Consider the following 72,089-nt stretch of genomic DNA (forward strand, 5'->3'; position numbering starts at 1 on the left):
TATCAGGCTTTCAGCATATTTCTTGGCTGAAACCTTACAGGCTAGGAGAGAATGGAATGATATAGTCAAAATACTGAAAGACAAAAACTTATAGCCAAGAATACCCTACATGGCAAAATTATCCTTTAGGTAAGATGGAGAAATAAAAGCTTTCCCAGATAAACAAAAGCTGAGGGAGTTCATTGCCACTAGACCTCCCTTTAAAAGAAGTGATTAAAGATGACCTCACACCTGAAACAAAAAGACAAGCTTTGAGAAAGGAGATAAAAAGACAAACAAAATCAGAAAATGGCAACTCTCTTTCAGAACAGGGAAGCAAATATTCAATTATAACTTAAAATAAAAAGGAAAGGAAAGCAACTAAAGTAACTAAAAACACTTCAACTTAGTAATAAACTCACAGCACAATACAGAATAATTTGTGACAACAATAACTCAGAAGGGGAAGTTGGGAGATGGAACCTCATCAGGCTCATGGAGATAAGAGACTATCAGACAATAGCTCTCTCATCTATGGGATCTTTTATACAAACCTCATGGTAACCACTAAAAAAAAAATCAGAGCAGAGCTATAATTCATAAATAAAAAGAAAACTGAAAAAACCATCACATAAACCACCAAATGAAATGGCTGTCAGAAATACAAAGGAAGAAAAGCAATGGAAATATAGAACATCCAGAAAACGAGAAATAAAATGTCAGTATTAAGCCCTCAGATATCTCTAAACACTCTAAAAGTCAATGGATTGAATCCTCCAATCAAAAGACAAAGAGTGGCTGGATGGATTACAAAACAAGACCCAGCAATATGCTGCCTCCAGGAAATGCATCTAGGCTCTAAAGACAAACATACACTCAGAGTGGAGATGGAAGATGATACTTCAAGCAAATGGCAAATAAAAGAAAGCAGATGTTGCCATACTTATATCAGACAAAGCAGACTTCAAAATAAAAAAGACAATGAGAGACAAAGAGGGGCAGTATATAATGATAAAAGGGACATTCCATAAAGAGGATATAACATTTGTGAATATATATGCACCCAGCACAGGAGCACCAAAGTATATAAAGCAGCTATTAACAGACATAAAGGGAGAAATTAAAAGCAACACAATAATAGTAGGGGACCTCAACACCCCACTTACATCTATGGACAGATCATCCAGACAGAAAGTCAACAAGGAAATCGTGAATTTAAACAAAACACTTGATCAGATGGACATAATAGATGTAAGAGAACATTCGATCCAAAAACAGAATACACATTCTTCTCTCAAGTGCACATGGAACATTCTCAAAGATAGACTATATGTTGTGAAACAAGGCAAGCTTCAATAAATTTAAGAAGATTGAAATCATCTCAAGCATCTTTTCTGACCACAACACTAAGAAACTAGAAATCATCTACAAGAAAAAAACTGAGGAAGTCACAAATATGTGGAGACTAAACAACACACTACGAACAACCCTCGAGTCAATGAAGACATCAAAGGAAAATTAAAAGCACCTGGAGACAAATGAAAATAAAAATACAACATACCAACTCTTATGGAATGCAGCAAAAGTGGTTATAAGAGGAAAAGCTATAGCAATACAGGCCCACCTCAACAAATGTGAAAAATCTCAAATAAATAATCTTAAACTGTGCTAACAGAACTAGTAAAAGAAGAACAAACAAAGCCCAAAGTCAGTAGAAGGAGGGAAATTATAAAAATTAGAGCAGAAATAAATGAAAGACTAAAAAAAAAAAAAAAAAAACCCAGAAGAAAGCATCAATGAAACTAAGAACTGGTTCTGTGAGGTGATAAACAAAATTGACAAACCCTTAGGCAGACTCACTAAGAAAAAGAGAGAGAAGCCTCAAATTAATAAAATTAGAAATGAAGAGGAGAAATTACAATGGATACCACAGAAATACAAAGGCTTATAAGAGAATACCATGAAAAACTATATGCCCACAAATTGGATAACCTACAAGAAATGAATACACTCTTAGACTCATACAAAGTCCCAAAACTGAATCAAGAAGAAATGGAGAATCTGAATATACCAGTCCAAAGTAAAGAGATTGAAACAGTAGTCAAAAACCTCCCCCACAAAAAAACTCCAGGACCACTGGCCTCTGTGGAGAATTCTACCAAACATTCAAAGAAGATTTAAGACCTATCCTTCTCAAAATATTCCAAAAAACTGAAACATACAGAATGCTTCCTAAGTGATTCTATGAGGTAAACATTACCCTGACCCCAAAAACTGATAAAGACAGCACAAAGAAGAAAAATTACAGACCAATGTCCCTGATGAACATAGATGCAAAAGTCCTCAATAAAATACTGGCAAACCAAAAACAGCAATATATTAAAAGGATCATACACCGTGATCAAGTGGGATTTATTCCAGTAACACAGGGATGGTCCAACATCCACAAGTCAATCAATGTGATACACCACACTAACAAAATGAGAAATAAAAATCACACGAACAATTCAAAAGATGCAGAGAAAACATTTGACAAGATCCAACATCCCTGTATGATAAAAACCATTGATAAAATGGTATAGAAGAAAAGTATGTCAACATAATAAAGGCCACGTATGGCAAACCCACAGTCAACATCATACTCAGCAGTGAAAAACTGAAAGCCATCCTTGTGAGAACAGGAACAACACAAATGTGCCTACTCTCACAACTCCTATTCAACATGGTACTAGAGGTTTTGACCAGAGCAATTAGGCAAGAAAAAGAAATAAAAGAAATCCAAATTGGAAAGGAAGAAATTAGACTCTTGCTGTTTGCAGATGACATGATTCTAAACATAAAAAACCCTAAGGAATCCATCAGAAAATCATTAGAAATAATCAACAATGAGGACAAAGTTGCAGGGTACAAAATCACCTACAAAGATCAATTGCAGTTCTATACACTAACAATGAACTAGCAGGAAGAGAAGTCAAGAATACAATCCCATTTACAATCATAACAAAAAGAACAAGCTATCTAGGAATAAATTTAACCAAAGAAGTGAAAGACCTATACACTGTAAACTATAAGATATTATTGAAAGTAATTAAAGATGATATAAAGAAATGGAAAGATATGCCATGCTAATGGATTGGAAGAATAAACAAAGGCAAAAATGTCCATAATACCTAAGGCAATCTACAGATTCAATGCAATCCCAATCAGAATCCCAATGATATTATTCACAGAAATAGAACAAAGAATCCCAAAATTTATATGGAACAACAAAAGACCTCAAATAGCCGAAGCAATCCTGAGAAAAAACAACAGAGCTGGAGGCATCACAATCAGGGACTTCAAAATATACTACAAGCTTTAGAAATCAAAGCAGTATGATACTGGCAGAAAACAGACACACAGATCAATGGAACAGAATCGAAAGGACAGAAAGAAAACCATATATCTATGGTCAGCTAATCTTCTACAAAGAAGCCAAGAACATACGAGGGCGAAAGGGACATCTCTTCAATAAACAGTGTTTGGAAAACTGGAGCCACATGCAAAAGAATGAAAGTAGACCATTATCTTGCACCATTCACAAAAATTAACTCAAAATGGATTAAAGACTTGAATTTAAGACCTGAAAACATAAAACTCCTAGAAGAAAATACAGGCAGTATACTCTTTGGCCTTGGTCTTGGCAGCATCTTTTTGAAACCATGTCTACCAAGGCAAGGGAAACTAAAGAAAAAGTAACAAATGGGACTACATCAGACTTAAAAGCTTCTGCAAGGCAAAGGAAACAATGAACAAAATGAAAAGACAGCCCACCAATTGGGAGAAAGTATTTGCAAATCATATATCCTACAAGGGGTTAATATCCAAAATATGTAAGAATTCATACAACTCAACAACAAAAAACAGACAATCCGATCAAACAATGGGCAGAGGATATGAACAAACATTTTTCCAAAGAAGATATACAGATGGCCAACAGACCCATGAAAAGATGTTCGCCATCAATAATTATCAGCGAAATGCAAATCAAAATTACAATGCGATATCACCTTACACCTGTCAGAATAGCTATAATTAACAAGACAAAAAATGGTAGGTGTTGGAGAGGACGTGGAGAAAAAGGAGCCCTCATACACAGCTGGTGGGAATGCAAACTGGTGCAGCTACTCTGGAAAACAGTATGGAGAGTTCTCAAAAAATTGAAAATAGAAATACCATACTATCCAGCTATCCCACTACTGGGTATTTATCCAAAGAACTTGAAATCAACAATTCAAAGAGATTTATGCACCCCTGTGTTCATTGAAGCATTATTCACAACAGCCAAGAGGAGGAAGCAACCCAAGTGCCCTTCTACAGATGAATGGATAAAGAAGGTGCAGTGTATATATGCAACGGTCATAAAAAAAGACAAAATCATCTCATTTTCAACAACATAGATGGACTTTGAGGGTATGCTGTTAAGTGAAATAAGCCAAAGAGAGCAAGGCAAATACTGCATGATTTCACTCATATATGGAAGATACACAAATATATGGGGAAAAGTGAATAGATTAGTGGTTACCAGAAGAGAAGGGGGTTGTGCGGGTGGGCGAAAGGGGTAAAGAGGCACATATGTATGGTGATGGATAAAAATTAGATTACTGGTCGTGAGCATGATGAAGTCTATACAGAAGTTAATAAATTGTAATGTAACCTGAAATTACACAATGTTATAAACCATTAATGATCTCCATAAAATAATATTTTTTGAGGAAGATTAGCCATGAGCTAACATTTGCTGCCTATCCTCCTCTTTTTGCTGAGGAAGACTGGCCCTGAGCTAACATTCGTGCCCTTCTTCCTCTACTTTATATGTGGGATGCCTGCCACAGCATGGCTTGATGAGTGGTGCCATGTCCGCACCCAGGATCTGAACCAGCAGACCCCGGGCCACCAAAGTGGATGGTGCAAACTTAACTGTTGTGCCACTGGGCCAGCCCCTAAGATTTTTTTTTAAATGAAGGAATTCTTAGAGAAATATCTGACTCAATTAGAAAAAGTAACATAAGAATTATAGGTATTCCAAAGAGAGAACGGAGCAGAGAGCTTGCTCAAAGAAAATAGTACCTGAGAATTTCCCAAACCTGAGGAAAGAACCAGACTTACAAATACATGAAGCTAATAGTATGTCTAGTTACATCAATATTAAAAGATCTTCGCCAAGGTGTATAATAGTAAACTGACAAAAGTCAGTGAAAAAGAAAAAAAGGCAGAAGAAAATACTCTACAAAGGAACCCCTATCAGGCTTTCAGCATATTTCTTGGCTGAAACCTTACAGGCTAGGAGAGAATGGAATGATATAGTCAAAATACTGAAAGACAAAAACTTATAGCCAAGAATACCCTACATGGCAAAATTATCCTTTAGGTAAGATGGAGAAATAAAAGCTTTCCCAGATAAACAAAAGCTGAGGGAGTTCATTGCCACTAGACCTCCCTTTAAAAGAAGTGATTAAAGATGACCTCACACCTGAAACAAAAAGACAAGCTTTGAGAAAGGAGATAAAAAGACAAACAAAATCAGAAAATGGCAACTCTCTTTCAGAACAGGGAAGCAAATATTCAATTATAACTTAAAATAAAAAGGAAAGGAAAGCAACTAAAGTAACTAAAAACACTTCAACTTAGTAATAAACTCACAGCACAATACAGAATAATTTGTGACAACAATAACTCAGAAGGGGAAGTTGGGAGATGGAACCTCATCAGGCTCATGGAGATAAGAGACTATCAGACAATAGCTCTCTCATCTATGGGATCTTTTATACAAACCTCATGGTAACCACTAAAAAAAAAATCAGAGCAGAGCTATAATTCATAAATAAAAAGAAAACTGAAAAAACCATCACATAAACCACCAAATGAAATGGCTGTCAGAAATACAAAGGAAGAAAAGCAATGGAAATATAGAACATCCAGAAAACGAGAAATAAAATGTCAGTATTAAGCCCTCAGATATCTCTAAACACTCTAAAAGTCAATGGATTGAATCCTCCAATCAAAAGACAAAGAGTGGCTGGATGGATTACAAAACAAGACCCAGCAATATGCTGCCTCCAGGAAATGCATCTAGGCTCTAAAGACAAACATACACTCAGAGTGGAGATGGAAGATGATACTTCAAGCAAATGGCAAATAAAAGAAAGCAGATGTTGCCATACTTATATCAGACAAAGCAGACTTCAAAATAAAAAAGACAATGAGAGACAAAGAGGGGCAGTATATAATGATAAAAGGGACATTCCATAAAGAGGATATAACATTTGTGAATATATATGCACCCAGCACAGGAGCACCAAAGTATATAAAGCAGCTATTAACAGACATAAAGGGAGAAATTAAAAGCAACACAATAATAGTAGGGGACCTCAACACCCCACTTACATCTATGGACAGATCATCCAGACAGAAAGTCAACAAGGAAATCGTGAATTTAAACAAAACACTTGATCAGATGGACATAATAGATGTAAGAGAACATTCGATCCAAAAACAGAATACACATTCTTCTCTCAAGTGCACATGGAACATTCTCAAAGATAGACTATATGTTGTGAAACAAGGCAAGCTTCAATAAATTTAAGAAGATTGAAATCATCTCAAGCATCTTTTCTGACCACAACACTAAGAAACTAGAAATCATCTACAAGAAAAAAACTGAGGAAGTCACAAATATGTGGAGACTAAACAACACACTACGAACAACCCTCGAGTCAATGAAGACATCAAAGGAAAATTAAAAGCACCTGGAGACAAATGAAAATAAAAATACAACATACCAACTCTTATGGAATGCAGCAAAAGTGGTTATAAGAGGAAAAGCTATAGCAATACAGGCCCACCTCAACAAATGTGAAAAATCTCAAATAAATAATCTTAAACTGTGCTAACAGAACTAGTAAAAGAAGAACAAACAAAGCCCAAAGTCAGTAGAAGGAGGGAAATTATAAAAATTAGAGCAGAAATAAATGAAAGACTAAAAAAAAAAAAAAAAAAACCCAGAAGAAAGCATCAATGAAACTAAGAACTGGTTCTGTGAGGTGATAAACAAAATTGACAAACCCTTAGGCAGACTCACTAAGAAAAAGAGAGAGAAGCCTCAAATTAATAAAATTAGAAATGAAGAGGAGAAATTACAATGGATACCACAGAAATACAAAGGCTTATAAGAGAATACCATGAAAAACTATATGCCCACAAATTGGATAACCTACAAGAAATGAATACACTCTTAGACTCATACAAAGTCCCAAAACTGAATCAAGAAGAAATGGAGAATCTGAATACACCAGTCCAAAGTAAAGAGATTGAAACAGTAGTCAAAAACCTCCCCCACAAAAAAACTCCAGGACCACTGGCCTCTGTGGAGAATTCTACCAAACATTCAAAGAAGATTTAAGACCTATCCTTCTCAAAATATTCCAAAAAACTGAAACATACAGAATGCTTCCTAAGTGATTCTATGAGGTAAACATTACCCTGACCCCAAAAACTGATAAAGACAGCACAAAGAAGAAAAATTACAGACCAATGTCCCTGATGAACATAGATGCAAAAGTCCTCAATAAAATACTGGCAAACCAAAAACAGCAATATATTAAAAGGATCATACACCGTGATCAAGTGGGATTTATTCCAGTAACACAGGGATGGTCCAACATCCACAAGTCAATCAATGTGATACACCACACTAACAAAATGAGAAATAAAAATCACACGAACAATTCAAAAGATGCAGAGAAAACATTTGACAAGATCCAACATCCCTGTATGATAAAAACCATTGATAAAATGGTATAGAAGAAAAGTATGTCAACATAATAAAGGCCACGTATGGCAAACCCACAGTCAACATCATACTCAGCAGTGAAAAACTGAAAGCCATCCTTGTGAGAACAGGAACAACACAAATGTGCCTACTCTCACAACTCCTATTCAACATGGTACTAGAGGTTTTGACCAGAGCAATTAGGCAAGAAAAAGAAATAAAAGAAATCCAAATTGGAAAGGAAGAAATTAGACTCTTGCTGTTTGCAGATGACATGATTCTAAACATAAAAAACCCTAAGGAATCCATCAGAAAATCATTAGAAATAATCAACAATGAGGACAAAGTTGCAGGGTACAAAATCACCTACAAAGATCAATTGCAGTTCTATACACTAACAATGAACTAGCAGGAAGAGAAGTCAAGAATACAATCCCATTTACAATCATAACAAAAAGAACAAGCTATCTAGGAATAAATTTAACCAAAGAAGTGAAAGACCTATACACTGTAAACTATAAGATATTATTGAAAGTAATTAAAGATGATATAAAGAAATGGAAAGATATGCCATGCTAATGGATTGGAAGAATAAACAAAGGCAAAAATGTCCATAATACCTAAGGCAATCTACAGATTCAATGCAATCCCAATCAGAATCCCAATGATATTATTCACAGAAATAGAACAAAGAATCCCAAAATTTATATGGAACAACAAAAGACCTCAAATAGCCGAAGCAATCCTGAGAAAAAACAACAGAGCTGGAGGCATCACAATCAGGGACTTCAAAATATACTACAAGCTTTAGAAATCAAAGCAGTATGATACTGGCAGAAAACAGACACACAGATCAATGGAACAGAATCGAAAGGACAGAAAGAAAACCATATATCTATGGTCAGCTAATCTTCTACAAAGAAGCCAAGAACATACGAGGGCGAAAGGGACATCTCTTCAATAAACAGTGTTTGGAAAACTGGAGCCACATGCAAAAGAATGAAAGTAGACCATTATCTTGCACCATTCACAAAAATTAACTCAAAATGGATTAAAGACTTGAATTTAAGACCTGAAAACATAAAACTCCTAGAAGAAAATACAGGCAGTATACTCTTTGGCCTTGGTCTTGGCAGCATCTTTTTGAAACCATGTCTACCAAGGCAAGGGAAACTAAAGAAAAAGTAACAAATGGGACTACATCAGACTTAAAAGCTTCTGCAAGGCAAAGGAAACAATGAACAAAATGAAAAGACAGCCCACCAATTGGGAGAAAGTATTTGCAAATCATATATCCTACAAGGGGTTAATATCCAAAATATGTAAGAATTCATACAACTCAACAACAAAAAACAGACAATCCGATCAAACAATGGGCAGAGGATATGAACAAACATTTTTCCAAAGAAGATATACAGATGGCCAACAGACCCATGAAAAGATGTTCGCCATCAATAATTATCAGCGAAATGCAAATCAAAATTACAATGCGATATCACCTTACACCTGTCAGAATAGCTATAATTAACAAGACAAAAAATGGTAGGTGTTGGAGAGGACGTGGAGAAAAAGGAGCCCTCATACACAGCTGGTGGGAATGCAAACTGGTGCAGCTACTCTGGAAAACAGTATGGAGAGTTCTCAAAAAATTGAAAATAGAAATACCATACTATCCAGCTATCCCACTACTGGGTATTTATCCAAAGAACTTGAAATCAACAATTCAAAGAGATTTATGCACCCCTGTGTTCATTGAAGCATTATTCACAACAGCCAAGAGGAGGAAGCAACCCAAGTGCCCTTCTACAGATGAATGGATAAAGAAGGTGCAGTGTATATATGCAACGGTCATAAAAAAAGACAAAATCATCTCATTTTCAACAACATAGATGGACTTTGAGGGTATGCTGTTAAGTGAAATAAGCCAAAGAGAGCAAGGCAAATACTGCATGATTTCACTCATATATGGAAGATACACAAATATATGGGGAAAAGTGAATAGATTAGTGGTTACCAGAAGAGAAGGGGGTTGTGCGGGTGGGCGAAAGGGGTAAAGAGGCACATATGTATGGTGATGGATAAAAATTAGATTACTGGTCGTGAGCATGATGAAGTCTATACAGAAGTTAATAAATTGTAATGTAACCTGAAATTACACAATGTTATAAACCATTAATGATCTCCATAAAATAATATTTTTTGAGGAAGATTAGCCATGAGCTAACATTTGCTGCCTATCCTCCTCTTTTTGCTGAGGAAGACTGGCCCTGAGCTAACATTCGTGCCCTTCTTCCTCTACTTTATATGTGGGATGCCTGCCACAGCATGGCTTGATGAGTGGTGCCATGTCCGCACCCAGGATCTGAACCAGCAGACCCCGGGCCACCAAAGTGGATGGTGCAAACTTAACTGTTGTGCCACTGGGCCAGCCCCTAAGATTTTTTTTTAAATGAAGGAATTCTTAGAGAAATATCTGACTCAATTAGAAAAAGTAACATAAGAATTATAGGTATTCCAAAGAGAGAACGGAGCAGAGAGCTTGCTCAAAGAAAATAGTACCTGAGAATTTCCCAAACCTGAGGAAAGAACCAGACTTACAAATACATGAAGCTAATAGTATGTCTAGTTACATCAATATTAAAAGATCTTCGCCAAGGTGTATAATAGTAAACTGACAAAAGTCAGTGAAAAAGAAAAAAAGGCAGAAGAAAATACTCTACAAAGGAACCCCTATCAGGCTTTCAGCATATTTCTTGGCTGAAACCTTACAGGCTAGGAGAGAATGGAATGATATAGTCAAAATACTGAAAGACAAAAACTTATAGCCAAGAATACCCTACATGGCAAAATTATCCTTTAGGTAAGATGGAGAAATAAAAGCTTTCCCAGATAAACAAAAGCTGAGGGAGTTCATTGCCACTAGACCTCCCTTTAAAAGAAGTGATTAAAGATGACCTCACACCTGAAACAAAAAGACAAGCTTTGAGAAAGGAGATAAAAAGACAAACAAAATCAGAAAATGGCAACTCTCTTTCAGAACAGGGAAGCAAATATTCAATTATAACTTAAAATAAAAAGGAAAGGAAAGCAACTAAAGTAACTAAAAACACTTCAACTTAGTAATAAACTCACAGCACAATACAGAATAATTTGTGACAACAATAACTCAGAAGGGGAAGTTGGGAGATGGAACCTCATCAGGCTCATGGAGATAAGAGACTATCAGACAATAGCTCTCTCATCTATGGGATCTTTTATACAAACCTCATGGTAACCACTAAAAAAAAAATCAGAGCAGAGCTATAATTCATAAATAAAAAGAAAACTGAAAAAACCATCACATAAACCACCAAATGAAATGGCTGTCAGAAATACAAAGGAAGAAAAGCAATGGAAATATAGAACATCCAGAAAACGAGAAATAAAATGTCAGTATTAAGCCCTCAGATATCTCTAAACACTCTAAAAGTCAATGGATTGAATCCTCCAATCAAAAGACAAAGAGTGGCTGGATGGATTACAAAACAAGACCCAGCAATATGCTGCCTCCAGGAAATGCATCTAGGCTCTAAAGACAAACATACACTCAGAGTGGAGATGGAAGATGATACTTCAAGCAAATGGCAAATAAAAGAAAGCAGATGTTGCCATACTTATATCAGACAAAGCAGACTTCAAAATAAAAAAGACAATGAGAGACAAAGAGGGGCAGTATATAATGATAAAAGGGACATTCCATAAAGAGGATATAACATTTGTGAATATATATGCACCCAGCACAGGAGCACCAAAGTATATAAAGCAGCTATTAACAGACATAAAGGGAGAAATTAAAAGCAACACAATAATAGTAGGGGACCTCAACACCCCACTTACATCTATGGACAGATCATCCAGACAGAAAGTCAACAAGGAAATCGTGAATTTAAACAAAACACTTGATCAGATGGACATAATAGATGTAAGAGAACATTCGATCCAAAAACAGAATACACATTCTTCTCTCAAGTGCACATGGAACATTCTCAAAGATAGACTATATGTTGTGAAACAAGGCAAGCTTCAATAAATTTAAGAAGATTGAAATCATCTCAAGCATCTTTTCTGACCACAACACTAAGAAACTAGAAATCATCTACAAGAAAAAAACTGAGGAAGTCACAAATATGTGGAGACTAAACAACACACTACGAACAACCCTCGAGTCAATGAAGACATCAAAGGAAAATTAAAAGCACCTGGAGACAAATGAAAATAAAAATACAACATACCAACTCTTATGGAATGCAGCAAAAGTGGTTATAAGAGGAAAAGCTATAGCAATACAGGCCCACCTCAACAAATGTGAAAAATCTCAAATAAATAATCTTAAACTGTGCTAACAGAACTAGTAAAAGAAGAACAAACAAAGCCCAAAGTCAGTAGAAGGAGGGAAATTATAAAAATTAGAGCAGAAATAAATGAAAGACTAAAAAAAAAAAAAAAAAAACCCAGAAGAAAGCATCAATGAAACTAAGAACTGGTTCTGTGAGGTGATAAACAAAATTGACAAACCCTTAGGCAGACTCACTAAGAAAAAGAGAGAGAAGCCTCAAATTAATAAAATTAGAAATGAAGAGGAGAAATTACAATGGATACCACAGAAATACAAAGGCTTATAAGAGAATACCATGAAAAACTATATGCCCACAAATTGGATAACCTACAAGAAATGAATACACTCTTAGACTCATACAAAGTCCCAAAACTGAATCAAGAAGAAATGGAGAATCTGAATACACCAGTCCAAAGTAAAGAGATTGAAACAGTAGTCAAAAACCTCCCCCACAAAAAAACTCCAGGACCACTGGCCTCTGTGGAGAATTCTACCAAACATTCAAAGAAGATTTAAGACCTATCCTTCTCAAAATATTCCAAAAAACTGAAACATACAGAATGCTTCCTAAGTGATTCTATGAGGTAAACATTACCCTGACCCCAAAAACTGATAAAGACAGCACAAAGAAGAAAAATTACAGACCAATGTCCCTGATGAACATAGATGCAAAAGTCCTCAATAAAATACTGGCAAACCAAAAACAGCAATATATTAAAAGGATCATACACCGTGATCAAGTGGGATTTATTCCAGTAACACAGGGATGGTCCAACATCCACAAGTCAATCAATGTGATACACCACACTAACAAAATGAGAAATAAAAATCACACGAACAATTCAAAAGATGCAGAGAAAACATTTGACAAGATCCAACATCCCTGTATGATAAAAACCATTGATAAAATGGTATAGAAGAAAAGTATGTCAACATAATAAAGGCCACGTATGGCAAACCCACAGTCAACATCATACTCAGCAGTGAAAAACTGAAAGCCATCCTTGTGAGAACAGGAACAACACAAATGTGCCTACTCTCACAACTCCTATTCAACATGGTACTAGAGGTTTTGACCAGAGCAATTAGGCAAGAAAAAGAAATAAAAGAAATCCAAATTGGAAAGGAAGAAATTAGACTCTTGCTGTTTGCAGATGACATGATTCTAAACATAAAAAACCCTAAGGAATCCATCAGAAAATCATTAGAAATAATCAACAATGAGGACAAAGTTGCAGGGTACAAAATCACCTACAAAGATCAATTGCAGTTCTATACACTAACAATGAACTAGCAGGAAGAGAAGTCAAGAATACAATCCCATTTACAATCATAACAAAAAGAACAAGCTATCTAGGAATAAATTTAACCAAAGAAGTGAAAGACCTATACACTGTAAACTATAAGATATTATTGAAAGTAATTAAAGATGATATAAAGAAATGGAAAGATATGCCATGCTAATGGATTGGAAGAATAAACAAAGGCAAAAATGTCCATAATACCTAAGGCAATCTACAGATTCAATGCAATCCCAATCAGAATCCCAATGATATTATTCACAGAAATAGAACAAAGAATCCCAAAATTTATATGGAACAACAAAAGACCTCAAATAGCCGAAGCAATCCTGAGAAAAAACAACAGAGCTGGAGGCATCACAATCAGGGACTTCAAAATATACTACAAGCTTTAGAAATCAAAGCAGTATGATACTGGCAGAAAACAGACACACAGATCAATGGAACAGAATCGAAAGGACAGAAAGAAAACCATATATCTATGGTCAGCTAATCTTCTACAAAGAAGCCAAGAACATACGAGGGCGAAAGGGACATCTCTTCAATAAACAGTGTTTGGAAAACTGGAGCCACATGCAAAAGAATGAAAGTAGACCATTATCTTGCACCATTCACAAAAATTAACTCAAAATGGATTAAAGACTTGAATTTAAGACCTGAAAACATAAAACTCCTAGAAGAAAATACAGGCAGTATACTCTTTGGCCTTGGTCTTGGCAGCATCTTTTTGAAACCATGTCTACCAAGGCAAGGGAAACTAAAGAAAAAGTAACAAATGGGACTACATCAGACTTAAAAGCTTCTGCAAGGCAAAGGAAACAATGAACAAAATGAAAAGACAGCCCACCAATTGGGAGAAAGTATTTGCAAATCATATATCCTACAAGGGGTTAATATCCAAAATATGTAAGAATTCATACAACTCAACAACAAAAAACAGACAATCCGATCAAACAATGGGCAGAGGATATGAACAAACATTTTTCCAAAGAAGATATACAGATGGCCAACAGACCCATGAAAAGATGTTCGCCATCAATAATTATCAGCGAAATGCAAATCAAAATTACAATGCGATATCACCTTACACCTGTCAGAATAGCTATAATTAACAAGACAAAAAATGGTAGGTGTTGGAGAGGACGTGGAGAAAAAGGAGCCCTCATACACAGCTGGTGGGAATGCAAACTGGTGCAGCTACTCTGGAAAACAGTATGGAGAGTTCTCAAAAAATTGAAAATAGAAATACCATACTATCCAGCTATCCCACTACTGGGTATTTATCCAAAGAACTTGAAATCAACAATTCAAAGAGATTTATGCACCCCTGTGTTCATTGAAGCATTATTCACAACAGCCAAGAGGAGGAAGCAACCCAAGTGCCCTTCTACAGATGAATGGATAAAGAAGGTGCAGTGTATATATGCAACGGTCATAAAAAAAGACAAAATCATCTCATTTTCAACAACATAGATGGACTTTGAGGGTATGCTGTTAAGTGAAATAAGCCAAAGAGAGCAAGGCAAATACTGCATGATTTCACTCATATATGGAAGATACACAAATATATGGGGAAAAGTGAATAGATTAGTGGTTACCAGAAGAGAAGGGGGTTGTGCGGGTGGGCGAAAGGGGTAAAGAGGCACATATGTATGGTGATGGATAAAAATTAGATTACTGGTCGTGAGCATGATGAAGTCTATACAGAAGTTAATAAATTGTAATGTAACCTGAAATTACACAATGTTATAAACCATTAATGATCTCCATAAAATAATATTTTTTGAGGAAGATTAGCCATGAGCTAACATTTGCTGCCTATCCTCCTCTTTTTGCTGAGGAAGACTGGCCCTGAGCTAACATTCGTGCCCTTCTTCCTCTACTTTATATGTGGGATGCCTGCCACAGCATGGCTTGATGAGTGGTGCCATGTCCGCACCCAGGATCTGAACCAGCAGACCCCGGGCCACCAAAGTGGATGGTGCAAACTTAACTGTTGTGCCACTGGGCCAGCCCCTAAGATTTTTTTTTAAATGAAGGAATTCTTAGAGAAATATCTGACTCAATTAGAAAAAGTAACATAAGAATTATAGGTATTCCAAAGAGAGAACGGAGCAGAGAGCTTGCTCAAAGAAAATAGTACCTGAGAATTTCCCAAACCTGAGGAAAGAACCAGACTTACAAATACATGAAGCTAATAGTATGTCTAGTTACATCAATATTAAAAGATCTTCGCCAAGGTGTATAATAGTAAACTGACAAAAGTCAGTGAAAAAGAAAAAAAGGCAGAAGAAAATACTCTACAAAGGAACCCCTATCAGGCTTTCAGCATATTTCTTGGCTGAAACCTTACAGGCTAGGAGAGAATGGAATGATATAGTCAAAATACTGAAAGACAAAAACTTATAGCCAAGAATACCCTACATGGCAAAATTATCCTTTAGGTAAGATGGAGAAATAAAAGCTTTCCCAGATAAACAAAAGCTGAGGGAGTTCATTGCCACTAGACCTCCCTTTAAAAGAAGTGATTAAAGATGACCTCACACCTGAAACAAAAAGACAAGCTTTGAGAAAGGAGATAAAAAGACAAACAAAATCAGAAAATGGCAACTCTCTTTCAGAACAGGGAAGCAAATATTCAATTATAACTTAAAATAAAAAGGAAAGGAAAGCAACTAAAGTAACTAAAAACACTTCAACTTAGTAATAAACTCACAGCACAATACAGAATAATTTGTGACAACAATAACTCAGAAGGGGAAGTTGGGAGATGGAACCTCATCAGGCTCATGGAGATAAGAGACTATCAGACAATAGCTCTCTCATCTATGGGATCTTTTATACAAACCTCATGGTAACCACTAAAAAAAAAATCAGAGCAGAGCTATAATTCATAAATAAAAAGAAAACTGAAAAAACCATCACATAAACCACCAAATGAAATGGCTGTCAGAAATACAAAGGAAGAAAAGCAATGGAAATATAGAACATCCAGAAAACGAGAAATAAAATGTCAGTATTAAGCCCTCAGATATCTCTAAACACTCTAAAAGTCAATGGATTGAATCCTCCAATCAAAAGACAAAGAGTGGCTGGATGGATTACAAAACAAGACCCAGCAATATGCTGCCTCCAGGAAATGCATCTAGGCTCTAAAGACAAACATACACTCAGAGTGGAGATGGAAGATGATACTTCAAGCAAATGGCAAATAAAAGAAAGCAGATGTTGCCATACTTATATCAGACAAAGCAGACTTCAAAATAAAAAAGACAATGAGAGACAAAGAGGGGCAGTATATAATGATAAAAGGGACATTCCATAAAGAGGATATAACATTTGTGAATATATATGCACCCAGCACAGGAGCACCAAAGTATATAAAGCAGCTATTAACAGACATAAAGGGAGAAATTAAAAGCAACACAATAATAGTAGGGGACCTCAACACCCCACTTACATCTATGGACAGATCATCCAGACAGAAAGTCAACAAGGAAATCGTGAATTTAAACAAAACACTTGATCAGATGGACATAATAGATGTAAGAGAACATTCGATCCAAAAACAGAATACACATTCTTCTCTCAAGTGCACATGGAACATTCTCAAAGATAGACTATATGTTGTGAAACAAGGCAAGCTTCAATAAATTTAAGAAGATTGAAATCATCTCAAGCATCTTTTCTGACCACAACACTAAGAAACTAGAAATCATCTACAAGAAAAAAACTGAGGAAGTCACAAATATGTGGAGACTAAACAACACACTACGAACAACCCTCGAGTCAATGAAGACATCAAAGGAAAATTAAAAGCACCTGGAGACAAATGAAAATAAAAATACAACATACCAACTCTTATGGAATGCAGCAAAAGTGGTTATAAGAGGAAAAGCTATAGCAATACAGGCCCACCTCAACAAATGTGAAAAATCTCAAATAAATAATCTTAAACTGTGCTAACAGAACTAGTAAAAGAAGAACAAACAAAGCCCAAAGTCAGTAGAAGGAGGGAAATTATAAAAATTAGAGCAGAAATAAATGAAAGACTAAAAAAAAAAAAAAAAAAAACCCAGAAGAAAGCATCAATGAAACTAAGAACTGGTTCTGTGAGGTGATAAACAAAATTGACAAACCCTTAGGCAGACTCACTAAGAAAAAGAGAGAGAAGCCTCAAATTAATAAAATTAGAAATGAAGAGGAGAAATTACAATGGATACCACAGAAATACAAAGGCTTATAAGAGAATACCATGAAAAACTATATGCCCACAAATTGGATAACCTACAAGAAATGAATACATTCTTAGACTCATACAAAGTCCCAAAACTGAATCAAGAAGAAATGGAGAATCTGAATACACCAGTCCAAAGTAAAGAGATTGAAACAGTAGTCAAAAACCTCCCCCACAAAAAAACTCCAGGACCACTGGCCTCTGTGGAGAATTCTACCAAACATTCAAAGAAGATTTAAGACCTATCCTTCTCAAAATATTCCAAAAAACTGAAACATACAGAATGCTTCCTAAGTGATTCTATGAGGTAAACATTACCCTGACCCCAAAAACTGATAAAGACAGCACAAAGAAGAAAAATTACAGACCAATGTCCCTGATGAACATAGATGCAAAAGTCCTCAATAAAATACTGGCAAACCAAAAACAGCAATATATTAAAAGGATCATACACCGTGATCAAGTGGGATTTATTCCAGTAACACAGGGATGGTCCAACATCCACAAGTCAATCAATGTGATACACCACACTAACAAAATGAGAAATAAAAATCACACGAACAATTCAAAAGATGCAGAGAAAACATTTGACAAGATCCAACATCCCTGTATGATAAAAACCATTGATAAAATGGTATAGAAGAAAAGTATGTCAACATAATAAAGGCCACATATGGCAAACCCACAGTCAACATCATACTCAGCAGTGAAAAACTGAAAGCCATCCTTGTGAGAACAGGAACAACACAAATGTGCCTACTCTCACAACTCCTATTCAACATGGTACTAGAGGTTTTGACCAGAGCAATTAGGCAAGAAAAAGAAATAAAAGAAATCCAAATTGGAAAGGAAGAAATTAGACTCTTGCTGTTTGCAGATGACATGATTCTAAACATAAAAAACCCTAAGGAATCCATCAGAAAATCATTAGAAATAATCAACAATGAGGACAAAGTTGCAGGGTACAAAATCACCTACAAAGATCAATTGCAGTTCTATACACTAACAATGAACTAGCAGGAAGAGAAGTCAAGAATACAATCCCATTTACAATCATAACAAAAAGAACAAGCTATCTAGGAATAAATTTAACCAAAGAAGTGAAAGACCTATACACTGTAAACTATAAGATATTATTGAAAGTAATTAAAGATGATATAAAGAAATGGAAAGATATGCCATGCTAATGGATTGGAAGAATAAACAAAGGCAAAAATGTCCATAATACCTAAGGCAATCTACAGATTCAATGCAATCCCAATCAGAATCCCAATGATATTATTCACAGAAATAGAACAAAGAATCCCAAAATTTATATGGAACAACAAAAGACCTCAAATAGCCGAAGCAATCCTGAGAAAAAACAACAGAGCTGGAGGCATCACAATCAGGGACTTCAAAATATACTACAAGCTTTAGAAATCAAAGCAGTATGATACTGGCAGAAAACAGACACACAGATCAATGGAACAGAATCGAAAGGACAGAAAGAAAACCATATATCTATGGTCAGCTAATCTTCTACAAAGAAGCCAAGAACATACGAGGGCGAAAGGGACATCTCTTCAATAAACAGTGTTTGGAAAACTGGAGCCACATGCAAAAGAATGAAAGTAGACCATTATCTTGCACCATTCACAAAAATTAACTCAAAATGGATTAAAGACTTGAATTTAAGACCTGAAAACATAAAACTCCTAGAAGAAAATACAGGCAGTATACTCTTTGGCCTTGGTCTTGGCAGCATCTTTTTGAAACCATGTCTACCAAGGCAAGGGAAACTAAAGAAAAAGTAACAAATGGGACTACATCAGACTTAAAAGCTTCTGCAAGGCAAAGGAAACAATGAACAAAATGAAAAGACAGCCCACCAATTGGGAGAAAGTATTTGCAAATCATATATCCTACAAGGGGTTAATATCCAAAATATGTAAGAATTCATACAACTCAACAACAAAAAACAGACAATCCGATCAAACAATGGGCAGAGGATATGAACAAACATTTTTCCAAAGAAGATATACAGATGGCCAACAGACCCATGAAAAGATGTTCGCCATCAATAATTATCAGCGAAATGCAAATCAAAATTACAATGCGATATCACCTTACACCTGTCAGAATAGCTATAATTAACAAGACAAAAAATGGTAGGTGTTGGAGAGGACGTGGAGAAAAAGGAGCCCTCATACACAGCTGGTGGGAATGCAAACTGGTGCAGCTACTCTGGAAAACAGTATGGAGAGTTCTCAAAAAATTGAAAATAGAAATACCATACTATCCAGCTATCCCACTACTGGGTATTTATCCAAAGAACTTGAAATCAACAATTCAAAGAGATTTATGCACCCCTGTGTTCATTGAAGCATTATTCACAACAGCCAAGAGGAGGAAGCAACCCAAGTGCCCTTCTACAGATGAATGGATAAAGAAGGTGCAGTGTATATATGCAACGGTCATAAAAAAAGACAAAATCATCTCATTTTCAACAACATAGATGGACTTTGAGGGTATGCTGTTAAGTGAAATAAGCCAAAGAGAGCAAGGCAAATACTGCATGATTTCACTCATATATGGAAGATACACAAATATATGGGGAAAAGTGAATAGATTAGTGGTTACCAGAAGAGAAGGGGGTTGTGCGGGTGGGCGAAAGGGGTAAAGAGGCACATATGTATGGTGATGGATAAAAATTAGATTACTGGTCGTGAGCATGATGAAGTCTATACAGAAGTTAATAAATTGTAATGTAACCTGAAATTACACAATGTTATAAACCATTAATGATCTCCATAAAATAATATTTTTTGAGGAAGATTAGCCATGAGCTAACATTTGCTGCCTATCCTCCTCTTTTTGCTGAGGAAGACTGGCCCTGAGCTAACATTCGTGCCCTTCTTCCTCTACTTTATATGTGGGATGCCTGCCACAGCATGGCTTGATGAGTGGTGCCATGTCCGCACCCAGGATCTGAACCAGCAGACCCCGGGCCACCAAAGTGGATGGTGCAAACTTAACTGTTGTGCCACTGGGCCAGCCCCTAAGATTTTTTTTTAAATGAAGGAATTCTTAGAGAAATATCTGACTCAATTAGAAAAAGTAACATAAGAATTATAGGTATTCCAAAGAGAGAACGGAGCAGAGAGCTTGCTCAAAGAAAATAGTACCTGAGAATTTCCCAAACCTGAGGAAAGAACCAGACTTACAAATACATGAAGCTAATAGTATGTCTAGTTACATCAATATTAAAAGATCTTCGCCAAGGTGTATAATAGTAAACTGACAAAAGTCAGTGAAAAAGAAAAAAAGGCAGAAGAAAATACTCTACAAAGGAACCCCTATCAGGCTTTCAGCATATTTCTTGGCTGAAACCTTACAGGCTAGGAGAGAATGGAATGATATAGTCAAAATACTGAAAGACAAAAACTTATAGCCAAGAATACCCTACATGGCAAAATTATCCTTTAGGTAAGATGGAGAAATAAAAGCTTTCCCAGATAAACAAAAGCTGAGGGAGTTCATTGCCACTAGACCTCCCTTTAAAAGAAGTGATTAAAGATGACCTCACACCTGAAACAAAAAGACAAGCTTTGAGAAAGGAGATAAAAAGACAAACAAAATCAGAAAATGGCAACTCTCTTTCAGAACAGGGAAGCAAATATTCAATTATAACTTAAAATAAAAAGGAAAGGAAAGCAACTAAAGTAACTAAAAACACTTCAACTTAGTAATAAACTCACAGCACAATACAGAATAATTTGTGACAACAATAACTCAGAAGGGGAAGTTGGGAGATGGAACCTCATCAGGCTCATGGAGATAAGAGACTATCAGACAATAGCTCTCTCATCTATGGGATCTTTTATACAAACCTCATGGTAACCACTAAAAAAAAAATCAGAGCAGAGCTATAATTCATAAATAAAAAGAAAACTGAAAAAACCATCACATAAACCACCAAATGAAATGGCTGTCAGAAATACAAAGGAAGAAAAGCAATGGAAATATAGAACATCCAGAAAACGAGAAATAAAATGTCAGTATTAAGCCCTCAGATATCTCTAAACACTCTAAAAGTCAATGGATTGAATCCTCCAATCAAAAGACAAAGAGTGGCTGGATGGATTACAAAACAAGACCCAGCAATATGCTGCCTCCAGGAAATGCATCTAGGCTCTAAAGACAAACATACACTCAGAGTGGAGATGGAAGATGATACTTCAAGCAAATGGCAAATAAAAGAAAGCAGATGTTGCCATACTTATATCAGACAAAGCAGACTTCAAAATAAAAAAGACAATGAGAGACAAAGAGGGGCAGTATATAATGATAAAAGGGACATTCCATAAAGAGGATATAACATTTGTGAATATATATGCACCCAGCACAGGAGCACCAAAGTATATAAAGCAGCTATTAACAGACATAAAGGGAGAAATTAAAAGCAACACAATAATAGTAGGGGACCTCAACACCCCACTTACATCTATGGACAGATCATCCAGACAGAAAGTCAACAAGGAAATCGTGAATTTAAACAAAACACTTGATCAGATGGACATAATAGATGTAAGAGAACATTCGATCCAAAAACAGAATACACATTCTTCTCTCAAGTGCACATGGAACATTCTCAAAGATAGACTATATGTTGTGAAACAAGGCAAGCTTCAATAAATTTAAGAAGATTGAAATCATCTCAAGCATCTTTTCTGACCACAACACTAAGAAACTAGAAATCATCTACAAGAAAAAAACTGAGGAAGTCACAAATATGTGGAGACTAAACAACACACTACGAACAACCCTCGAGTCAATGAAGACATCAAAGGAAAATTAAAAGCACCTGGAGACAAATGAAAATAAAAATACAACATACCAACTCTTATGGAATGCAGCAAAAGTGGTTATAAGAGGAAAAGCTATAGCAATACAGGCCCACCTCAACAAATGTGAAAAATCTCAAATAAATAATCTTAAACTGTGCTAACAGAACTAGTAAAAGAAGAACAAACAAAGCCCAAAGTCAGTAGAAGGAGGGAAATTATAAAAATTAGAGCAGAAATAAATGAAAGACTAAAAAAAAAAAAAAAAAAACCCAGAAGAAAGCATCAATGAAACTAAGAACTGGTTCTGTGAGGTGATAAACAAAATTGACAAACCCTTAGGCAGACTCACTAAGAAAAAGAGAGAGAAGCCTCAAATTAATAAAATTAGAAATGAAGAGGAGAAATTACAATGGATACCACAGAAATACAAAGGCTTATAAGAGAATACCATGAAAAACTATATGCCCACAAATTGGATAACCTACAAGAAATGAATACATTCTTAGACTCATACAAAGTCCCAAAACTGAATCAAGAAGAAATGGAGAATCTGAATACACCAGTCCAAAGTAAAGAGATTGAAACAGTAGTCAAAAACCTCCCCCACAAAAAAACTCCAGGACCACTGGCCTCTGTGGAGAATTCTACCAAACATTCAAAGAAGATTTAAGACCTATCCTTCTCAAAATATTCCAAAAAACTGAAACATACAGAATGCTTCCTAAGTGATTCTATGAGGTAAACATTACCCTGACCCCAAAAACTGATAAAGACAGCACAAAGAAGAAAAATTACAGACCAATGTCCCTGATGAACATAGATGCAAAAGTCCTCAATAAAATACTGGCAAACCAAAAACAGCAATATATTAAAAGGATCATACACCGTGATCAAGTGGGATTTATTCCAGTAACACAGGGATGGTCCAACATCCACAAGTCAATCAATGTGATACACCACACTAACAAAATGAGAAATAAAAATCACACGAACAATTCAAAAGATGCAGAGAAAACATTTGACAAGATCCAACATCCCTGTATGATAAAAACCATTGATAAAATGGTATAGAAGAAAAGTATGTCAACATAATAAAGGCCACATATGGCAAACCCACAGTCAACATCATACTCAGCAGTGAAAAACTGAAAGCCATCCTTGTGAGAACAGGAACAACACAAATGTGCCTACTCTCACAACTCCTATTCAACATGGTACTAGAGGTTTTGACCAGAGCAATTAGGCAAGAAAAAGAAATAAAAGAAATCCAAATTGGAAAGGAAGAAATTAGACTCTTGCTGTTTGCAGATGACATGATTCTAAACATAAAAAACCCTAAGGAATCCATCAGAAAATCATTAGAAATAATCAACAATGAGGACAAAGTTGCAGGGTACAAAATCACCTACAAAGATCAATTGCAGTTCTATACACTAACAATGAACTAGCAGGAAGAGAAGTCAAGAATACAATCCCATTTACAATCATAACAAAAAGAACAAGCTATCTAGGAATAAATTTAACCAAAGAAGTGAAAGACCTATACACTGTAAACTATAAGATATTATTGAAAGTAATTAAAGATGATATAAAGAAATGGAAAGATATGCCATGCTAATGGATTGGAAGAATAAACAAAGGCAAAAATGTCCATAATACCTAAGGCAATCTACAGATTCAATGCAATCCCAATCAGAATCCCAATGATATTATTCACAGAAATAGAACAAAGAATCCCAAAATTTATATGGAACAACAAAAGACCTCAAATAGCCGAAGCAATCCTGAGAAAAAACAACAGAGCTGGAGGCATCACAATCAGGGACTTCAAAATATACTACAAGCTTTAGAAATCAAAGCAGTATGATACTGGCAGAAAACAGACACACAGATCAATGGAACAGAATCGAAAGGACAGAAAGAAAACCATATATCTATGGTCAGCTAATCTTCTACAAAGAAGCCAAGAACATACGAGGGCGAAAGGGACATCTCTTCAATAAACAGTGTTTGGAAAACTGGAGCCACATGCAAAAGAATGAAAGTAGACCATTATCTTGCACCATTCACAAAAATTAACTCAAAATGGATTAAAGACTTGAATTTAAGACCTGAAAACATAAAACTCCTAGAAGAAAATACAGGCAGTATACTCTTTGGCCTTGGTCTTGGCAGCATCTTTTTGAAACCATGTCTACCAAGGCAAGGGAAACTAAAGAAAAAGTAACAAATGGGACTACATCAGACTTAAAAGCTTCTGCAAGGCAAAGGAAACAATGAACAAAATGAAAAGACAGCCCACCAATTGGGAGAAAGTATTTGCAAATCATATATCCTACAAGGGGTTAATATCCAAAATATGTAAGAATTCATACAACTCAACAACAAAAAACAGACAATCCGATCAAACAATGGGCAGAGGATATGAACAAACATTTTTCCAAAGAAGATATACAGATGGCCAACAGACCCATGAAAAGATGTTCGCCATCAATAATTATCAGCGAAATGCAAATCAAAATTACAATGCGATATCACCTTACACCTGTCAGAATAGCTATAATTAACAAGACAAAAAATGGTAGGTGTTGGAGAGGACGTGGAGAAAAAGGAGCCCTCATACACAGCTGGTGGGAATGCAAACTGGTGCAGCTACTCTGGAAAACAGTATGGAGAGTTCTCAAAAAATTGAAAATAGAAATACCATACTATCCAGCTATCCCACTACTGGGTATTTATCCAAAGAACTTGAAATCAACAATTCAAAGAGATTTATGCACCCCTGTGTTCATTGAAGCATTATTCACAACAGCCAAGAGGAGGAAGCAACCCAAGTGCCCTTCTACAGATGAATGGATAAAGAAGGTGCAGTGTATATATGCAACGGTCATAAAAAAAGACAAAATCATCTCATTTTCAACAACATAGATGGACTTTGAGGGTATGCTGTTAAGTGAAATAAGCCAAAGAGAGCAAGGCAAATACTGCATGATTTCACTCATATATGGAAGATACACAAATATATGGGGAAAAGTGAATAGATTAGTGGTTACCAGAAGAGAAGGGGGTTGTGCGGGTGGGCGAAAGGGGTAAAGAGGCACATATGTATGGTGATGGATAAAAATTAGATTACTGGTCGTGAGCATGATGAAGTCTATACAGAAGTTAATAAATTGTAATGTAACCTGAAATTACACAATGTTATAAACCATTAATGATCTCCATAAAATAATATTTTTTGAGGAAGATTAGCCATGAGCTAACATTTGCTGCCTATCCTCCTCTTTTTGCTGAGGAAGACTGGCCCTGAGCTAACATTCGTGCCCTTCTTCCTCTACTTTATATGTGGGATGCCTGCCACAGCATGGCTTGATGAGTGGTGCCATGTCCGCACCCAGGATCTGAACCAGCAGACCCCGGGCCACCAAAGTGGATGGTGCAAACTTAACTGTTGTGCCACTGGGCCAGCCCCTAAGATTTTTTTTTAAATGAAGGAATTCTTAGAGAAATATCTGACTCAATTAGAAAAAGTAACATAAGAATTATAGGTATTCCAAAGAGAGAACGGAGCAGAGAGCTTGCTCAAAGAAAATAGTACCTGAGAATTTCCCAAACCTGAGGAAAGAACCAGACTTACAAATACATGAAGCTAATAGTATGTCTAGTTACATCAATATTAAAAGATCTTCGCCAAGGTGTATAATAGTAAACTGACAAAAGTCAGTGAAAAAGAAAAAAAGGCAGAAGAAAATACTCTACAAAGGAACCCCTATCAGGCTTTCAGCATATTTCTTGGCTGAAACCTTACAGGCTAGGAGAGAATGGAATGATATAGTCAAAATACTGAAAGACAAAAACTTATAGCCAAGAATACCCTACATGGCAAAATTATCCTTTAGGTAAGATGGAGAAATAAAAGCTTTCCCAGATAAACAAAAGCTGAGGGAGTTCATTGCCACTAGACCTCCCTTTAAAAGAAGTGATTAAAGATGACCTCACACCTGAAACAAAAAGACAAGCTTTGAGAAAGGAGATAAAAAGACAAACAAAATCAGAAAATGGCAACTCTCTTTCAGAACAGGGAAGCAAATATTCAATTATAACTTAAAATAAAAAGGAAAGGAAAGCAACTAAAGTAACTAAAAACACTTCAACTTAGTAATAAACTCACAGCACAATACAGAATAATTTGTGACAACAATAACTCAGAAGGGGAAGTTGGGAGATGGAACCTCATCAGGCTCATGGAGATAAGAGACTATCAGACAATAGCTCTCTCATCTATGGGATCTTTTATACAAACCTCATGGTAACCACTAAAAAAAAAATCAGAGCAGAGCTATAATTCATAAATAAAAAGAAAACTGAAAAAACCATCACATAAACCACCAAATGAAATGGCTGTCAGAAATACAAAGGAAGAAAAGCAATGGAAATATAGAACATCCAGAAAACGAGAAATAAAATGTCAGTATTAAGCCCTCAGATATCTCTAAACACTCTAAAAGTCAATGGATTGAATCCTCCAATCAAAAGACAAAGAGTGGCTGGATGGATTACAAAACAAGACCCAGCAATATGCTGCCTCCAGGAAATGCATCTAGGCTCTAAAGACAAACATACACTCAGAGTGGAGATGGAAGATGATACTTCAAGCAAATGGCAAATAAAAGAAAGCAGATGTTGCCATACTTATATCAGACAAAGCAGACTTCAAAATAAAAAAGACAATGAGAGACAAAGAGGGGCAGTATATAATGATAAAAGGGACATTCCATAAAGAGGATATAACATTTGTGAATATATATGCACCCAGCACAGGAGCACCAAAGTATATAAAGCAGCTATTAACAGACATAAAGGGAGAAATTAAAAGCAACACAATAATAGTAGGGGACCTCAACACCCCACTTACATCTATGGACAGATCATCCAGACAGAAAGTCAACAAGGAAATCGTGAATTTAAACAAAACACTTGATCAGATGGACATAATAGATGTAAGAGAACATTCGATCCAAAAACAGAATACACATTCTTCTCTCAAGTGCACATGGAACATTCTCAAAGATAGACTATATGTTGTGAAACAAGGCAAGCTTCAATAAATTTAAGAAGATTGAAATCATCTCAAGCATCTTTTCTGACCACAACACTAAGAAACTAGAAATCATCTACAAGAAAAAAACTGAGGAAGTCACAAATATGTGGAGACTAAACAACACACTACGAACAACCCTCGAGTCAATGAAGACATCAAAGGAAAATTAAAAGCACCTGGAGACAAATGAAAATAAAAATACAACATACCAACTCTTATGGAATGCAGCAAAAGTGGTTATAAGAGGAAAAGCTATAGCAATACAGGCCCACCTCAACAAATGTGAAAAATCTCAAATAAATAATCTTAAACTGTGCTAACAGAACTAGTAAAAGAAGAACAAACAAAGCCCAAAGTCAGTAGAAGGAGGGAAATTATAAAAATTAGAGCAGAAATAAATGAAAGACTAAAAAAAAAAAAAAAAAAAACCCAGAAGAAAGCATCAATGAAACTAAGAACTGGTTCTGTGAGGTGATAAACAAAATTGACAAACCCTTAGGCAGACTCACTAAGAAAAAGAGAGAGAAGCCTCAAATTAATAAAATTAGAAATGAAGAGGAGAAATTACAATGGATACCACAGAAATACAAAGGCTTATAAGAGAATACCATGAAAAACTATATGCCCACAAATTGGATAACCTACAAGAAATGAATACATTCTTAGACTCATACAAAGTCCCAAAACTGAATCAAGAAGAAATGGAGAATCTGAATACACCAGTCCAAAGTAAAGAGATTGAAACAGTAGTCAAAAACCTCCCCCACAAAAAAACTCCAGGACCACTGGCCTCTGTGGAGAATTCTACCAAACATTCAAAGAAGATTTAAGACCTATCCTTCTCAAAATATTCCAAAAAACTGAAACATACAGAATGCTTCCTAAGTGATTCTATGAGGTAAACATTACCCTGACCCCAAAAACTGATAAAGACAGCACAAAGAAGAAAAATTACAGACCAATGTCCCTGATGAACATAGATGCAAAAGTCCTCAATAAAATACTGGCAAACCAAAAACAGCAATATATTAAAAGGATCATACACCGTGATCAAGTGGGATTTATTCCAGTAACACAGGGATGGTCCAACATCCACAAGTCAATCAATGTGATACACCACACTAACAAAATGAGAAATAAAAATCACACGAACAATTCAAAAGATGCAGAGAAAACATTTGACAAGATCCAACATCCCTGTATGATAAAAACCATTGATAAAATGGTATAGAAGAAAAGTATGTCAACATAATAAAGGCCACATATGGCAAACCCACAGTCAACATCATACTCAGCAGTGAAAAACTGAAAGCCATCCTTGTGAGAACAGGAACAACACAAATGTGCCTACTCTCACAACTCCTATTCAACATGGTACTAGAGGTTTTGACCAGAGCAATTAGGCAAGAAAAAGAAATAAAAGAAATCCAAATTGGAAAGGAAGAAATTAGACTCTTGCTGTTTGCAGATGACATGATTCTAAACATAAAAAACCCTAAGGAATCCATCAGAAAATCATTAGAAATAATCAACAATGAGGACAAAGTTGCAGGGTACAAAATCACCTACAAAGATCAATTGCAGTTCTATACACTAACAATGAACTAGCAGGAAGAGAAGTCAAGAATACAATCCCATTTACAATCATAACAAAAAGAACAAGCTATCTAGGAATAAATTTAACCAAAGAAGTGAAAGACCTATACACTGTAAACTATAAGATATTATTGAAAGTAATTAAAGATGATATAAAGAAATGGAAAGATATGCCATGCTAATGGATTGGAAGAATAAACAAAGGCAAAAATGTCCATAATACCTAAGGCAATCTACAGATTCAATGCAATCCCAATCAGAATCCCAATGATATTATTCACAGAAATAGAACAAAGAATCCCAAAATTTATATGGAACAACAAAAGACCTCAAATAGCCGAAGCAATCCTGAGAAAAAACAACAGAGCTGGAGGCATCACAATCAGGGACTTCAAAATATACTACAAGCTTTAGAAATCAAAGCAGTATGATACTGGCAGAAAACAGACACACAGATCAATGGAACAGAATCGAAAGGACAGAAAGAAAACCATATATCTATGGTCAGCTAATCTTCTACAAAGAAGCCAAGAACATACGAGGGCGAAAGGGACATCTCTTCAATAAACAGTGTTTGGAAAACTGGAGCCACATGCAAAAGAATGAAAGTAGACCATTATCTTGCACCATTCACAAAAATTAACTCAAAATGGATTAAAGACTTGAATTTAAGACCTGAAAACATAAAACTCCTAGAAGAAAATACAGGCAGTATACTCTTTGGCCTTGGTCTTGGCAGCATCTTTTTGAAACCATGTCTACCAAGGCAAGGGAAACTAAAGAAAAAGTAACAAATGGGACTACATCAGACTTAAAAGCTTCTGCAAGGCAAAGGAAACAATGAACAAAATGAAAAGACAGCCCACCAATTGGGAGAAAGTATTTGCAAATCATATATCCTACAAGGGGTTAATATCCAAAATATGTAAGAATTCATACAACTCAACAACAAAAAACAGACAATCCGATCAAACAATGGGCAGAGGATATGAACAAACATTTTTCCAAAGAAGATATACAGATGGCCAACAGACCCATGAAAAGATGTTCGCCATCAATAATTATCAGCGAAATGCAAATCAAAATTACAATGCGATATCACCTTACACCTGTCAGAATAGCTATAATTAACAAGACAAAAAATGGTAGGTGTTGGAGAGGACGTGGAGAAAAAGGAGCCCTCATACACAGCTGGTGGGAATGCAAACTGGTGCAGCTACTCTGGAAAACAGTATGGAGAGTTCTCAAAAAATTGAAAATAGAAATACCATACTATCCAGCTATCCCACTACTGGGTATTTATCCAAAGAACTTGAAATCAACAATTCAAAGAGATTTATGCACCCCTGTGTTCATTGAAGCATTATTCACAACAGCCAAGAGGAGGAAGCAACCCAAGTGCCCTTCTACAGATGAATGGATAAAGAAGGTGCAGTGTATATATGCAACGGTCATAAAAAAAGACAAAATCATCTCATTTTCAACAACATAGATGGACTTTGAGGGTATGCTGTTAAGTGAAATAAGCCAAAGAGAGCAAGGCAAATACTGCATGATTTCACTCATATATGGAAGATACACAAATATATGGGGAAAAGTGAATAGATTAGTGGTTACCAGAAGAGAAGGGGGTTGTGCGGGTGGGCGAAAGGGGTAAAGAGGCACATATGTATGGTGATGGATAAAAATTAGATTACTGGTCGTGAGCATGATGAAGTCTATACAGAAGTTAATAAATTGTAATGTAACCTGAAATTACACAATGTTATAAACCATTAATGATCTCCATAAAATAATATTTTTTGAGGAAGATTAGCCATGAGCTAACATTTGCTGCCTATCCTCCTCTTTTTGCTGAGGAAGACTGGCCCTGAGCTAACATTCGTGCCCTTCTTCCTCTACTTTATATGTGGGATGCCTGCCACAGCATGGCTTGATGAGTGGTGCCATGTCCGCACCCAGGATCTGAACCAGCAGACCCCGGGCCACCAAAGTGGATGGTGCAAACTTAACTGTTGTGCCACTGGGCCAGCCCCTAAGATTTTTTTTTAAATGAAGGAATTCTTAGAGAAATATCTGACTCAATTAGAAAAAGTAACATAAGAATTATAGGTATTCCAAAGAGAGAACGGAGCAGAGAGCTTGCTCAAAGAAAATAGTACCTGAGAATTTCCCAAACCTGAGGAAAGAACCAGACTTACAAATACATGAAGCTAATAGTATGTCTAGTTACATCAATATTAAAAGATCTTCGCCAAGGTGTATAATAGTAAACTGACAAAAGTCAGTGAAAAAGAAAAAAAGGCAGAAGAAAATACTCTACAAAGGAACCCCTATCAGGCTTTCAGCATATTTCTTGGCTGAAACCTTACAGGCTAGGAGAGAATGGAATGATATAGTCAAAATACTGAAAGACAAAAACTTATAGCCAAGAATACCCTACATGGCAAAATTATCCTTTAGGTAAGATGGAGAAATAAAAGCTTTCCCAGATAAACAAAAGCTGAGGGAGTTCATTGCCACTAGACCTCCCTTTAAAAGAAGTGATTAAAGATGACCTCACACCTGAAACAAAAAGACAAGCTTTGAGAAAGGAGATAAAAAGACAAACAAAATCAGAAAATGGCAACTCTCTTTCAGAACAGGGAAGCAAATATTCAATTATAACTTAAAATAAAAAGGAAAGGAAAGCAACTAAAGTAACTAAAAACACTTCAACTTAGTAATAAACTCACAGCACAATACAGAATAATTTGTGACAACAATAACTCAGAAGGGGAAGTTGGGAGATGGAACCTCATCAGGCTCATGGAGATAAGAGACTATCAGACAATAGCTCTCTCATCTATGGGATCTTTTATACAAACCTCATGGTAACCACTAAAAAAAAAATCAGAGCAGAGCTATAATTCATAAATAAAAAGAAAACTGAAAAAACCATCACATAAACCACCAAATGAAATGGCTGTCAGAAATACAAAGGAAGAAAAGCAATGGAAATATAGAACATCCAGAAAACGAGAAATAAAATGTCAGTATTAAGCCCTCAGATATCTCTAAACACTCTAAAAGTCAATGGATTGAATCCTCCAATCAAAAGACAAAGAGTGGCTGGATGGATTACAAAACAAGACCCAGCAATATGCTGCCTCCAGGAAATGCATCTAGGCTCTAAAGACAAACATACACTCAGAGTGGAGATGGAAGATGATACTTCAAGCAAATGGCAAATAAAAGAAAGCAGATGTTGCCATACTTATATCAGACAAAGCAGACTTCAAAATAAAAAAGACAATGAGAGACAAAGAGGGGCAGTATATAATGATAAAAGGGACATTCCATAAAGAGGATATAACATTTGTGAATATATATGCACCCAGCACAGGAGCACCAAAGTATATAAAGCAGCTATTAACAGACATAAAGGGAGAAATTAAAAGCAACACAATAATAGTAGGGGACCTCAACACCCCACTTACATCTATGGACAGATCATCCAGACAGAAAGTCAACAAGGAAATCGTGAATTTAAACAAAACACTTGATCAGATGGACATAATAGATGTAAGAGAACATTCGATCCAAAAACAGAATACACATTCTTCTCTCAAGTGCACATGGAACATTCTCAAAGATAGACTATATGTTGTGAAACAAGGCAAGCTTCAATAAATTTAAGAAGATTGAAATCATCTCAAGCATCTTTTCTGACCACAACACTAAGAAACTAGAAATCATCTACAAGAAAAAAACTGAGGAAGTCACAAATATGTGGAGACTAAACAACACACTACGAACAACCCTCGAGTCAATGAAGACATCAAAGGAAAATTAAAAGCACCTGGAGACAAATGAAAATAAAAATACAACATACCAACTCTTATGGAATGCAGCAAAAGTGGTTATAAGAGGAAAAGCTATAGCAATACAGGCCCACCTCAACAAATGTGAAAAATCTCAAATAAATAATCTTAAACTGTGCTAACAGAACTAGTAAAAGAAGAACAAACAAAGCCCAAAGTCAGTAGAAGGAGGGAAATTATAAAAATTAGAGCAGAAATAAATGAAAGACTAAAAAAAAAAAAAAAAAAACCCAGAAGAAAGCATCAATGAAACTAAGAACTGGTTCTGTGAGGTGATAAACAAAATTGACAAACCCTTAGGCAGACTCACTAAGAAAAAGAGAGAGAAGCCTCAAATTAATAAAATTAGAAATGAAGAGGAGAAATTACAATGGATACCACAGAAATACAAAGGCTTATAAGAGAATACCATGAAAAACTATATGCCCACAAATTGGATAACCTACAAGAAATGAATACATTCTTAGACTCATACAAAGTCCCAAAACTGAATCAAGAAGAAATGGAGAATCTGAATACACCAGTCCAAAGTAAAGAGATTGAAACAGTAGTCAAAAACCTCCCCCACAAAAAAACTCCAGGACCACTGGCCTCTGTGGAGAATTCTACCAAACATTCAAAGAAGATTTAAGACCTATCCTTCTCAAAATATTCCAAAAAACTGAAACATACAGAATGCTTCCTAAGTGATTCTATGAGGTAAACATTACCCTGACCCCAAAAACTGATAAAGACAGCACAAAGAAGAAAAATTACAGACCAATGTCCCTGATGAACATAGATGCAAAAGTCCTCAATAAAATACTGGCAAACCAAAAACAGCAATATATTAAAAGGATCATACACCGTGATCAAGTGGGATTTATTCCAGTAACACAGGGATGGTCCAACATCCACAAGTCAATCAATGTGATACACCACACTAACAAAATGAGAAATAAAAATCACACGAACAATTCAAAAGATGCAGAGAAAACATTTGACAAGATCCAACATCCCTGTATGATAAAAACCATTGATAAAATGGTATAGAAGAAAAGTATGTCAACATAATAAAGGCCACATATGGCAAACCCACAGTCAACATCATACTCAGCAGTGAAAAACTGAAAGCCATCCTTGTGAGAACAGGAACAACACAAATGTGCCTACTCTCACAACTCCTATTCAACATGGTACTAGAGGTTTTGACCAGAGCAATTAGGCAAGAAAAAGAAATAAAAGAAATCCAAATTGGAAAGGAAGAAATTAGACTCTTGCTGTTTGCAGATGACATGATTCTAAACATAAAAAACCCTAAGGAATCCATCAGAAAATCATTAGAAATAATCAACAATGAGGACAAAGTTGCAGGGTACAAAATCACCTACAAAGATCAATTGCAGTTCTATACACTAACAATGAACTAGCAGGAAGAGAAGTCAAGAATACAATCCCATTTACAATCATAACAAAAAGAACAAGCTATCTAGGAATAAATTTAACCAAAGAAGTGAAAGACCTATACACTGTAAACTATAAGATATTATTGAAAGTAATTAAAGATGATATAAAGAAATGGAAAGATATGCCATGCTAATGGATTGGAAGAATAAACAAAGGCAAAAATGTCCATAATACCTAAGGCAATCTACAGATTCAATGCAATCCCAATCAGAATCCCAATGATATTATTCACAGAAATAGAACAAAGAATCCCAAAATTTATATGGAACAACAAAAGACCTCAAATAGCCGAAGCAATCCTGAGAAAAAACAACAGAGCTGGAGGCATCACAATCAGGGACTTCAAAATATACTACAAGCTTTAGAAATCAAAGCAGTATGATACTGGCAGAAAACAGACACACAGATCAATGGAACAGAATCGAAAGGACAGAAAGAAAACCATATATCTATGGTCAGCTAATCTTCTACAAAGAAGCCAAGAACATACGAGGGCGAAAGGGACATCTCTTCAATAAACAGTGTTTGGAAAACTGGAGCCACATGCAAAAGAATGAAAGTAGACCATTATCTTGCACCATTCACAAAAATTAACTCAAAATGGATTAAAGACTTGAATTTAAGACCTGAAAACATAAAACTCCTAGAAGAAAATACAGGCAGTATACTCTTTGGCCTTGGTCTTGGCAGCATCTTTTTGAAACCATGTCTACCAAGGCAAGGGAAACTAAAGAAAAAGTAACAAATGGGACTACATCAGACTTAAAAGCTTCTGCAAGGCAAAGGAAACAATGAACAAAATGAAAAGACAGCCCACCAATTGGGAGAAAGTATTTGCAAATCATATATCCTACAAGGGGTTAATATCCAAAATATGTAAGAATTCATACAACTCAACAACAAAAAACAGACAATCCGATCAAACAATGGGCAGAGGATATGAACAAACATTTTTCCAAAGAAGATATACAGATGGCCAACAGACCCATGAAAAGATGTTCGCCATCAATAATTATCAGCGAAATGCAAATCAAAATTACAATGCGATATCACCTTACACCTGTCAGAATAGCTATAATTAACAAGACAAAAAATGGTAGGTGTTGGAGAGGACGTGGAGAAAAAGGAGCCCTCATACACAGCTGGTGGGAATGCAAACTGGTGCAGCTACTCTGGAAAACAGTATGGAGAGTTCTCAAAAAATTGAAAATAGAAATACCATACTATCCAGCTATCCCACTACTGGGTGTTTATCCAAAGAACTTGAAATCAACAATTCAAAGAGATTTATGCACCCCTGTGTTCATTGAAGCATTATTCACAACAGCCAAGAGGAGGAAGCAACCCAAGTGCCCTTCTACAGATGAATGGATAAAGAAGGTGCAGTGTATATATGCAACGGTCATAAAAAAAGACAAAATCATCTCATTTTCAACAACATAGATGGACTTTGAGGGTATGCTGTTAAGTGAAATAAGCCAAAGAGAGCAAGGCAAATACTGCATGATTTCACTCATATATGGAAGATACACAAATATATGGGGAAAAGTGAATAGATTAGTGGTTACCAGAAGAGAAGGGGGTTGTGCGGGTGGGCGAAAGGGGTAAAGAGGCACATATGTATGGTGATGGATAAAAATTAGATTACTGGTCGTGAGCATGATGAAGTCTATACAGAAGTTAATAAATTGTAATGTAACCTGAAATTACACAATGTTATAAACCATTAATGATCTCCATAAAATAATATTTTTTGAGGAAGATTAGCCATGAGCTAACATTTGCTGCCTATCCTCCTCTTTTTGCTGAGGAAGACTGGCCCTGAGCTAACATTCGTGCCCTTCTTCCTCTACTTTATATGTGGGATGCCTGCCACAGCATGGCTTGATGAGTGGTGCCATGTCCGCACCCAGGATCTGAACCAGCAGACCCCGGGCCACCAAAGTGGATGGTGCAAACTTAACTGTTGTGCCACTGGGCCAGCCCCTAAGATTTTTTTTTAAATGAAGGAATTCTTAGAGAAATATCTGACTCAATTAGAAAAAGTAACATAAGAATTATAGGTATTCCAAAGAGAGAACGGAGCAGAGAGCTTGCTCAAAGAAAATAGTACCTGAGAATTTCCCAAACCTGAGGAAAGAACCAGACTTACAAATACATGAAGCTAATAGTATGTCTAGTTACATCAATATTAAAAGATCTTCGCCAAGGTGTATAATAGTAAACTGACAAAAGTCAGTGAAAAAGAAAAAAAGGCAGAAGAAAATACTCTACAAAGGAACCCCTATCAGGCTTTCAGCATATTTCTTGGCTGAAACCTTACAGGCTAGGAGAGAATGGAATGATATAGTCAAAATACTGAAAGACAAAAACTTATAGCCAAGAATACCCTACATGGCAAAATTATCCTTTAGGTAAGATGGAGAAATAAAAGCTTTCCCAGATAAACAAAAGCTGAGGGAGTTCATTGCCACTAGACCTCCCTTTAAAAGAAGTGATTAAAGATGACCTCACACCTGAAACAAAAAGACAAGCTTTGAGAAAGGAGATAAAAAGACAAACAAAATCAGAAAATGGCAACTCTCTTTCAGAACAGGGAAGCAAATATTCAATTATAACTTAAAATAAAAAGGAAAGGAAAGCAACTAAAGTAACTAAAAACACTTCAACTTAGTAATAAACTCACAGCACAATACAGAATAATTTGTGACAACAATAACTCAGAAGGGGAAGTTGGGAGATGGAACCTCATCAGGCTCATGGAGATAAGAGACTATCAGACAATAGCTCTCTCATCTATGGGATCTTTTATACAAACCTCATGGTAACCACTAAAAAAAAAATCAGAGCAGAGCTATAATTCATAAATAAAAAGAAAACTGAAAAAACCATCACATAAACCACCAAATGAAATGGCTGTCAGAAATACAAAGGAAGAAAAGCAATGGAAATATAGAACATCCAGAAAACGAGAAATAAAATGTCAGTATTAAGCCCTCAGATATCTCTAAACACTCTAAAAGTCAATGGATTGAATCCTCCAATCAAAAGACAAAGAGTGGCTGGATGGATTACAAAACAAGACCCAGCAATATGCTGCCTCCAGGAAATGCATCTAGGCTCTAAAGACAAACATACACTCAGAGTGGAGATGGAAGATGATACTTCAAGCAAATGGCAAATAAAAGAAAGCAGATGTTGCCATACTTATATCAGACAAAGCAGACTTCAAAATAAAAAAGACAATGAGAGACAAAGAGGGGCAGTATATAATGATAAAAGGGACATTCCATAAAGAGGATATAACATTTGTGAATATATATGCACCCAGCACAGGAGCACCAAAGTATATAAAGCAGCTATTAACAGACATAAAGGGAGAAATTAAAAGCAACACAATAATAGTAGGGGACCTCAACACCCCACTTACATCTATGGACAGATCATCCAGACAGAAAGTCAACAAGGAAATCGTGAATTTAAACAAAACACTTGATCAGATGGACATAATAGATGTAAGAGAACATTCGATCCAAAAACAGAATACACATTCTTCTCTCAAGTGCACATGGAACATTCTCAAAGATAGACTATATGTTGTGAAACAAGGCAAGCTTCAATAAATTTAAGAAGATTGAAATCATCTCAAGCATCTTTTCTGACCACAACACTAAGAAACTAGAAATCATCTACAAGAAAAAAACTGAGGAAGTCACAAATATGTGGAGACTAAACAACACACTACGAACAACCCTCGAGTCAATGAAGACATCAAAGGAAAATTAAAAGCACCTGGAGACAAATGAAAATAAAAATACAACATACCAACTCTTATGGAATGCAGCAAAAGTGGTTATAAGAGGAAAAGCTATAGCAATACAGGCCCACCTCAACAAATGTGAAAAATCTCAAATAAATAATCTTAAACTGTGCTAACAGAACTAGTAAAAGAAGAACAAACAAAGCCCAAAGTCAGTAGAAGGAGGGAAATTATAAAAATTAGAGCAGAAATAAATGAAAGACTAAAAAAAAAAAAAAAAAACCCAGAAGAAAGCATCAATGAAACTAAGAACTGGTTCTGTGAGGTGATAAACAAAATTGACAAACCCTTAGGCAGACTCACTAAGAAAAAGAGAGAGAAGCCTCAAATTAATAAAATTAGAAATGAAGAGGAGAAATTACAATGGATACCACAGAAATACAAAGGCTTATAAGAGAATACCATGAAAAACTATATGCCCACAAATTGGATAACCTACAAGAAATGAATACATTCTTAGACTCATACAAAGTCCCAAAACTGAATCAAGAAGAAATGGAGAATCTGAATACACCAGTCCAAAGTAAAGAGATTGAAACAGTAGTCAAAAACCTCCCCCACAAAAAAACTCCAGGACCACTGGCCTCTGTGGAGAATTCTACCAAACATTCAAAGAAGATTTAAGACCTATCCTTCTCAAAATATTCCAAAAAACTGAAACATACAGAATGCTTCCTAAGTGATTCTATGAGGTAAACATTACCCTGACCCCAAAAACTGATAAAGACAGCACAAAGAAGAAAAATTACAGACCAATGTCCCTGATGAACATAGATGCAAAAGTCCTCAATAAAATACTGGCAAACCAAAAACAGCAATATATTAAAAGGATCATACACCGTGATCAAGTGGGATTTATTCCAGTAACACAGGGATGGTCCAACATCCACAAGTCAATCAATGTGATACACCACACTAACAAAATGAGAAATAAAAATCACACGAACAATTCAAAAGATGCAGAGAAAACATTTGACAAGATCCAACATCCCTGTATGATAAAAACCATTGATAAAATGGTATAGAAGAAAAGTATGTCAACATAATAAAGGCCACATATGGCAAACCCACAGTCAACATCATACTCAGCAGTGAAAAACTGAAAGCCATCCTTGTGAGAACAGGAACAACACAAATGTGCCTACTCTCACAACTCCTATTCAACATGGTACTAGAGGTTTTGACCAGAGCAATTAGGCAAGAAAAAGAAATAAAAGAAATCCAAATTGGAAAGGAAGAAATTAGACTCTTGCTGTTTGCAGATGACATGATTCTAAACATAAAAAACCCTAAGGAATCCATCAGAAAATCATTAGAAATAATCAACAATGAGGACAAAGTTGCAGGGTACAAAATCACCTACAAAGATCAATTGCAGTTCTATACACTAACAATGAACTAGCAGGAAGAGAAGTCAAGAATACAATCCCATTTACAATCATAACAAAAAGAACAAGCTATCTAGGAATAAATTTAACCAAAGAAGTGAAAGACCTATACACTGTAAACTATAAGATATTATTGAAAGTAATTAAAGATGATATAAAGAAATGGAAAGATATGCCATGCTAATGGATTGGAAGAATAAACAAAGGCAAAAATGTCCATAATACCTAAGGCAATCTACAGATTCAATGCAATCCCAATCAGAATCCCAATGATATTATTCACAGAAATAGAACAAAGAATCCCAAAATTTATATGGAACAACAAAAGACCTCAAATAGCCGAAGCAATCCTGAGAAAAAACAACAGAGCTGGAGGCATCACAATCAGGGACTTCAAAATATACTACAAGCTTTAGAAATCAAAGCAGTATGATACTGGCAGAAAACAGACACACAGATCAATGGAACAGAATCGAAAGGACAGAAAGAAAACCATATATCTATGGTCAGCTAATCTTCTACAAAGAAGCCAAGAACATACGAGGGCGAAAGGGACATCTCTTCAATAAACAGTGTTTGGAAAACTGGAGCCACATGCAAAAGAATGAAAGTAGACCATTATCTTGCACCATTCACAAAAATTAACTCAAAATGGATTAAAGACTTGAATTTAAGACCTGAAAACATAAAACTCCTAGAAGAAAATACAGGCAGTATACTCTTTGGCCTTGGTCTTGGCAGCATCTTTTTGAAACCATGTCTACCAAGGCAAGGGAAACTAAAGAAAAAGTAACAAATGGGACTACATCAGACTTAAAAGCTTCTGCAAGGCAAAGGAAACAATGAACAAAATGAAAAGACAGCCCACCAATTGGGAGAAAGTATTTGCAAATCATATATCCTACAAGGGGTTAATATCCAAAATATGTAAGAATTCATACAACTCAACAACAAAAAACAGACAATCCGATCAAACAATGGGCAGAGGATATGAACAAACATTTTTCCAAAGAAGATATACAGATGGCCAACAGACCCATGAAAAGATGTTCGCCATCAATAATTATCAGCGAAATGCAAATCAAAATTACAATGCGATATCACCTTACACCTGTCAGAATAGCTATAATTAACAAGACAAAAAATGGTAGGTGTTGGAGAGGACGTGGAGAAAAAGGAGCCCTCATACACAGCTGGTGGGAATGCAAACTGGTGCAGCTACTCTGGAAAACAGTATGGAGAGTTCTCAAAAAATTGAAAATAGAAATACCATACTATCCAGCTATCCCACTACTGGGTATTTATCCAAAGAACTTGAAATCAACAATTCAAAGAGATTTATGCACCCCTGTGTTCATTGAAGCATTATTCACAACAGCCAAGAGGAGGAAGCAACCCAAGTGCCCTTCTACAGATGAATGGATAAAGAAGGTGCAGTGTATATATGCAACGGTCATAAAAAAAGACAAAATCATCTCATTTTCAACAACATAGATGGACTTTGAGGGTATGCTGTTAAGTGAAATAAGCCAAAGAGAGCAAGGCAAATACTGCATGATTTCACTCATATATGGAAGATACACAAATATATGGGGAAAAGTGAATAGATTAGTGGTTACCAGAAGAGAAGGGGGTTGTGCGGGTGGGCGAAAGGGGTAAAGAGGCACATATGTATGGTGATGGATAAAAATTAGATTACTGGTCGTGAGCATGATGAAGTCTATACAGAAGTTAATAAATTGTAATGTAACCTGAAATTACACAATGTTATAAACCATTAATGATCTCCATAAAATAATATTTTTTGAGGAAGATTAGCCATGAGCTAACATTTGCTGCCTATCCTCCTCTTTTTGCTGAGGAAGACTGGCCCTGAGCTAACATTCGTGCCCTTCTTCCTCTACTTTATATGTGGGATGCCTGCCACAGCATGGCTTGATGAGTGGTGCCATGTCCGCACCCAGGATCTGAACCAGCAGACCCCGGGCCACCAAAGTGGATGGTGCAAACTTAACTGTTGTGCCACTGGGCCAGCCCCTAAGATTTTTTTTTAAATGAAGGAATTCTTAGAGAAATATCTGACTCAATTAGAAAAAGTAACATAAGAATTATAGGTATTCCAAAGAGAGAACGGAGCAGAGAGCTTGCTCAAAGAAAATAGTACCTGAGAATTTCCCAAACCTGAGGAAAGAACCAGACTTACAAATACATGAAGCTAATAGTATGTCTAGTTACATCAATATTAAAAGATCTTCGCCAAGGTGTATAATAGTAAACTGACAAAAGTCAGTGAAAAAGAAAAAAAGGCAGAAGAAAATACTCTACAAAGGAACCCCTATCAGGCTTTCAGCATATTTCTTGGCTGAAACCTTACAGGCTAGGAGAGAATGGAATGATATAGTCAAAATACTGAAAGACAAAAACTTATAGCCAAGAATACCCTACATGGCAAAATTATCCTTTAGGTAAGATGGAGAAATAAAAGCTTTCCCAGATAAACAAAAGCTGAGGGAGTTCATTGCCACTAGACCTCCCTTTAAAAGAAGTGATTAAAGATGACCTCACACCTGAAACAAAAAGACAAGCTTTGAGAAAGGAGATAAAAAGACAAACAAAATCAGAAAATGGCAACTCTCTTTCAGAACAGGGAAGCAAATATTCAATTATAACTTAAAATAAAAAGGAAAGGAAAGCAACTAAAGTAACTAAAAACACTTCAACTTAGTAATAAACTCACAGCACAATACAGAATAATTTGTGACAACAATAACTCAGAAGGGGAAGTTGGGAGATGGAACCTCATCAGGCTCATGGAGATAAGAGACTATCAGACAATAGCTCTCTCATCTATGGGATCTTTTATACAAACCTCATGGTAACCACTAAAAAAAAAATCAGAGCAGAGCTATAATTCATAAATAAAAAGAAAACTGAAAAAACCATCACATAAACCACCAAATGAAATGGCTGTCAGAAATACAAAGGAAGAAAAGCAATGGAAATATAGAACATCCAGAAAACGAGAAATAAAATGTCAGTATTAAGCCCTCAGATATCTCTAAACACTCTAAAAGTCAATGGATTGAATCCTCCAATCAAAAGACAAAGAGTGGCTGGATGGATTACAAAACAAGACCCAGCAATATGCTGCCTCCAGGAAATGCATCTAGGCTCTAAAGACAAACATACACTCAGAGTGGAGATGGAAGATGATACTTCAAGCAAATGGCAAATAAAAGAAAGCAGATGTTGCCATACTTATATCAGACAAAGCAGACTTCAAAATAAAAAAGACAATGAGAGACAAAGAGGGGCAGTATATAATGATAAAAGGGACATTCCATAAAGAGGATATAACATTTGTGAATATATATGCACCCAGCACAGGAGCACCAAAGTATATAAAGCAGCTATTAACAGACATAAAGGGAGAAATTAAAAGCAACACAATAATAGTAGGGGACCTCAACACCCCACTTACATCTATGGACAGATCATCCAGACAGAAAGTCAACAAGGAAATCGTGAATTTAAACAAAACACTTGATCAGATGGACATAATAGATGTAAGAGAACATTCGATCCAAAAACAGAATACACATTCTTCTCTCAAGTGCACATGGAACATTCTCAAAGATAGACTATATGTTGTGAAACAAGGCAAGCTTCAATAAATTTAAGAAGATTGAAATCATCTCAAGCATCTTTTCTGACCACAACACTAAGAAACTAGAAATCATCTACAAGAAAAAAACTGAGGAAGTCACAAATATGTGGAGACTAAACAACACACTACGAACAACCCTCGAGTCAATGAAGACATCAAAGGAAAATTAAAAGCACCTGGAGACAAATGAAAATAAAAATACAACATACCAACTCTTATGGAATGCAGCAAAAGTGGTTATAAGAGGAAAAGCTATAGCAATACAGGCCCACCTCAACAAATGTGAAAAATCTCAAATAAATAATCTTAAACTGTGCTAACAGAACTAGTAAAAGAAGAACAAACAAAGCCCAAAGTCAGTAGAAGGAGGGAAATTATAAAAATTAGAGCAGAAATAAATGAAAGACTAAAAAAAAAAAAAAAAAAACCCAGAAGAAAGCATCAATGAAACTAAGAACTGGTTCTGTGAGGTGATAAACAAAATTGACAAACCCTTAGGCAGACTCACTAAGAAAAAGAGAGAGAAGCCTCAAATTAATAAAATTAGAAATGAAGAGGAGAAATTACAATGGATACCACAGAAATACAAAGGCTTATAAGAGAATACCATGAAAAACTATATGCCCACAAATTGGATAACCTACAAGAAATGAATACATTCTTAGACTCATACAAAGTCCCAAAACTGAATCAAGAAGAAATGGAGAATCTGAATACACCAGTCCAAAGTAAAGAGATTGAAACAGTAGTCAAAAACCTCCCCCACAAAAAAACTCCAGGACCACTGGCCTCTGTGGAGAATTCTACCAAACATTCAAAGAAGATTTAAGACCTATCCTTCTCAAAATATTCCAAAAAACTGAAACATACAGAATGCTTCCTAAGTGATTCTATGAGGTAAACATTACCCTGACCCCAAAAACTGATAAAGACAGCACAAAGAAGAAAAATTACAGACCAATGTCCCTGATGAACATAGATGCAAAAGTCCTCAATAAAATACTGGCAAACCAAAAACAGCAATATATTAAAAGGATCATACACCGTGATCAAGTGGGATTTATTCCAGTAACACAGGGATGGTCCAACATCCACAAGTCAATCAATGTGATACACCACACTAACAAAATGAGAAATAAAAATCACACGAACAATTCAAAAGATGCAGAGAAAACATTTGACAAGATCCAACATCCCTGTATGATAAAAACCATTGATAAAATGGTATAGAAGAAAAGTATGTCAACATAATAAAGGCCACGTATGGCAAACCCACAGTCAACATCATACTCAGCAGTGAAAAACTGAAAGCCATCCTTGTGAGAACAGGAACAACACAAATGTGCCTACTCTCACAACTCCTATTCAACATGGTACTAGAGGTTTTGACCAGAGCAATTAGGCAAGAAAAAGAAATAAAAGAAATCCAAATTGGAAAGGAAGAAATTAGACTCTTGCTGTTTGCAGATGACATGATTCTAAACATAAAAAACCCTAAGGAATCCATCAGAAAATCATTAGAAATAATCAACAATGAGGACAAAGTTGCAGGGTACAAAATCACCTACAAAGATCAATTGCAGTTCTATACACTAACAATGAACTAGCAGGAAGAGAAGTCAAGAATACAATCCCATTTACAATCATAACAAAAAGAACAAGCTATCTAGGAATAAATTTAACCAAAGAAGTGAAAGACCTATACACTGTAAACTATAAGATATTATTGAAAGTAATTAAAGATGATATAAAGAAATGGAAAGATATGCCATGCTAATGGATTGGAAGAATAAACAAAGGCAAAAATGTCCATAATACCTAAGGCAATCTACAGATTCAATGCAATCCCAATCAGAATCCCAATGATATTATTCACAGAAATAGAACACAGAATCCCAAAATTTATATGGAACAACAAAAGACCTCAAATAGCCGAAGCAATCCTGAGAAAAAACAACAGAGCTGGAGGCATCACAATCAGGGACTTCAAAATATACTACAAGCTTTAGAAATCAAAGCAGTATGATACTGGCAGAAAACAGACACACAGATCAATGGAACAGAATCGAAAGGACAGAAAGAAAACCATATATCTATGGTCAGCTAATCTTCTACAAAGAAGCCAAGAACATACGAGGGCGAAAGGGACATCTCTTCAATAAACAGTGTTTGGAAAACTGGAGCCACATGCAAAAGAATGAAAGTAGACCATTATCTTGCACCATTCACAAAAATTAACTCAAAATGGATTAAAGACTTGAATTTAAGACCTGAAAACATAAAACTCCTAGAAGAAAATACAGGCAGTATACTCTTTGGCCTTGGTCTTGGCAGCATCTTTTTGAAACCATGTCTACCAAGGCAAGGGAAACTAAAGAAAAAGTAACAAATGGGACTACATCAGACTTAAAAGCTTCTGCAAGGCAAAGGAAACAATGAACAAAATGAAAAGACAGCCCACCAATTGGGAGAAAGTATTTGCAAATCATATATCCTACAAGGGGTTAATATCCAAAATATGTAAGAATTCATACAACTCAACAACAAAAAACAGACAATCCGATCAAACAATGGGCAGAGGATATGAACAAACATTTTTCCAAAGAAGATATACAGATGGCCAACAGACCCATGAAAAGATGTTCGCCATCAATAATTATCAGCGAAATGCAAATCAAAATTACAATGCGATATCACCTTACACCTGTCAGAATAGCTATAATTAACAAGACAAAAAATGGTAGGTGTTGGAGAGGACGTGGAGAAAAAGGAGCCCTCATACACAGCTGGTGGGAATGCAAACTGGTGCAGCTACTCTGGAAAACAGTATGGAGAGTTCTCAAAAAATTGAAAATAGAAATACCATACTATCCAGCTATCCCACTACTGGGTATTTATCCAAAGAACTTGAAATCAACAATTCAAAGAGATTTATGCACCCCTGTGTTCATTGAAGCATTATTCACAACAGCCAAGAGGAGGAAGCAACCCAAGTGCCCTTCTACAGATGAATGGATAAAGAAGGTGCAGTGTATATATGCAACGGTCATAAAAAAAGACAAAATCATCTCATTTTCAACAACATAGATGGACTTTGAGGGTATGCTGTTAAGTGAAATAAGCCAAAGAGAGCAAGGCAAATACTGCATGATTTCACTCATATATGGAAGATACACAAATATATGGGGAAAAGTGAATAGATTAGTGGTTACCAGAAGAGAAGGGGGTTGTGCGGGTGGGCGAAAGGGGTAAAGAGGCACATATGTATGGTGATGGATAAAAATTAGATTACTGGTCGTGAGCATGATGAAGTCTATACAGAAGTTAATAAATTGTAATGTAACCTGAAATTACACAATGTTATAAACCATTAATGATCTCCATAAAATAATATTTTTTGAGGAAGATTAGCCATGAGCTAACATTTGCTGCCTATCCTCCTCTTTTTGCTGAGGAAGACTGGCCCTGAGCTAACATTCGTGCCCTTCTTCCTCTACTTTATATGTGGGATGCCTGCCACAGCATGGCTTGATGAGTGGTGCCATGTCCGCACCCAGGATCTGAACCAGCAGACCCCGGGCCACCAAAGTGGATGGTGCAAACTTAACTGTTGTGCCACTGGGCCAGCCCCTAAGATTTTTTTTTAAATGAAGGAATTCTTAGAGAAATATCTGACTCAATTAGAAAAAGTAACATAAGAATTATAGGTATTCCAAAGAGAGAACGGAGCAGAGAGCTTGCTCAAAGAAAATAGTACCTGAGAATTTCCCAAACCTGAGGAAAGAACCAGACTTACAAATACATGAAGCTAATAGTATGTCTAGTTACATCAATATTAAAAGATCTTCGCCAAGGTGTATAATAGTAAACTGACAAAAGTCAGTGAAAAAGAAAAAAAGGCAGAAGAAAATACTCTACAAAGGAACCCCTATCAGGCTTTCAGCATATTTCTTGGCTGAAACCTTACAGGCTAGGAGAGAATGGAATGATATAGTCAAAATACTGAAAGACAAAAACTTATAGCCAAGAATACCCTACATGGCAAAATTATCCTTTAGGTAAGATGGAGAAATAAAAGCTTTCCCAGATAAACAAAAGCTGAGGGAGTTCATTGCCACTAGACCTCCCTTTAAAAGAAGTGATTAAAGATGACCTCACACCTGAAACAAAAAGACAAGCTTTGAGAAAGGAGATAAAAAGACAAACAAAATCAGAAAATGGCAACTCTCTTTCAGAACAGGGAAGCAAATATTCAATTATAACTTAAAATAAAAAGGAAAGGAAAGCAACTAAAGTAACTAAAAACACTTCAACTTAGTAATAAACTCACAGCACAATACAGAATAATTTGTGACAACAATAACTCAGAAGGGGAAGTTGGGAGATGGAACCTCATCAGGCTCATGGAGATAAGAGACTATCAGACAATAGCTCTCTCATCTATGGGATCTTTTATACAAACCTCATGGTAACCACTAAAAAAAAAATCAGAGCAGAGCTATAATTCATAAATAAAAAGAAAACTGAAAAAACCATCACATAAACCACCAAATGAAATGGCTGTCAGAAATACAAAGGAAGAAAAGCAATGGAAATATAGAACATCCAGAAAACGAGAAATAAAATGTCAGTATTAAGCCCTCAGATATCTCTAAACACTCTAAAAGTCAATGGATTGAATCCTCCAATCAAAAGACAAAGAGTGGCTGGATGGATTACAAAACAAGACCCAGCAATATGCTGCCTCCAGGAAATGCATCTAGGCTCTAAAGACAAACATACACTCAGAGTGGAGATGGAAGATGATACTTCAAGCAAATGGCAAATAAAAGAAAGCAGATGTTGCCATACTTATATCAGACAAAGCAGACTTCAAAATAAAAAAGACAATGAGAGACAAAGAGGGGCAGTATATAATGATAAAAGGGACATTCCATAAAGAGGATATAACATTTGTGAATATATATGCACCCAGCACAGGAGCACCAAAGTATATAAAGCAGCTATTAACAGACATAAAGGGAGAAATTAAAAGCAACACAATAATAGTAGGGGACCTCAACACCCCACTTACATCTATGGACAGATCATCCAGACAGAAAGTCAACAAGGAAATCGTGAATTTAAACAAAACACTTGATCAGATGGACATAATAGATGTAAGAGAACATTCGATCCAAAAACAGAATACACATTCTTCTCTCAAGTGCACATGGAACATTCTCAAAGATAGACTATATGTTGTGAAACAAGGCAAGCTTCAATAAATTTAAGAAGATTGAAATCATCTCAAGCATCTTTTCTGACCACAACACTAAGAAACTAGAAATCATCTACAAGAAAAAAACTGAGGAAGTCACAAATATGTGGAGACTAAACAACACACTACGAACAACCCTCGAGTCAATGAAGACATCAAAGGAAAATTAAAAGCACCTGGAGACAAATGAAAATAAAAATACAACATACCAACTCTTATGGAATGCAGCAAAAGTGGTTATAAGAGGAAAAGCTATAGCAATACAGGCCCACCTCAACAAATGTGAAAAATCTCAAATAAATAATCTTAAACTGTGCTAACAGAACTAGTAAAAGAAGAACAAACAAAGCCCAAAGTCAGTAGAAGGAGGGAAATTATAAAAATTAGAGCAGAAATAAATGAAAGACTAAAAAAAAAAAAAAAAAAACCCAGAAGAAAGCATCAATGAAACTAAGAACTGGTTCTGTGAGGTGATAAACAAAATTGACAAACCCTTAGGCAGACTCACTAAGAAAAAGAGAGAGAAGCCTCAAATTAATAAAATTAGAAATGAAGAGGAGAAATTACAATGGATACCACAGAAATACAAAGGCTTATAAGAGAATACCATGAAAAACTATATGCCCACAAATTGGATAACCTACAAGAAATGAATACATTCTTAGACTCATACAAAGTCCCAAAACTGAATCAAGAAGAAATGGAGAATCTGAATACACCAGTCCAAAGTAAAGAGATTGAAACAGTAGTCAAAAACCTCCCCCACAAAAAAACTCCAGGACCACTGGCCTCTGTGGAGAATTCTACCAAACATTCAAAGAAGATTTAAGACCTATCCTTCTCAAAATATTCCAAAAAACTGAAACATACAGAATGCTTCCTAAGTGATTCTATGAGGTAAACATTACCCTGACCCCAAAAACTGATAAAGACAGCACAAAGAAGAAAAATTACAGACCAATGTCCCTGATGAACATAGATGCAAAAGTCCTCAATAAAATACTGGCAAACCAAAAACAGCAATATATTAAAAGGATCATACACCGTGATCAAGTGGGATTTATTCCAGTAACACAGGGATGGTCCAACATCCACAAGTCAATCAATGTGATACACCACACTAACAAAATGAGAAATAAAAATCACACGAACAATTCAAAAGATGCAGAGAAAACATTTGACAAGATCCAACATCCCTGTATGATAAAAACCATTGATAAAATGGTATAGAAGAAAAGTATGTCAACATAATAAAGGCCACATATGGCAAACCCACAGTCAACATCATACTCAGCAGTGAAAAACTGAAAGCCATCCTTGTGAGAACAGGAACAACACAAATGTGCCTACTCTCACAACTCCTATTCAACATGGTACTAGAGGTTTTGACCAGAGCAATTAGGCAAGAAAAAGAAATAAAAGAAATCCAAATTGGAAAGGAAGAAATTAGACTCTTGCTGTTTGCAGATGACATGATTCTAAACATAAAAAACCCTAAGGAATCCATCAGAAAATCATTAGAAATAATCAACAATGAGGACAAAGTTGCAGGGTACAAAATCACCTACAAAGATCAATTGCAGTTCTATACACTAACAATGAACTAGCAGGAAGAGAAGTCAAGAATACAATCCCATTTACAATCATAACAAAAAGAACAAGCTATCTAGGAATAAATTTAACCAAAGAAGTGAAAGACCTATACACTGTAAACTATAAGATATTATTGAAAGTAATTAAAGATGATATAAAGAAATGGAAAGATATGCCATGCTAATGGATTGGAAGAATAAACAAAGGCAAAAATGTCCATAATACCTAAGGCAATCTACAGATTCAATGCAATCCCAATCAGAATCCCAATGATATTATTCACAGAAATAGAACAAAGAATCCCAAAATTTATATGGAACAACAAAAGACCTCAAATAGCCGAAGCAATCCTGAGAAAAAACAACAGAGCTGGAGGCATCACAATCAGGGACTTCAAAATATACTACAAGCTTTAGAAATCAAAGCAGTATGATACTGGCAGAAAACAGACACACAGATCAATGGAACAGAATCGAAAGGACAGAAAGAAAACCATATATCTATGGTCAGCTAATCTTCTACAAAGAAGCCAAGAACATACGAGGGCGAAAGGGACATCTCTTCAATAAACAGTGTTTGGAAAACTGGAGCCACATGCAAAAGAATGAAAGTAGACCATTATCTTGCACCATTCACAAAAATTAACTCAAAATGGATTAAAGACTTGAATTTAAGACCTGAAAACATAAAACTCCTAGAAGAAAATACAGGCAGTATACTCTTTGGCCTTGGTCTTGGCAGCATCTTTTTGAAACCATGTCTACCAAGGCAAGGGAAACTAAAGAAAAAGTAACAAATGGGACTACATCAGACTTAAAAGCTTCTGCAAGGCAAAGGAAACAATGAACAAAATGAAAAGACAGCCCACCAATTGGGAGAAAGTATTTGCAAATCATATATCCTACAAGGGGTTAATATCCAAAATATGTAAGAATTCATACAACTCAACAACAAAAAACAGACAATCCGATCAAACAATGGGCAGAGGATATGAACAAACATTTTTCCAAAGAAGATATACAGATGGCCAACAGACCCATGAAAAGATGTTCGCCATCAATAATTATCAGCGAAATGCAAATCAAAATTACAATGCGATATCACCTTACACCTGTCAGAATAGCTATAATTAACAAGACAAAAAATGGTAGGTGTTGGAGAGGACGTGGAGAAAAAGGAGCCCTCATACACAGCTGGTGGGAATGCAAACTGGTGCAGCTACTCTGGAAAACAGTATGGAGAGTTCTCAAAAAATTGAAAATAGAAATACCATACTATCCAGCTATCCCACTACTGGGTATTTATCCAAAGAACTTGAAATCAACAATTCAAAGAGATTTATGCACCCCTGTGTTCATTGAAGCATTATTCACAACAGCCAAGAGGAGGAAGCAACCCAAGTGCCCTTCTACAGATGAATGGATAAAGAAGGTGCAGTGTATATATGCAACGGTCATAAAAAAAGACAAAATCATCTCATTTTCAACAACATAGATGGACTTTGAGGGTATGCTGTTAAGTGAAATAAGCCAAAGAGAGCAAGGCAAATACTGCATGATTTCACTCATATATGGAAGATACACAAATATATGGGGAAAAGTGAATAGATTAGTGGTTACCAGAAGAGAAGGGGGTTGTGCGGGTGGGCGAAAGGGGTAAAGAGGCACATATGTATGGTGATGGATAAAAATTAGATTACTGGTCGTGAGCATGATGAAGTCTATACAGAAGTTAATAAATTGTAATGTAACCTGAAATTACACAATGTTATAAACCATTAATGATCTCCATAAAATAATATTTTTTGAGGAAGATTAGCCATGAGCTAACATTTGCTGCCTATCCTCCTCTTTTTGCTGAGGAAGACTGGCCCTGAGCTAACATTCGTGCCCTTCTTCCTCTACTTTATATGTGGGATGCCTGCCACAGCATGGCTTGATGAGTGGTGCCATGTCCGCACCCAGGATCTGAACCAGCAGACCCCGGGCCACCAAAGTGGATGGTGCAAACTTAACTGTTGTGCCACTGGGCCAGCCCCTAAGATTTTTTTTTAAATGAAGGAATTCTTAGAGAAATATCTGACTCAATTAGAAAAAGTAACATAAGAATTATAGGTATTCCAAAGAGAGAACGGAGCAGAGAGCTTGCTCAAAGAAAATAGTACCTGAGAATTTCCCAAACCTGAGGAAAGAACCAGACTTACAAATACATGAAGCTAATAGTATGTCTAGTTACATCAATATTAAAAGATCTTCGCCAAGGTGTATAATAGTAAACTGACAAAAGTCAGTGAAAAAGAAAAAAAGGCAGAAGAAAATACTCTACAAAGGAACCCCTATCAGGCTTTCAGCATATTTCTTGGCTGAAACCTTACAGGCTAGGAGAGAATGGAATGATATAGTCAAAATACTGAAAGACAAAAACTTATAGCCAAGAATACCCTACATGGCAAAATTATCCTTTAGGTAAGATGGAGAAATAAAAGCTTTCCCAGATAAACAAAAGCTGAGGGAGTTCATTGCCACTAGACCTCCCTTTAAAAGAAGTGATTAAAGATGACCTCACACCTGAAACAAAAAGACAAGCTTTGAGAAAGGAGATAAAAAGACAAACAAAATCAGAAAATGGCAACTCTCTTTCAGAACAGGGAAGCAAATATTCAATTATAACTTAAAATAAAAAGGAAAGGAAAGCAACTAAAGTAACTAAAAACACTTCAACTTAGTAATAAACTCACAGCACAATACAGAATAATTTGTGACAACAATAACTCAGAAGGGGAAGTTGGGAGATGGAACCTCATCAGGCTCATGGAGATAAGAGACTATCAGACAATAGCTCTCTCATCTATGGGATCTTTTATACAAACCTCATGGTAACCACTAAAAAAAAAATCAGAGCAGAGCTATAATTCATAAATAAAAAGAAAACTGAAAAAACCATCACATAAACCACCAAATGAAATGGCTGTCAGAAATACAAAGGAAGAAAAGCAATGGAAATATAGAACATCCAGAAAACGAGAAATAAAATGTCAGTATTAAGCCCTCAGATATCTCTAAACACTCTAAAAGTCAATGGATTGAATCCTCCAATCAAAAGACAAAGAGTGGCTGGATGGATTACAAAACAAGACCCAGCAATATGCTGCCTCCAGGAAATGCATCTAGGCTCTAAAGACAAACATACACTCAGAGTGGAGATGGAAGATGATACTTCAAGCAAATGGCAAATAAAAGAAAGCAGATGTTGCCATACTTATATCAGACAAAGCAGACTTCAAAATAAAAAAGACAATGAGAGACAAAGAGGGGCAGTATATAATGATAAAAGGGACATTCCATAAAGAGGATATAACATTTGTGAATATATATGCACCCAGCACAGGAGCACCAAAGTATATAAAGCAGCTATTAACAGACATAAAGGGAGAAATTAAAAGCAACACAATAATAGTAGGGGACCTCAACACCCCACTTACATCTATGGACAGATCATCCAGACAGAAAGTCAACAAGGAAATCGTGAATTTAAACAAAACACTTGATCAGATGGACATAATAGATGTAAGAGAACATTCGATCCAAAAACAGAATACACATTCTTCTCTCAAGTGCACATGGAACATTCTCAAAGATAGACTATATGTTGTGAAACAAGGCAAGCTTCAATAAATTTAAGAAGATTGAAATCATCTCAAGCATCTTTTCTGACCACAACACTAAGAAACTAGAAATCATCTACAAGAAAAAAACTGAGGAAGTCACAAATATGTGGAGACTAAACAACACACTACGAACAACCCTCGAGTCAATGAAGACATCAAAGGAAAATTAAAAGCACCTGGAGACAAATGAAAATAAAAATACAACATACCAACTCTTATGGAATGCAGCAAAAGTGGTTATAAGAGGAAAAGCTATAGCAATACAGGCCCACCTCAACAAATGTGAAAAATCTCAAATAAATAATCTTAAACTGTGCTAACAGAACTAGTAAAAGAAGAACAAACAAAGCCCAAAGTCAGTAGAAGGAGGGAAATTATAAAAATTAGAGCAGAAATAAATGAAAGACTAAAAAAAAAAAAAAAAAAACCCAGAAGAAAGCATCAATGAAACTAAGAACTGGTTCTGTGAGGTGATAAACAAAATTGACAAACCCTTAGGCAGACTCACTAAGAAAAAGAGAGAGAAGCCTCAAATTAATAAAATTAGAAATGAAGAGGAGAAATTACAATGGATACCACAGAAATACAAAGGCTTATAAGAGAATACCATGAAAAACTATATGCCCACAAATTGGATAACCTACAAGAAATGAATACATTCTTAGACTCATACAAAGTCCCAAAACTGAATCAAGAAGAAATGGAGAATCTGAATACACCAGTCCAAAGTAAAGAGATTGAAACAGTAGTCAAAAACCTCCCCCACAAAAAAACTCCAGGACCACTGGCCTCTGTGGAGAATTCTACCAAACATTCAAAGAAGATTTAAGACCTATCCTTCTCAAAATATTCCAAAAAACTGAAACATACAGAATGCTTCCTAAGTGATTCTATGAGGTAAACATTACCCTGACCCCAAAAACTGATAAAGACAGCACAAAGAAGAAAAATTACAGACCAATGTCCCTGATGAACATAGATGCAAAAGTCCTCAATAAAATACTGGCAAACCAAAAACAGCAATATATTAAAAGGATCATACACCGTGATCAAGTGGGATTTATTCCAGTAACACAGGGATGGTCCAACATCCACAAGTCAATCAATGTGATACACCACACTAACAAAATGAGAAATAAAAATCACACGAACAATTCAAAAGATGCAGAGAAAACATTTGACAAGATCCAACATCCCTGTATGATAAAAACCATTGATAAAATGGTATAGAAGAAAAGTATGTCAACATAATAAAGGCCACGTATGGCAAACCCACAGTCAACATCATACTCAGCAGTGAAAAACTGAAAGCCATCCTTGTGAGAACAGGAACAACACAAATGTGCCTACTCTCACAACTCCTATTCAACATGGTACTAGAGGTTTTGACCAGAGCAATTAGGCAAGAAAAAGAAATAAAAGAAATCCAAATTGGAAAGGAAGAAATTAGACTCTTGCTGTTTGCAGATGACATGATTCTAAACATAAAAAACCCTAAGGAATCCATCAGAAAATCATTAGAAATAATCAACAATGAGGACAAAGTTGCAGGGTACAAAATCACCTACAAAGATCAATTGCAGTTCTATACACTAACAATGAACTAGCAGGAAGAGAAGTCAAGAATACAATCCCATTTACAATCATAACAAAAAGAACAAGCTATCTAGGAATAAATTTAACCAAAGAAGTGAAAGACCTATACACTGTAAACTATAAGATATTATTGAAAGTAATTAAAGATGATATAAAGAAATGGAAAGATATGCCATGCTAATGGATTGGAAGAATAAACAAAGGCAAAAATGTCCATAATACCTAAGGCAATCTACAGATTCAATGCAATCCCAATCAGAATCCCAATGATATTATTCACAGAAATAGAACAAAGAATCCCAAAATTTATATGGAACAACAAAAGACCTCAAATAGCCGAAGCAATCCTGAGAAAAAACAACAGAGCTGGAGGCATCACAATCAGGGACTTCAAAATATACTACAAGCTTTAGAAATCAAAGCAGTATGATACTGGCAGAAAACAGACACACAGATCAATGGAACAGAATCGAAAGGACAGAAAGAAAACCATATATCTATGGTCAGCTAATCTTCTACAAAGAAGCCAAGAACATACGAGGGCGAAAGGGACATCTCTTCAATAAACAGTGTTTGGAAAACTGGAGCCACATGCAAAAGAATGAAAGTAGACCATTATCTTGCACCATTCACAAAAATTAACTCAAAATGGATTAAAGACTTGAATTTAAGACCTGAAAACATAAAACTCCTAGAAGAAAATACAGGCAGTATACTCTTTGGCCTTGGTCTTGGCAGCATCTTTTTGAAACCATGTCTACCAAGGCAAGGGAAACTAAAGAAAAAGTAACAAATGGGACTACATCAGACTTAAAAGCTTCTGCAAGGCAAAGGAAACAATGAACAAAATGAAAAGACAGCCCACCAATTGGGAGAAAGTATTTGCAAATCATATATCCTACAAGGGGTTAATATCCAAAATATGTAAGAATTCATACAACTCAACAACAAAAAACAGACAATCCGATCAAACAATGGGCAGAGGATATGAACAAACATTTTTCCAAAGAAGATATACAGATGGCCAACAGACCCATGAAAAGATGTTCGCCATCAATAATTATCAGCGAAATGCAAATCAAAATTACAATGCGATATCACCTTACACCTGTCAGAATAGCTATAATTAACAAGACAAAAAATGGTAGGTGTTGGAGAGGACGTGGAGAAAAAGGAGCCCTCATACACAGCTGGTGGGAATGCAAACTGGTGCAGCTACTCTGGAAAACAGTATGGAGAGTTCTCAAAAAATTGAAAATAGAAATACCATACTATCCAGCTATCCCACTACTGGGTATTTATCCAAAGAACTTGAAATCAACAATTCAAAGAGATTTATGCACCCCTGTGTTCATTGAAGCATTATTCACAACAGCCAAGAGGAGGAAGCAACCCAAGTGCCCTTCTACAGATGAATGGATAAAGAAGGTGCAGTGTATATATGCAACGGTCATAAAAAAAGACAAAATCATCTCATTTTCAACAACATAGATGGACTTTGAGGGTATGCTGTTAAGTGAAATAAGCCAAAGAGAGCAAGGCAAATACTGCATGATTTCACTCATATATGGAAGATACACAAATATATGGGGAAAAGTGAATAGATTAGTGGTTACCAGAAGAGAAGGGGGTTGTGCGGGTGGGCGAAAGGGGTAAAGAGGCACATATGTATGGTGATGGATAAAAATTAGATTACTGGTCGTGAGCATGATGAAGTCTATACAGAAGTTAATAAATTGTAATGTAACCTGAAATTACACAATGTTATAAACCATTAATGATCTCCATAAAATAATATTTTTTGAGGAAGATTAGCCATGAGCTAACATTTGCTGCCTATCCTCCTCTTTTTGCTGAGGAAGACTGGCCCTGAGCTAACATTCGTGCCCTTCTTCCTCTACTTTATATGTGGGATGCCTGCCACAGCATGGCTTGATGAGTGGTGCCATGTCCGCACCCAGGATCTGAACCAGCAGACCCCGGGCCACCAAAGTGGATGGTGCAAACTTAACTGTTGTGCCACTGGGCCAGCCCCTAAGATTTTTTTTTAAATGAAGGAATTCTTAGAGAAATATCTGACTCAATTAGAAAAAGTAACATAAGAATTATAGGTATTCCAAAGAGAGAACGGAGCAGAGAGCTTGCTCAAAGAAAATAGTACCTGAGAATTTCCCAAACCTGAGGAAAGAACCAGACTTACAAATACATGAAGCTAATAGTATGTCTAGTTACATCAATATTAAAAGATCTTCGCCAAGGTGTATAATAGTAAACTGACAAAAGTCAGTGAAAAAGAAAAAAAGGCAGAAGAAAATACTCTACAAAGGAACCCCTATCAGGCTTTCAGCATATTTCTTGGCTGAAACCTTACAGGCTAGGAGAGAATGGAATGATATAGTCAAAATACTGAAAGACAAAAACTTATAGCCAAGAATACCCTACATGGCAAAATTATCCTTTAGGTAAGATGGAGAAATAAAAGCTTTCCCAGATAAACAAAAGCTGAGGGAGTTCATTGCCACTAGACCTCCCTTTAAAAGAAGTGATTAAAGATGACCTCACACCTGAAACAAAAAGACAAGCTTTGAGAAAGGAGATAAAAAGACAAACAAAATCAGAAAATGGCAACTCTCTTTCAGAACAGGGAAGCAAATATTCAATTATAACTTAAAATAAAAAGGAAAGGAAAGCAACTAAAGTAACTAAAAACACTTCAACTTAGTAATAAACTCACAGCACAATACAGAATAATTTGTGACAACAATAACTCAGAAGGGGAAGTTGGGAGATGGAACCTCATCAGGCTCATGGAGATAAGAGACTATCAGACAATAGCTCTCTCATCTATGGGATCTTTTATACAAACCTCATGGTAACCACTAAAAAAAAAATCAGAGCAGAGCTATAATTCATAAATAAAAAGAAAACTGAAAAAACCATCACATAAACCACCAAATGAAATGGCTGTCAGAAATACAAAGGAAGAAAAGCAATGGAAATATAGAACATCCAGAAAACGAGAAATAAAATGTCAGTATTAAGCCCTCAGATATCTCTAAACACTCTAAAAGTCAATGGATTGAATCCTCCAATCAAAAGACAAAGAGTGGCTGGATGGATTACAAAACAAGACCCAGCAATATGCTGCCTCCAGGAAATGCATCTAGGCTCTAAAGACAAACATACACTCAGAGTGGAGATGGAAGATGATACTTCAAGCAAATGGCAAATAAAAGAAAGCAGATGTTGCCATACTTATATCAGACAAAGCAGACTTCAAAATAAAAAAGACAATGAGAGACAAAGAGGGGCAGTATATAATGATAAAAGGGACATTCCATAAAGAGGATATAACATTTGTGAATATATATGCACCCAGCACAGGAGCACCAAAGTATATAAAGCAGCTATTAACAGACATAAAGGGAGAAATTAAAAGCAACACAATAATAGTAGGGGACCTCAACACCCCACTTACATCTATGGACAGATCATCCAGACAGAAAGTCAACAAGGAAATCGTGAATTTAAACAAAACACTTGATCAGATGGACATAATAGATGTAAGAGAACATTCGATCCAAAAACAGAATACACATTCTTCTCTCAAGTGCACATGGAACATTCTCAAAGATAGACTATATGTTGTGAAACAAGGCAAGCTTCAATAAATTTAAGAAGATTGAAATCATCTCAAGCATCTTTTCTGACCACAACACTAAGAAACTAGAAATCATCTACAAGAAAAAAACTGAGGAAGTCACAAATATGTGGAGACTAAACAACACACTACGAACAACCCTCGAGTCAATGAAGACATCAAAGGAAAATTAAAAGCACCTGGAGACAAATGAAAATAAAAATACAACATACCAACTCTTATGGAATGCAGCAAAAGTGGTTATAAGAGGAAAAGCTATAGCAATACAGGCCCACCTCAACAAATGTGAAAAATCTCAAATAAATAATCTTAAACTGTGCTAACAGAACTAGTAAAAGAAGAACAAACAAAGCCCAAAGTCAGTAGAAGGAGGGAAATTATAAAAATTAGAGCAGAAATAAATGAAAGACTAAAAAAAAAAAAAAAAAAACCCAGAAGAAAGCATCAATGAAACTAAGAACTGGTTCTGTGAGGTGATAAACAAAATTGACAAACCCTTAGGCAGACTCACTAAGAAAAAGAGAGAGAAGCCTCAAATTAATAAAATTAGAAATGAAGAGGAGAAATTACAATGGATACCACAGAAATACAAAGGCTTATAAGAGAATACCATGAAAAACTATATGCCCACAAATTGGATAACCTACAAGAAATGAATACATTCTTAGACTCATACAAAGTCCCAAAACTGAATCAAGAAGAAATGGAGAATCTGAATACACCAGTCCAAAGTAAAGAGATTGAAACAGTAGTCAAAAACCTCCCCCACAAAAAAACTCCAGGACCACTGGCCTCTGTGGAGAATTCTACCAAACATTCAAAGAAGATTTAAGACCTATCCTTCTCAAAATATTCCAAAAAACTGAAACATACAGAATGCTTCCTAAGTGATTCTATGAGGTAAACATTACCCTGACCCCAAAAACTGATAAAGACAGCACAAAGAAGAAAAATTACAGACCAATGTCCCTGATGAACATAGATGCAAAAGTCCTCAATAAAATACTGGCAAACCAAAAACAGCAATATATTAAAAGGATCATACACCGTGATCAAGTGGGATTTATTCCAGTAACACAGGGATGGTCCAACATCCACAAGTCAATCAATGTGATACACCACACTAACAAAATGAGAAATAAAAATCACACGAACAATTCAAAAGATGCAGAGAAAACATTTGACAAGATCCAACATCCCTGTATGATAAAAACCATTGATAAAATGGTATAGAAGAAAAGTATGTCAACATAATAAAGGCCACGTATGGCAAACCCACAGTCAACATCATACTCAGCAGTGAAAAACTGAAAGCCATCCTTGTGAGAACAGGAACAACACAAATGTGCCTACTCTCACAACTCCTATTCAACATGGTACTAGAGGTTTTGACCAGAGCAATTAGGCAAGAAAAAGAAATAAAAGAAATCCAAATTGGAAAGGAAGAAATTAGACTCTTGCTGTTTGCAGATGACATGATTCTAAACATAAAAAACCCTAAGGAATCCATCAGAAAATCATTAGAAATAATCAACAATGAGGACAAAGTTGCAGGGTACAAAATCACCTACAAAGATCAATTGCAGTTCTATACACTAACAATGAACTAGCAGGAAGAGAAGTCAAGAATACAATCCCATTTACAATCATAACAAAAAGAACAAGCTATCTAGGAATAAATTTAACCAAAGAAGTGAAAGACCTATACACTGTAAACTATAAGATATTATTGAAAGTAATTAAAGATGATATAAAGAAATGGAAAGATATGCCATGCTAATGGATTGGAAGAATAAACAAAGGCAAAAATGTCCATAATACCTAAGGCAATCTACAGATTCAATGCAATCCCAATCAGAATCCCAATGATATTATTCACAGAAATAGAACAAAGAATCCCAAAATTTATATGGAACAACAAAAGACCTCAAATAGCCGAAGCAATCCTGAGAAAAAACAACAGAGCTGGAGGCATCACAATCAGGGACTTCAAAATATACTACAAGCTTTAGAAATCAAAGCAGTATGATACTGGCAGAAAACAGACACACAGATCAATGGAACAGAATCGAAAGGACAGAAAGAAAACCATATATCTATGGTCAGCTAATCTTCTACAAAGAAGCCAAGAACATACGAGGGCGAAAGGGACATCTCTTCAATAAACAGTGTTTGGAAAACTGGAGCCACATGCAAAAGAATGAAAGTAGACCATTATCTTGCACCATTCACAAAAATTAACTCAAAATGGATTAAAGACTTGAATTTAAGACCTGAAAACATAAAACTCCTAGAAGAAAATACAGGCAGTATACTCTTTGGCCTTGGTCTTGGCAGCATCTTTTTGAAACCATGTCTACCAAGGCAAGGGAAACTAAAGAAAAAGTAACAAATGGGACTACATCAGACTTAAAAGCTTCTGCAAGGCAAAGGAAACAATGAACAAAATGAAAAGACAGCCCACCAATTGGGAGAAAGTATTTGCAAATCATATATCCTACAAGGGGTTAATATCCAAAATATGTAAGAATTCATACAACTCAACAACAAAAAACAGACAATCCGATCAAACAATGGGCAGAGGATATGAACAAACATTTTTCCAAAGAAGATATACAGATGGCCAACAGACCCATGAAAAGATGTTCGCCATCAATAATTATCAGCGAAATGCAAATCAAAATTACAATGCGATATCACCTTACACCTGTCAGAATAGCTATAATTAACAAGACAAAAAATGGTAGGTGTTGGAGAGGACGTGGAGAAAAAGGAGCCCTCATACACAGCTGGTGGGAATGCAAACTGGTGCAGCTACTCTGGAAAACAGTATGGAGAGTTCTCAAAAAATTGAAAATAGAAATACCATACTATCCAGCTATCCCACTACTGGGTATTTATCCAAAGAACTTGAAATCAACAATTCAAAGAGATTTATGCACCCCTGTGTTCATTGAAGCATTATTCACAACAGCCAAGAGGAGGAAGCAACCCAAGTGCCCTTCTACAGATGAATGGATAAAGAAGGTGCAGTGTATATATGCAACGGTCATAAAAAAAGACAAAATCATCTCATTTTCAACAACATAGATGGACTTTGAGGGTATGCTGTTAAGTGAAATAAGCCAAAGAGAGCAAGGCAAATACTGCATGATTTCACTCATATATGGAAGATACACAAATATATGGGGAAAAGTGAATAGATTAGTGGTTACCAGAAGAGAAGGGGGTTGTGCGGGTGGGCGAAAGGGGTAAAGAGGCACATATGTATGGTGATGGATAAAAATTAGATTACTGGTCGTGAGCATGATGAAGTCTATACAGAAGTTAATAAATTGTAATGTAACCTGAAATTACACAATGTTATAAACCATTAATGATCTCCATAAAATAATATTTTTTGAGGAAGATTAGCCATGAGCTAACATTTGCTGCCTATCCTCCTCTTTTTGCTGAGGAAGACTGGCCCTGAGCTAACATTCGTGCCCTTCTTCCTCTACTTTATATGTGGGATGCCTGCCACAGCATGGCTTGATGAGTGGTGCCATGTCCGCACCCAGGATCTGAACCAGCAGACCCCGGGCCACCAAAGTGGATGGTGCAAACTTAACTGTTGTGCCACTGGGCCAGCCCCTAAGATTTTTTTTTAAATGAAGGAATTCTTAGAGAAATATCTGACTCAATTAGAAAAAGTAACATAAGAATTATAGGTATTCCAAAGAGAGAACGGAGCAGAGAGCTTGCTCAAAGAAAATAGTACCTGAGAATTTCCCAAACCTGAGGAAAGAACCAGACTTACAAATACATGAAGCTAATAGTATGTCTAGTTACATCAATATTAAAAGATCTTCGCCAAGGTGTATAATAGTAAACTGACAAAAGTCAGTGAAAAAGAAAAAAAGGCAGAAGAAAATACTCTACAAAGGAACCCCTATCAGGCTTTCAGCATATTTCTTGGCTGAAACCTTACAGGCTAGGAGAGAATGGAATGATATAGTCAAAATACTGAAAGACAAAAACTTATAGCCAAGAATACCCTACATGGCAAAATTATCCTTTAGGTAAGATGGAGAAATAAAAGCTTTCCCAGATAAACAAAAGCTGAGGGAGTTCATTGCCACTAGACCTCCCTTTAAAAGAAGTGATTAAAGATGACCTCACACCTGAAACAAAAAGACAAGCTTTGAGAAAGGAGATAAAAAGACAAACAAAATCAGAAAATGGCAACTCTCTTTCAGAACAGGGAAGCAAATATTCAATTATAACTTAAAATAAAAAGGAAAGGAAAGCAACTAAAGTAACTAAAAACACTTCAACTTAGTAATAAACTCACAGCACAATACAGAATAATTTGTGACAACAATAACTCAGAAGGGGAAGTTGGGAGATGGAACCTCATCAGGCTCATGGAGATAAGAGACTATCAGACAATAGCTCTCTCATCTATGGGATCTTTTATACAAACCTCATGGTAACCACTAAAAAAAAAATCAGAGCAGAGCTATAATTCATAAATAAAAAGAAAACTGAAAAAACCATCACATAAACCACCAAATGAAATGGCTGTCAGAAATACAAAGGAAGAAAAGCAATGGAAATATAGAACATCCAGAAAACGAGAAATAAAATGTCAGTATTAAGCCCTCAGATATCTCTAAACACTCTAAAAGTCAATGGATTGAATCCTCCAATCAAAAGACAAAGAGTGGCTGGATGGATTACAAAACAAGACCCAGCAATATGCTGCCTCCAGGAAATGCATCTAGGCTCTAAAGACAAACATACACTCAGAGTGGAGATGGAAGATGATACTTCAAGCAAATGGCAAATAAAAGAAAGCAGATGTTGCCATACTTATATCAGACAAAGCAGACTTCAAAATAAAAAAGACAATGAGAGACAAAGAGGGGCAGTATATAATGATAAAAGGGACATTCCATAAAGAGGATATAACATTTGTGAATATATATGCACCCAGCACAGGAGCACCAAAGTATATAAAGCAGCTATTAACAGACATAAAGGGAGAAATTAAAAGCAACACAATAATAGTAGGGGACCTCAACACCCCACTTACATCTATGGACAGATCATCCAGACAGAAAGTCAACAAGGAAATCGTGAATTTAAACAAAACACTTGATCAGATGGACATAATAGATGTAAGAGAACATTCGATCCAAAAACAGAATACACATTCTTCTCTCAAGTGCACATGGAACATTCTCAAAGATAGACTATATGTTGTGAAACAAGGCAAGCTTCAATAAATTTAAGAAGATTGAAATCATCTCAAGCATCTTTTCTGACCACAACACTAAGAAACTAGAAATCATCTACAAGAAAAAAACTGAGGAAGTCACAAATATGTGGAGACTAAACAACACACTACGAACAACCCTCGAGTCAATGAAGACATCAAAGGAAAATTAAAAGCACCTGGAGACAAATGAAAATAAAAATACAACATACCAACTCTTATGGAATGCAGCAAAAGTGGTTATAAGAGGAAAAGCTATAGCAATACAGGCCCACCTCAACAAATGTGAAAAATCTCAAATAAATAATCTTAAACTGTGCTAACAGAACTAGTAAAAGAAGAACAAACAAAGCCCAAAGTCAGTAGAAGGAGGGAAATTATAAAAATTAGAGCAGAAATAAATGAAAGACTAAAAAAAAAAAAAAAAAACCCAGAAGAAAGCATCAATGAAACTAAGAACTGGTTCTGTGAGGTGATAAACAAAATTGACAAACCCTTAGGCAGACTCACTAAGAAAAAGAGAGAGAAGCCTCAAATTAATAAAATTAGAAATGAAGAGGAGAAATTACAATGGATACCACAGAAATACAAAGGCTTATAAGAGAATACCATGAAAAACTATATGCCCACAAATTGGATAACCTACAAGAAATGAATACATTCTTAGACTCATACAAAGTCCCAAAACTGAATCAAGAAGAAATGGAGAATCTGAATACACCAGTCCAAAGTAAAGAGATTGAAACAGTAGTCAAAAACCTCCCCCACAAAAAAACTCCAGGACCACTGGCCTCTGTGGAGAATTCTACCAAACATTCAAAGAAGATTTAAGACCTATCCTTCTCAAAATATTCCAAAAAACTGAAACATACAGAATGCTTCCTAAGTGATTCTATGAGGTAAACATTACCCTGACCCCAAAAACTGATAAAGACAGCACAAAGAAGAAAAATTACAGACCAATGTCCCTGATGAACATAGATGCAAAAGTCCTCAATAAAATACTGGCAAACCAAAAACAGCAATATATTAAAAGGATCATACACCGTGATCAAGTGGGATTTATTCCAGTAACACAGGGATGGTCCAACATCCACAAGTCAATCAATGTGATACACCACACTAACAAAATGAGAAATAAAAATCACACGAACAATTCAAAAGATGCAGAGAAAACATTTGACAAGATCCAACATCCCTGTATGATAAAAACCATTGATAAAATGGTATAGAAGAAAAGTATGTCAACATAATAAAGGCCACGTATGGCAAACCCACAGTCAACATCATACTCAGCAGTGAAAAACTGAAAGCCATCCTTGTGAGAACAGGAACAACACAAATGTGCCTACTCTCACAACTCCTATTCAACATGGTACTAGAGGTTTTGACCAGAGCAATTAGGCAAGAAAAAGAAATAAAAGAAATCCAAATTGGAAAGGAAGAAATTAGACTCTTGCTGTTTGCAGATGACATGATTCTAAACATAAAAAACCCTAAGGAATCCATCAGAAAATCATTAGAAATAATCAACAATGAGGACAAAGTTGCAGGGTACAAAATCACCTACAAAGATCAATTGCAGTTCTATACACTAACAATGAACTAGCAGGAAGAGAAGTCAAGAATACAATCCCATTTACAATCATAACAAAAAGAACAAGCTATCTAGGAATAAATTTAACCAAAGAAGTGAAAGACCTATACACTGTAAACTATAAGATATTATTGAAAGTAATTAAAGATGATATAAAGAAATGGAAAGATATGCCATGCTAATGGATTGGAAGAATAAACAAAGGCAAAAATGTCCATAATACCTAAGGCAATCTACAGATTCAATGCAATCCCAATCAGAATCCCAATGATATTATTCACAGAAATAGAACACAGAATCCCAAAATTTATATGGAACAACAAAAGACCTCAAATAGCCGAAGCAATCCTGAGAAAAAACAACAGAGCTGGAGGCATCACAATCAGGGACTTCAAAATATACTACAAGCTTTAGAAATCAAAGCAGTATGATACTGGCAGAAAACAGACACACAGATCAATGGAACAGAATCGAAAGGACAGAAAGAAAACCATATATCTATGGTCAGCTAATCTTCTACAAAGAAGCCAAGAACATACGAGGGCGAAAGGGACATCTCTTCAATAAACAGTGTTTGGAAAACTGGAGCCACATGCAAAAGAATGAAAGTAGACCATTATCTTGCACCATTCACAAAAATTAACTCAAAATGGATTAAAGACTTGAATTTAAGACCTGAAAACATAAAACTCCTAGAAGAAAATACAGGCAGTATACTCTTTGGCCTTGGTCTTGGCAGCATCTTTTTGAAACCATGTCTACCAAGGCAAGGGAAACTAAAGAAAAAGTAACAAATGGGACTACATCAGACTTAAAAGCTTCTGCAAGGCAAAGGAAACAATGAACAAAATGAAAAGACAGCCCACCAATTGGGAGAAAGTATTTGCAAATCATATATCCTACAAGGGGTTAATATCCAAAATATGTAAGAATTCATACAACTCAACAACAAAAAACAGACAATCCGATCAAACAATGGGCAGAGGATATGAACAAACATTTTTCCAAAGAAGATATACAGATGGCCAACAGACCCATGAAAAGATGTTCGCCATCAATAATTATCAGCGAAATGCAAATCAAAATTACAATGCGATATCACCTTACACCTGTCAGAATAGCTATAATTAACAAGACAAAAAATGGTAGGTGTTGGAGAGGACGTGGAGAAAAAGGAGCCCTCATACACAGCTGGTGGGAATGCAAACTGGTGCAGCTACTCTGGAAAACAGTATGGAGAGTTCTCAAAAAATTGAAAATAGAAATACCATACTATCCAGCTATCCCACTACTGGGTATTTATCCAAAGAACTTGAAATCAACAATTCAAAGAGATTTATGCACCCCTGTGTTCATTGAAGCATTATTCACAACAGCCAAGAGGAGGAAGCAACCCAAGTGCCCTTCTACAGATGAATGGATAAAGAAGGTGCAGTGTATATATGCAACGGTCATAAAAAAAGACAAAATCATCTCATTTTCAACAACATAGATGGACTTTGAGGGTATGCTGTTAAGTGAAATAAGCCAAAGAGAGCAAGGCAAATACTGCATGATTTCACTCATATATGGAAGATACACAAATATATGGGGAAAAGTGAATAGATTAGTGGTTACCAGAAGAGAAGGGGGTTGTGCGGGTGGGCGAAAGGGGTAAAGAGGCACATATGTATGGTGATGGATAAAAATTAGATTACTGGTCGTGAGCATGATGAAGTCTATACAGAAGTTAATAAATTGTAATGTAACCTGAAATTACACAATGTTATAAACCATTAATGATCTCCATAAAATAATATTTTTTGAGGAAGATTAGCCATGAGCTAACATTTGCTGCCTATCCTCCTCTTTTTGCTGAGGAAGACTGGCCCTGAGCTAACATTCGTGCCCTTCTTCCTCTACTTTATATGTGGGATGCCTGCCACAGCATGGCTTGATGAGTGGTGCCATGTCCGCACCCAGGATCTGAACCAGCAGACCCCGGGCCACCAAAGTGGATGGTGCAAACTTAACTGTTGTGCCACTGGGCCAGCCCCTAAGATTTTTTTTTAAATGAAGGAATTCTTAGAGAAATATCTGACTCAATTAGAAAAAGTAACATAAGAATTATAGGTATTCCAAAGAGAGAACGGAGCAGAGAGCTTGCTCAAAGAAAATAGTACCTGAGAATTTCCCAAACCTGAGGAAAGAACCAGACTTACAAATACATGAAGCTAATAGTATGTCTAGTTACATCAATATTAAAAGATCTTCGCCAAGGTGTATAATAGTAAACTGACAAAAGTCAGTGAAAAAGAAAAAAAGGCAGAAGAAAATACTCTACAAAGGAACCCCTATCAGGCTTTCAGCATATTTCTTGGCTGAAACCTTACAGGCTAGGAGAGAATGGAATGATATAGTCAAAATACTGAAAGACAAAAACTTATAGCCAAGAATACCCTACATGGCAAAATTATCCTTTAGGTAAGATGGAGAAATAAAAGCTTTCCCAGATAAACAAAAGCTGAGGGAGTTCATTGCCACTAGACCTCCCTTTAAAAGAAGTGATTAAAGATGACCTCACACCTGAAACAAAAAGACAAGCTTTGAGAAAGGAGATAAAAAGACAAACAAAATCAGAAAATGGCAACTCTCTTTCAGAACAGGGAAGCAAATATTCAATTATAACTTAAAATAAAAAGGAAAGGAAAGCAACTAAAGTAACTAAAAACACTTCAACTTAGTAATAAACTCACAGCACAATACAGAATAATTTGTGACAACAATAACTCAGAAGGGGAAGTTGGGAGATGGAACCTCATCAGGCTCATGGAGATAAGAGACTATCAGACAATAGCTCTCTCATCTATGGGATCTTTTATACAAACCTCATGGTAACCACTAAAAAAAAAATCAGAGCAGAGCTATAATTCATAAATAAAAAGAAAACTGAAAAAACCATCACATAAACCACCAAATGAAATGGCTGTCAGAAATACAAAGGAAGAAAAGCAATGGAAATATAGAACATCCAGAAAACGAGAAATAAAATGTCAGTATTAAGCCCTCAGATATCTCTAAACACTCTAAAAGTCAATGGATTGAATCCTCCAATCAAAAGACAAAGAGTGGCTGGATGGATTACAAAACAAGACCCAGCAATATGCTGCCTCCAGGAAATGCATCTAGGCTCTAAAGACAAACATACACTCAGAGTGGAGATGGAAGATGATACTTCAAGCAAATGGCAAATAAAAGAAAGCAGATGTTGCCATACTTATATCAGACAAAGCAGACTTCAAAATAAAAAAGACAATGAGAGACAAAGAGGGGCAGTATATAATGATAAAAGGGACATTCCATAAAGAGGATATAACATTTGTGAATATATATGCACCCAGCACAGGAGCACCAAAGTATATAAAGCAGCTATTAACAGACATAAAGGGAGAAATTAAAAGCAACACAATAATAGTAGGGGACCTCAACACCCCACTTACATCTATGGACAGATCATCCAGACAGAAAGTCAACAAGGAAATCGTGAATTTAAACAAAACACTTGATCAGATGGACATAATAGATGTAAGAGAACATTCGATCCAAAAACAGAATACACATTCTTCTCTCAAGTGCACATGGAACATTCTCAAAGATAGACTATATGTTGTGAAACAAGGCAAGCTTCAATAAATTTAAGAAGATTGAAATCATCTCAAGCATCTTTTCTGACCACAACACTAAGAAACTAGAAATCATCTACAAGAAAAAAACTGAGGAAGTCACAAATATGTGGAGACTAAACAACACACTACGAACAACCCTCGAGTCAATGAAGACATCAAAGGAAAATTAAAAGCACCTGGAGACAAATGAAAATAAAAATACAACATACCAACTCTTATGGAATGCAGCAAAAGTGGTTATAAGAGGAAAAGCTATAGCAATACAGGCCCACCTCAACAAATGTGAAAAATCTCAAATAAATAATCTTAAACTGTGCTAACAGAACTAGTAAAAGAAGAACAAACAAAGCCCAAAGTCAGTAGAAGGAGGGAAATTATAAAAATTAGAGCAGAAATAAATGAAAGACTAAAAAAAAAAAAAAAAAAACCCAGAAGAAAGCATCAATGAAACTAAGAACTGGTTCTGTGAGGTGATAAACAAAATTGACAAACCCTTAGGCAGACTCACTAAGAAAAAGAGAGAGAAGCCTCAAATTAATAAAATTAGAAATGAAGAGGAGAAATTACAATGGATACCACAGAAATACAAAGGCTTATAAGAGAATACCATGAAAAACTATATGCCCACAAATTGGATAACCTACAAGAAATGAATACATTCTTAGACTCATACAAAGTCCCAAAACTGAATCAAGAAGAAATGGAGAATCTGAATACACCAGTCCAAAGTAAAGAGATTGAAACAGTAGTCAAAAACCTCCCCCACAAAAAAACTCCAGGACCACTGGCCTCTGTGGAGAATTCTACCAAACATTCAAAGAAGATTTAAGACCTATCCTTCTCAAAATATTCCAAAAAACTGAAACATACAGAATGCTTCCTAAGTGATTCTATGAGGTAAACATTACCCTGACCCCAAAAACTGATAAAGACAGCACAAAGAAGAAAAATTACAGACCAATGTCCCTGATGAACATAGATGCAAAAGTCCTCAATAAAATACTGGCAAACCAAAAACAGCAATATATTAAAAGGATCATACACCGTGATCAAGTGGGATTTATTCCAGTAACACAGGGATGGTCCAACATCCACAAGTCAATCAATGTGATACACCACACTAACAAAATGAGAAATAAAAATCACACGAACAATTCAAAAGATGCAGAGAAAACATTTGACAAGATCCAACATCCCTGTATGATAAAAACCATTGATAAAATGGTATAGAAGAAAAGTATGTCAACATAATAAAGGCCACGTATGGCAAACCCACAGTCAACATCATACTCAGCAGTGAAAAACTGAAAGCCATCCTTGTGAGAACAGGAACAACACAAATGTGCCTACTCTCACAACTCCTATTCAACATGGTACTAGAGGTTTTGACCAGAGCAATTAGGCAAGAAAAAGAAATAAAAGAAATCCAAATTGGAAAGGAAGAAATTAGACTCTTGCTGTTTGCAGATGACATGATTCTAAACATAAAAAACCCTAAGGAATCCATCAGAAAATCATTAGAAATAATCAACAATGAGGACAAAGTTGCAGGGTACAAAATCACCTACAAAGATCAATTGCAGTTCTATACACTAACAATGAACTAGCAGGAAGAGAAGTCAAGAATACAATCCCATTTACAATCATAACAAAAAGAACAAGCTATCTAGGAATAAATTTAACCAAAGAAGTGAAAGACCTATACACTGTAAACTATAAGATATTATTGAAAGTAATTAAAGATGATATAAAGAAATGGAAAGATATGCCATGCTAATGGATTGGAAGAATAAACAAAGGCAAAAATGTCCATAATACCTAAGGCAATCTACAGATTCAATGCAATCCCAATCAGAATCCCAATGATATTATTCACAGAAATAGAACACAGAATCCCAAAATTTATATGGAACAACAAAAGACCTCAAATAGCCGAAGCAATCCTGAGAAAAAACAACAGAGCTGGAGGCATCACAATCAGGGACTTCAAAATATACTACAAGCTTTAGAAATCAAAGCAGTATGATACTGGCAGAAAACAGACACACAGATCAATGGAACAGAATCGAAAGGACAGAAAGAAAACCATATATCTATGGTCAGCTAATCTTCTACAAAGAAGCCAAGAACATACGAGGGCGAAAGGGACATCTCTTCAATAAACAGTGTTTGGAAAACTGGAGCCACATGCAAAAGAATGAAAGTAGACCATTATCTTGCACCATTCACAAAAATTAACTCAAAATGGATTAAAGACTTGAATTTAAGACCTGAAAACATAAAACTCCTAGAAGAAAATACAGGCAGTATACTCTTTGGCCTTGGTCTTGGCAGCATCTTTTTGAAACCATGTCTACCAAGGCAAGGGAAACTAAAGA

This window comes from Equus asinus, chromosome 16, assembly GCF_041296235.1.
Source record: "Equus asinus isolate D_3611 breed Donkey chromosome 16, EquAss-T2T_v2, whole genome shotgun sequence".
NCBI lineage: Eukaryota > Metazoa > Chordata > Mammalia > Perissodactyla > Equidae > Equus > Equus asinus.